The 62,806-nt window shown below is 40.0% G+C and overlaps 1 protein-coding gene across 4 annotated transcripts; it reads left to right on the plus strand.

Annotated features, from left to right (window-relative positions):
• Positions 1-35,970: 35,970 nt before the first annotated feature.
• On the plus strand, positions 35,971-59,960 carry API5 (apoptosis inhibitor 5; the record flags this gene model as incomplete). Of its 4 annotated transcripts, none has more annotated exons than XM_080718327.1 (14): positions 35,971-36,039; positions 41,362-41,523; positions 42,980-43,073; positions 43,624-43,689; positions 44,406-44,557; positions 46,138-46,344; positions 47,344-47,448; positions 48,355-48,444; positions 50,168-50,349; positions 51,262-51,355; positions 52,805-52,861; positions 54,496-54,572; positions 54,904-55,040; positions 59,878-59,960. In XM_080718327.1, 14 exons carry the CDS (start codon positions 35,971-35,973, stop codon positions 59,958-59,960), a joined length of 1,575 nt encoding a protein of 524 aa, XP_080574453.1. The 4 variants fall into 4 exon arrangements, with proteins under 4 accessions (XP_080574453.1, XP_080574454.1, XP_080574455.1 ...); XM_080718328.1 differs by having other exon boundaries at positions 59,883-59,905; XM_080718329.1 differs by lacking the exon at positions 41,362-41,523 and having other exon boundaries at positions 59,883-59,905.
• Between the last annotated feature and the right edge of the window lie 2,846 nt (positions 59,961-62,806).

A 62,806-nucleotide genomic window follows, 5' to 3' on the forward strand; every position in this document is an offset into this window, starting at 1 on the left:
GAGGCTGTCCACGAACCTGTGATCCTCCTGTCTCAGCCTCCCAAATCCTGGGATTACAAGCGTGCACCACCACACCCTGCTCTGATTTGGTTTATTTCTAAAAATCCTTCTTTCCTTCCTTTAAGACAATCTGAGTCCCATTCCCAGTGCTCCATACTCCCAGAGGTGGCCTGGACTAGCAAAGGGATGGCTTTCTCTCAATGCACTGAACCACATCAGCCTAGGACCAGTCAATGTATATGGGGAAAACTTTGACATTATAAGAAAAATGGCAGGAAAAGTAAAACAGAACTGCAGTTCCAAATCATGGGGAAATGGGAGGTAAACCCCTGGTACCCTAAAAAATGTTAATAATAATAATCTGATGCTTTCACCCTGGGGACCTTCCTTGGGTTGGGTCCCCTGGAAGCAGTGCCTTAGGCTGAATGCAGATGTACTTGACTTAGGGAGGCTGCCCTCTTGGGAGATACCTGTAAGGGAGGGAGGCCAAGGGAAAGCAATGAGAGAGGATGTGGTCCCAGGTCAATGCTGCTATTGGCCAGTCCACCAGGGAGGAGAGCTCAGCCTCAGGAGCATCTCCATAAAGATGCCTCCCTCCAAGAATAGCTCTGTACAAGTCACTGGTATGCACTGTCACCACAGGAAGGAATGGGTGTGCCCAATGGGGAAGGGCTCCAAAAGTGGCACCAATAATTTCTACTATAACACTCCCTTGGGTACTTTTTGTGTGTTAAAATACAGCAATCCTGTAAGGTTCTTCCTTGGTTAACAGAGGAGGAAGTGAAGCTCAGAGGCCACTTGCCTAGGTCACTGTATAACCAAACCAGAATCTGAACCACGCATGCTGGTCCTGGAACTCATACTCACCGCCACATCAGACCGCCTTTTGGAGATACTGTTATAGATTGAATTGTGTACACCCCCCAAAAAATGTTAAAATCTTAATTAGCAGTCCCTCAAATGTGACTTTATTTGGAAATAGATCATAATTAGCTAAGTTAAGATGATATACTAAAGTGAGGTGGGCCCTTCATCAACATGACTGATGTCCTTTTCTAGCATTCAACCTTCATGAAACATGGACACACGAGAGAAAATCCCAGGTGAAGGCAGAGGTAGAAGCTGGAGTTCTGCAGCTGCAAGCCAAGGAACGACAAGAAGATCAGAAGCCAGGAAGAAGCCAGGTAGGGCTCAGCCCCCAGGCTGCAGAGAAAGGACTGCTCTGCTGAAACCTTGATGTGACACTTCTGGGCTCCAGACCTGTTGTTGTTTTAAGCCACCTTGTTTGTGGTACTTGGTTATGCCTACCCTAGGGGAAAATACAGGTACTCAGCAAAGGTACACAGAGAGGAGGAATTCATACAATTCTCAGGGAGAACTTAAGCAGCATTAAACTCTTGGACTTGAGTTCATGTTGACTTAGGTGATCACTTAGGTCATGTTGACTTAGTGATCACTTAGGTCATGTTGGCTTAGTGATCACTTAGGGGATCACTCTAGATCAGTCATTCATTTAGCAGAGGTGTGACTGACTTCCCTGTCCTTCAGTCTCCTCATTTGTGAAGTGGAAGCAAAAATATCTGCTCCTTAGAAGAAAATTACATGAACTAACACATTTAATATTTACCATGCAACCTGGTACATAGCAAGTACTGAATATATGGCAGCTATTACTTCTATGTCGACTTTGAAATACAATGGTGACGACTCAGAAAACCTGAGCTCCCTTCTCAGATCTATTCTTGCAGATTTGTGCGCATCTGAGTCTAGTTTCCTAGCTATATTTGAGATGGAACTAAGGGGTTTTTGGAAAGGTGAACCATCAAATAGGATGTAGATAGATGATAGATAGATAGATAGATATCCTTTAGCAGTGTTGATACTGACAGCACATGCTGGCAATTCGAGCTTTTTCTCCACTGATTTAGAGAATCAGTCACAGGTTAGCAAAAGGAAACATGTCCCTCTGAGATTCAACAGGCCAGAACATCTCAGCTCTAATGAGTATACTAATCCCTTAGGGGATTGTTAACCTGCAGCAGCAGCCTTAGCAGATCTGGGATGGGGCCTGACACTCCGCATTTCTAAGAAGCGCACAAGTGATGCCCACATGGTGGGCTCAAAATTTAGACTGGCATATAGACATCTCAGAAAACACCATGAAATTTACCATTGGGATGAGGTTCATTTCTTAGCTACTAGGGCTGTGTCCCCTCTGGGATTTAGTGTGAGGATGTGTCCTTTTTCAGGGAACAAAACAGAAAGTGTTTTATTATAAATATAAATTTTTCATCCGAGCTTGCTGCATCGGGATAAGAATCATCAGAAATGCTCTGAGGGCTTCCCTCTAGGGTTGGGGGATAAAAAGCCTATTTGTGCCCTGGAGGGTGCTTACAGCTTCCCAGGAGAGCTCCCTTCCCCCTTCATCTGGATTGTTTCAACCACTCCCAAAGGCGGGGTCCCACAACACAGCACCAGGGCTGAAGAGTCAATGTGGGATAAAGAAAAAAGATGGAGACTTATCGCCACCTACTGGATTAAGAAAGAAAAATATTGGTACATTTATAGTAAAATAGCACATTGATTCTAGCTAAATCTGAGAAGGGCCAAAGAAAGTGAGGGAGTGAATTATAGAACTGCACAGGACCTTGGGGATGCTACATTCAGCTCTGACCACAGAGTTCAACCCTGGATCATAAACCATCTCTTCCCTCGGTCTCTTTTCAAGGAGGAGAAAGTGGAGGAGGGGGAGGGGGAGTTGTTTTAATTCAGTGAGGGCTGAATGTATGTTAGGTACATTTTCCACATTACATTATTTAATTTTGACAGAAACCCTTGAGCTAAAGACTATTATTATCACTACTTTTTCAGAGAGAGAAACAAGCTTTCAGAATTTAAGGTCACCTAGTTAATAGGTCAAAGTTTGGATGTAAACTTCTATATTTTGGCTTCTGGAGCCTAAATTTAACCAGTATCCTAAAGGCAGGTATAAGTCTGATGAATTCCCCCACCATTCTGGTTGTGTAGGAAAGGCAGAGTCACTAGAGTGGGGAGTCAGACTTCCCTTCTGTTCTTGTGCCTGTTCCCCTGAAATCACTGAAGCATAACTTCAACCCTGGGTTTTGGAGAGACTACAAATTGAGTCTCCTTTGTGCTAGACAACAAGCTAAAGAATCATTTGTTCTTCCTCCAACCTAGAATACAGATTCCACTGCCCAGGCTTCCTAGGGCTGCTGAAACAAAGTACTACAAACTAGGCGGCTTAAAACAGCACACTCAAAATATATTTATCCAGCACTTTTAAGGCAAATGCTAGGCCTAGTCTAAAGGAAAGGATTTGAGAATTAAACAAATTTAAATGCAACTTCTCAGTTTCACTGGTCACATTTCAAGTACTCAAGCACTATGCGTGACTCTTGGCCACCAGATAGACAATGCCGATGACGTAGAACATTTCTATCCTTGCAGAATGTTCTATTGGAGGCCACAGGTCTAGAGGGGGAGAGGGGAACTGAGGGAATCCATGCATAAAATGAATTCTCAGTGTCTTCACAAAGGGGGCCATCAATTATAAAGGGTCCCTGACCTACTTTGAAAGTCATATCCAGCTGCCTTATACCCATGAAGCTCAGAGAGGGGAAGGGGAAATATTATTTCTCAAATGCCCCTTCTCTGCCTGGACTTTGGACTCATAACAACACTCTAGGAGTGAGACTGTGACTGTATTTTACAGCCAAGGAAGCAGAAGCTTAGAAAAGTTACACTGAAGAGAGGTTTTCTGAAGGCAAAATGAGCTAGTAAGTGGCAGAGCCAAGACTGGAGCCTGCATTTGGCCAAAGCCTGGGCTCCCTCCAACAGGCTAAGCTTAATGAGAACTTTCTTCTGTGAAGTATTAGGTGCTTACCAAGAGAAACTTAAGGTGTTTATCAAGAGAAACCTAGGGTGATTCCAGAATCTAAGGGCAACTCAAATCCAAGTGGGCCAATGTCCTCACTCTGTCACACCTCAGAGGAGTGTGTGTGTGTACATGTGTGTACAAAAGAGAGAGAAGTAAATGTAGTTGGAGATTCATAGCCCAGCTTCCAGTTTGGGTCTTACTACCTGCTAGCTGTAACTTCATGATTATTTGAAGTTACATCTCTTACTCTTTCCGTCTCTTACTCTCACTTAGAATGAGGAAGAACAGTAGTACATAGCTTACAGGATCTTACAAGTTTTAAATGAAGCAGCTCTTATAAGCCCCTTAGCACAACATCTGGCACAAAACAAGTATTCAATTATCCAAGTCCATTTTTCTGTTGCTGTACCAGAATACCCCCAGTGTATCCTTCAGCATTCTTGCAGATATAATCTTAAAAGACTGACCACATAACTTAGAAGAAAAAAGATTTATTGGTTTACAGTTTTGGGGTTAGTCTATGTGAGGCCAGGGACCATGGATCTCAGGGCATGGCAGCAGGAAGCTGAGAAAGAGAGAGCGAGCAGGGGGGAGGAGGAACCATCTGTATAATCTCCAAGGCCACTCCCCAGGGACCGCCCCCTCCAGCCACACCCTGCAGGCCTGCCAGATACCACCCAGGTACATCTATTACAATGGATTTATCCTCTGCTGGGATTACAACCCTCAAGATTCAATTATATCAACCTTGAGTATTAATAAATAAGCTCTTTAGAGGACATTTTATATCTAACTATAAGACCTAGACTAGATAATTTGTAAAGAACAGAGTTTATTCAGCTCACAGCTCTGAAATCTGGGAAACCCAGGAGCATGGTGCTAGTATCTGCTCAGCAGCTGGTGAGAGCCTTCTTGCTGGTTCAAAGCAAGGAAAAGGGCATCACGTGGCAAGACAGAGAGCAAGAAAGCCAGAGAGAGCTTGCTTTTGTAGCACCATGAATCCATGAACGGAATACTTCATTCTTGAAATCAGCCCTCACAACCTGATCACCTTCCCAAGGTCCTACCTCCCCAATACTTCTAGCATCTGACTTTGGGGCTTAAGTTTCCAGCACATGAAATTCCAGAGACAAATTCAAATCATATCAATAATGATTAGGGGAGACAGGAAAAGGCAGAGGTCAGACCTCTAAAGCCAGATGACCAAGTGGAAATATTGACTCAACTTAGCTACTTCTAGCTTTGCTACTATAGACACATTACTTACCCTCATTTGTAAATTGAGGATAACAATACCCATTGTAAAAGGCCTTGGTAAGGATTAAACGTATAAGGATTTATGTAAAGTGCTTAGGGTAGTAATTTACTAGCCACACAGCAACTTCTAAATAACTACCATATTAGCTTTTAATACTGTTATTAGAGCACACAGGAGAGAAAGAGATAATTCTGAAAAAGAGCCTAAGGAATAGAAGGTGAGTGCCATCTGGTGGCCACCAAGTACAGCCAAAGGAAACAGACTTGTTTCTAAATTTAATATTTCCAAGTAAGATTTCCTAGCTCTCACCCAAAAGATGTGTCCAGCCTCTAAAGTTTGATATAGGAGTAAAAGAAGGAGAAAATCAAAACAAAGAAGTAGCTTTCTGAAGACTTCTCTGACATCCCTAGTGAAATGCACAAGGCTTTGGTGTGGAGATTCCTCAGAAAATTGAGAGTGGATCCACCATATGATCCAGCTATTCCACTCTTGGGTATCTTCCCAAAGGGACTGAAATCAGAGAATAACAATACTACATGCATATCCATGTTGATAGCAACACAATTTACAACAGCTAAGTTATGGAAGCAACCTACGGTGTCCATCAACAGATGAATGGATTACAAAATTATTGGATATTTTTATTGCTGAGTAAAAATGAATTTTTTACTCAGCAATAAAGAACAACAAAATAATGTCATTTCCAGGAGGACCCAGAGAACATCATGTTAACTGAGATTAGCCAGTCATAGAAAATGAAGGTTCATATGTTTTAGAGAGTAATCAGGATGCCAGAGGGACGTCAGATAATGGAGGAGAAGCCCCAGTGGAGCCAGGGAGGTGTTCTAAGGGAAGGCAGGGGAAGGGAGGGAGGATCAAATGAAGAAATTACTTCCACCGACATTATGTACATATGTGTGAATGTCATTGTCAATCTCAATACCAGGGAAAGCCCACCGAGTGCTGTGTGCATGTATATCACGCTCACTATGATTTACATTATAATGTGGGATTAAAATGCCTCAATAAAGTATATATCTTATTTATATATGTATATATATGAAATTCTCAAAGCTGATAAACTGCGGTGTCAGGAAATGTCTCGGAGCCCTTGAAGTGCTGGAGACAAAGTTAGCAGAATTCCAGGAAGGGCAGTTTCATCTTAGCTGCCTTTTCTTGGGCTCACACATTACGATCTTTCTCATCTGTCCCATTGTATAACTTAATTTCTCATTTCTGGAAAGTGGTATGGTGCCTGGGAAAGAAATCTCCACGACAGACCTGAGTTTGATCCTCAACTCTGCCCTCTACTAAACCTCACTAAACCTTAAGTTCCTCACCTATAAATCAGTCCCAACTTCCCAGCAGGAGGGGCACCAGCTCCGATGTCAGCCAGAGCTGGGTTTAAGGTCCTAAGTACCAACATTGCTTTTCTGAACTTTCGATTTCTCTTCTAAAGTATCCCAATTAATTAGGAGCTCAGAAGACTGAGGCAGCTCTAGCAGCCTGAAATCATATGTAAGCAAACTGAAATCCAATCCAACATGAATGGACAATTAGGATTGTAGGAACTAAACACTTAATCTGTGCCAGTCAGAAACCACCAGCTAACCTCAGACTGGGGGCTTTACCAATCAGAAATCAACAACAATCCAGGCATGATGGCACATGCTTGTAATCCCCGCACTTGGGAGGCTGAGACAGGAAGATCGCACAGGTTCGAAGCCAGCCTCATCTACTTAGTGAGGATCTCAGCAACTTAGTGAAACCCTGTTCCCAAATAAAGTATTAAAAAATAGGTCTGGGAGTGTAGCCCGGAGGTAGAAAAGCCCCTCGGTTCCACCCCCAATACCACCAAAAAAAAAAAAAAAATCAACAACAAGCAGGGCATGACAGCACACACCTTTAATCCCAGTACTTAGGAAGCTGTGGCAGGAGGATCACAGGTTTGAGGACAGCCTCTGCAACTTAGTGAGATCCTGTTTTAAAGAAAAAAATAAAATAGAGCTGGAAACAGCTGGGAGGTAATGCCACTGAATTCAATCCCTAGTACAGGAAAAGAAAAAAAAAAAGTCAATGACTACCTTCTAACTGGAAACTTTAAGGCCACTGCCACCATTTAATCAGATACTGTCTTTGCTCGCCTCCACATGCTCCTTATAAAATTACCCTTTGTGACCCTTAGGTAGAGACCTAAACTACTTGCTATTTGGTGCTGACTGATTCATGAATCGCTGCTCAGATAAACTCTTCTGAATTTTTATATGCAAATGGTTACCTTTAACATATCACAAACATATGAAAGGCAACAAATAATTTAACCTTGATGAGTTAAGAAAATTATATGAACCAAATTTTGTAAACCACCAAACATACAGAAAGCACTAAAAATAGTATAGGTCTCTGCATTACCTATGCCACAGGTTGTGAGATCTAGATGAAGCGATTATGCAAAAACTCTCAATAGCTCTACCTCACTTTCCTCCCCTTCACATTGAGATTAATTACTACCATGCTTCTTACCCCAATGTTTTGCTGCAAATAAATGATATATGAAAGTGAGAACCCTTCCAGACCTGATATAAATACTCCACCAAAATCTAAGGAATTAGGAGATTCTATTGAATTGACTGATGGTAAATTAATGATTATGACAGTTATCATTTATGGAATACTTATTATGCATCAGGCACTGTGATGAATACATGAATTATACCATCCAGTTGTTACCAAAAATGTCAAGGTAAATATCGCTATTATCACAATTTTATTTTTTTTTTTTTGGTGGTACTGGGGTTCCTGGAAGCCCTTCTACCTCTGGGCTACACTCCCAGACATATATATATATATATATATATATATAATTTTTTTTTTGAAACAGGGTCTCTTAAGCCAGCGAGGCTGGCTCCAAACCAGCGCAATCCTCCTGTCTCCGCCTCCCATGTGTGGGGATTACAAGCGTGCGCCACCACGCCCGGCCTATTATCACAATTTTATAAATAAAGAAACTTGGGTTTAGAGTCTTAAATAATTTGCCCAGGGTCTCATAGTCAGTGGATGGGTGGGAAGCATGATTTGCTTCTAGACAGGTTGACTTAGGACCAGGCTTCCTTATCAAGCTGGTATGTTGCCAACTAGAGATGATAAGGAGGCGGGGCTCTCTATCTTCTTTTTTTTTTTTTTTTAACGGGTCTGGGGATGGAACCCAGGGGCATTCTACCTCTGAGCTACACCACCACCCCTATTTTTTATTCTTTTTTTGAAAACAGGGTCTCATTAAGTTGCAGAGGGCCTCACTAAGTAGTTGAAGCTGGCTATGAACCTGTGATCCTCCTGTCTCAGCCTCCCAAGTACTGGGATTACAGCCACGCACCACTATGTCCAGCTCTCTTTATCTTCTTGATGATAAACTCATTGCACAATAGTTGTGTGTTTTTCTTTAATCTTTACTTAGAATTCTAGGATGTCCTAGTAGAAGTTTCAGGAAATCTGAGGCTACTGAGCAACATGTGAATTGATGTGAGTGGCTATCATTTTATGAGGTTGGTTAACCCTATGTTTTCTTGGTTTGTTTGTCTTCTTTATTTTCTTCTTGTTTTAGGCGGTCTTATTTGTTTTTGGTACTAGGAATTGAACCCAGGGTCATTCTACCTCTGAGCTACATCCCCAGCCCTTTATATATTTTATTTTGAAACAGGGTCTCACCAAGTTGCTCAGGCTGTTCTTGAACCTGTGATCCTCCTGATTCAGCCACCAATGTACCGGGATTGCAAGTTGTATGCCACAACACCTGGACAAGTTAACTCTAACGATATAACAAGATCATCAGGCTAGGAGACCTCCATTGCCCTCTTACACACCTTTAAGTCATCCTCATCAGATTTCATGGCCCCTCATGGCTCCAGTGGAGTAGGAGAGAATGTCCACCACTATTTGGGATTTAGGGACTGGCGCCTTCCACTCCCAATCAAAGGAGCACATTACCAGTATTTCTTTTTGGCCCTTCTAGAACCTTCCGATAGGCAGGCTAAAAACACGCTGCTGACTTTCCAAATTTCCTAGGCCTGGGCCTGAGAAATTAGGGCATTCCCCACCAGGGAGTCATCAGGAGCGAAGTCATAGAGTTGGAATGTTCTCGGGAATGAGGACGGACACCTTGAGTCATGAGAAGAGTGTGTCAGATTATTTCGGTTATCTATCACAGGAAAGCCAACTTTCCCAAAACTTAGTGCAGGGATCATGAAACCACAGCCCACAAATTCAGCTCGCCATCTGCTTTTGAAAATCCGTGTTATTGAAAGGCAGCCACGCCCATTGCTTACCTAACATCTATAGCTACTTTAATGGTTTAGTAATCACAACAGAAACTATAAAATCTAAAATATTTATGATCAGCCAGACATAGTGGCACACACCTGTATTCCCAGTATTTGGGAGGCTGAGAAAAGATGGCCAGCTTAAGACCAGCCTCAGCGATTCGGCAAGATTCTCAGCAGCCTAGCAAGACCCTGTTTCAAATTAGAAAATATAAAGGGCTGGGGGTGTAGCTCAGAGGTAGAACACCCCTGGGTTCAACCCATATTACCACAAATATGTGTATTTATGGTGGATGTGGTGGTGCCCACTTGGAATCCCAGTATTTGGAAGGCTGAGACAGAAGGAGTATAGGTTGGAAGCCTCAGCAACTTAGTGAGATCCTGTTTACAAATAAAAATATAAAATAGAGCTGGGGATTTAGCTCAGAGGTATAATTCCTTTGGGTTCAATCTCCAACACACACACACACACACACACACACACACACACACACACACGCCCTTCCCAGAAAATGTTGCCAACCTCTAGTCTACAAGGATTTGTTACAGCTCACAGTTCTATGGTTTAGCTAAGTCATTCAGCTGGCTATTACATTTGACTAGAAGGTGAGTGAGGGTCTCAGCTGAGACACCTGGGACATAAAAGCCTCTGGCTCTCCCTGGTCTTTCTTTCTCCCTTAAGGAGACTGACCTGGATTTTCCCATAGTATTGGCAGCTCTGTAAGAGGACCAGCTCTAGCACACAAGTGCTTGTCCAGCTACTGATTGCTTTATGTCCATTGCTGTACCTGAGCAAGGCCAGGAGGAACCCTGGCTGGGAGGTCATTACCCAAGGTACAAATACCAAGTGTGACTCACTGAGAGCCACAGGGGTAACCACGTACCACACCCGCGTTCAAGATGTTTCTGTTGGATAAATAAGTGAAATAGGTCTGACTACAGAATAGAGTCTGTTGACTCATGTTCGATAGTCTTCCCTTGTTGTGACAGACAAACTACCTGAAAGAAATCAGCTTAAAAAAGGAAAGGTTTATTTTGACTCATAATTGCAGAGGCTTTAGGCCATGGTTGGCTGCTTCCATTGTTTCTGGCCTAGGAAGACAGAACATCATGGCAGAGAGCACAGGAGGGGACAAAGCTACTCACCACAGGCAGCCCTGCAGCAGAGGGAGAGAGAGAGAGAAAGAGAGAGAGAGAGAGAGAGAGAGAGAGAGAGAGAGAGAGAGAGAGGAAGAAGAAGAAGGAGGAGGAGGAGGAGGAGGAGAGAGGAGAGAGAGAGGAGAGAGAGAGGGAGAGAGAGGGAGAGAGAGAGGGAGAGAGAGGGAGAGAGAGAGAAAGAGAGGAAGGGGGAGAGAGACAGAGAAAGAGAGAGAAAAGAGAAAGATAGAAAAAGAGAGATTGTGCTTGCTTTTACAACCAGCCTCTTCTCTCAAACCCCATTAGGCTACAAATTCATAAATGGATTACTCCACTGATGAGATCAGAGCCCTTAGGATCTACTACTACACACACACACACACACACACACACACACACACACACACACACACACCAGATCTGCCACTGCCTTGAGGACCCAACCTTCAACACATGAGCTCTTGGGTGACATTTAGAACCCAAACTATAGCATTCATTCAATGCATATTTAACAAGCCTCTACCAGTCCAGTTTATGAAACAAAACCACATTGGTGTGGATGAAGTACCATTTTCTCCACTTGCTACCTTGAAGTGTACTCTGGGCAGTGTTGATTTAAGCCTTGCTTCAGACCTCAAGTTCCTGATAGACCTCTAGTTTCCCTGTGGTAGTACCACCTTCTGCAGGAAGAGTTCCTAGATTGATGGGCCAGAGTCTACTTCCTGGCTACACCCTCAGCCCTGTTTTATTTTTTATTTTGAAAAAGGGTCTCGCCAAGTTGCTGAAGCTGGCTTCGAACCTGTGATCCTCCTATCTTAGCCTCCCAAATGCTGAGATTACAAGCAAGCATAACCACGCCCAGCTCACAATTGCCTTTTCATCAGACATTAGCACTGCTTGCCAATATCCTGTTTCCCTTAATTTGGGGGCAGAAGGAAGCTATGCAACTCCATGTCTTTGAAATTAAGTATAGCCACATGTAGCTAGTCAGATTTCCATTACTCTAACAAATACCTGGGATAATCAACTTATAAAGATGAAAAGTTTATTTTGGCTCACGGTCTTACAGGTTTCAGTCCATGATTGACTGGTCCCACATGGAGAACAAAGCTACTCTCCTCCAAGCTGGGAAATGAAAAAGAGGAATGGGGCTAGATAGAGTTCAGCAATTCACTTCAAGAGCATGACCCTCAACTTTTTAAAGGTCCCACAGCCTCTCCATAGTTCTACAGGATCAGGACTAAGCCTTTAGCATGTGGGACTTTATGGGATATTCAAGATCCAAACATACTATGTAACTCCCTCTGGCCAATGAAATATGAAAGGAAGCTGTAGATGGTGGTGCACACCTGTAATTCCAGTGCCTGGGAGACTGAGACAGGAGGATCGCTTGTTCTAAGCCAGCCTCAACAACTTAGCAAGGCCCTCAACAATCTAGAGAGATTGTTTTTCAATAAAAAACACCAGAGGTGTAGCCTGGAGGTAGAATTCCTCTGGGTTCAATCTCCAGCATGACAAAAGAGAGAAGAAAGTAAAAGATAGCTGGAGTGGTGTCTCACGCTTGTAATACCAGCATTCAGGAGGCTGAGACAGGAGGATCGTGGTTCCTGGACAGCCTCAGCTACTTAATGAGGCCCTTTGCAACTCAGTGAGATCGTTTTTCAAAATAAAGAATAAAAATAGGGCTAGGTATGTCTCTCAGAGGTAGAATGCTCCTGGGCTCCATCCCTAGTACCTAAAAAAAAAAAAAAAGAAAGAAAGAAAAGTAAGAAAGAAAGAAAGAAAGAAAGAAAGAAAGAAAGAAAGAAAGAAAGAAAGAAAGAAAGAAAGAAAAAGAGATAAGGTGGCCTGTCACTTTCAGGTGGAGGCACAAGTGGCCCAGGCTCAACTCTCCCCTTACTCTTCTCACCTGCCAGGCGATTTTGAAAGCACACATAGATAAAGGAGTAAAACACTGAGCCATCCATCATATGAGGAATGACTGCGCTCAAAAATCAATCAAACCCACAAGAGATTTTGTACATACAGCCACCAAGATTTAGGCGATGTTACTCTAAGATGTTATGTTACTGTAATATAACAAAGCCCAGTCTAACCAAACCAAATTTCTTAGAATCAGCACAGCATTTCTGATATTCACTTGCTACAAAGAACAGGACTTTATGACATTCTCAAACAAAGAAAAAACAAGCTATACATCTATGTGCAAGATCAGAAAAGAAAGTATTCTGCAGGAGATAAAAGAAAGGAAAAGAAAAATCAAAATTATGTCGGGTGTCTGCATGCTGATATATATGACCCTTCTGTGATCTCTTCAGGTCTCCAGTAAAGTGGTCTTTAAACATTTATGAATGCTTAGTAAGAAGGGAATTGATTTTATTATTTATTAATATGCTTTTGTTTATTGTTCATTTGTTTGTTTGCTTGTGGGTTTTATTTCCTTTTTCTTTTCTTCATTTGTTTGGATGGAAGCCAATCAAAAGTCTAAGTTTCAAGACACAGGTTGACACAGGGAGAAATGGAGACAGCCCATGCCACCACTCACAGGTGTCTTCCTTATTAAATAAAAAGAAAATGCAACCCCTTGGAAATTCATAGAACACACCACCACTACCACCCCCATCCAACCACAGTAACTGACATTTATGAAGTGTTTACCAGTGGCAGGCAATGATCTTAGATAAGTACCCTCCATTAGTAATCCACTTGATGCTCATAATACCATCCTGAAATCAAGTACAATTGTTATCTTAATTTTATAGACAAGGAAACTGAGGCATGGGGAAGTTAAATGACTTGGATCCACAGACAGCTCCTCTTTCTGGAACGCTATCCAGATGACTGACTCATGTTTGTCATGTAGGTCTTACTTATTTTCAAATGTTTTATGTTCAGAAAGGCCTTCTATGGGCTCTATATCCACCTTCCTCGTTCTCTTTTATGGCTCCTTTTGCTGTCTGTGGCAATTCCTCTTTAATTTGGGCCCTGTTTTCTCCCCAATCTCCATGACCACAGTAACGCTGGCCTCCTTTACTGCTTTATCCCTTCCCCACTCACTTCCAACTGTAAAGTCATGAATGAGTGAGCATGTCGTGGAGAACCAGCCAGAGGCAACAGTGATCACCCCAGTTAGGAGGGAAATCAGAATGCTTCTTACTGCCAAGTACAAACTCTCTGATTGTGTTAGTCAGCTTTTCATTGCTGAGACCAAAATAGCTGACATAAAAAAAAAACAAAGGAGAAAAGATGTACTTTGGCTCATGATTTCAGAGCCTCAGAACATGCTGGGCTGGCTCATTGCTTTGGTCTGAGGTGAGGCAGAACATCATGGCAGAAGGGTGTGGTGGAGGAGAGATGTTCAGCTCATGGCAACTGGAAGCAGACAGCAAGTGGAAAGGGTATGAACAAAATATATCCCATCAGGGCACGCCCCCAGTGACCTACTCTCTCCAGCTAGACCCCACCTCCTATGGTTTCTACCATCTCCCAATAACCCACTCAGATTATTAACTCATCAAGTGGATTCATGGGAGTCCACTGATGAGGCAGAGACTTCATGATCCACTGATTTCCTAAAAGGCCACCTCTGGACATTGCTACATCAGGGACCAAGGCTTTACGTATATGAATCTTTGAGAAATAGTCCAGATCTAAACCAAAACACTGGTTAAAGTAATATTTAATAATAGGGTAATTTGTCTCTCCTTTCCCTATGACAAAAGATCCAGCGTGGGAAGTTCTAGGACTTGTTTGCCAAAGTCAGTCAGCTTTTTGGTGATGCTCTTGGCCTTCCCTTCACAGTCATAATTTGGTTTCCACAGCACACATTGTATCCCTACCTGACCACATTCAAAGGATGGGAAAAATAGGACATTGCCCTTTTGGAAGGATTGAAAATCCCAGAAAACTCCTCCTTGAATTCCCTTCTGGTCCCACTGGCTGGGATGGATCATATGCCCTTGCCTTTCAAGAGAGACAAGGAGAATGCAGAACTCCTCTGTGCAGTAGGAGATGAGCTCTGTCATGTAGGAACATAAGAACGTGGCCATGGCACACAGCCAACAGCACTGGCCACAGGAGGTAACTTGAAGAGACCACAATACTCGGGCTACCATCTTTGTGTCTTTGTCCAGAAATAGTAAAAAGACATGCTTAGAGTAGATGCTCAAAAATGTTGACTGTATGTAAATCAAAACTCAGGGGAGAGAGGAATCCTTTACTTTGAATGAAAAAGTCCTTCTTAGCCGGGCGTGGTGGCGCACGCTTGTAATCCCCACGCTTGGGAGGCGGAGACAGGAGGATCGCGCTGGTTCGGAGCCAGCCTCGCTGGCTTAAGAGACTCTGTTTCCACATAAAAATGTTAAAAAATAGGTCTGGGAGTGTAGCCCGTGGGAGTGTATACCGGAGGTAGAAGGGCTTCCAGGAACCCCAGTACCACCAAAAAATAAATTAATTAATTAAAAAAATAAAAAATAAAAAATAAAAAGTCCTTCTTAGAATATGTCTTTGACGGGATTCAAAATGGCGACTGAGGGACACAGCACTTCTCAGTAGCTAAAACAAATAAAGTTCAACTACTTAGAAAGCAGTGTCTTAATCAACAAAATAAATACATCCCAAGAACCAAAACAGATCTAGGTACCTTGGCAGGAACCCTGAACTCGGAGAAGAAGAAGAAGAAGAAGAAGAAGAAGAAGAAGAAGAAGGAGGAGGAGGAGGAGGAGGAGGAGGAGGAGGAGGAGGAGGAGGAGGAGGAGGAGGAGGAGGAGGAAGATCAGGCACCAGACCTGCTGCAGATACAATCGGGACACCCGCCAGCAGGCTGCCTGCGCGGGCTGCCTGCCGGCCCAATCTGCACTCCCGAGCCCTGACGGAAATCATCGTGGCAAGATAATCCGAGACTGAAAACGGACATAGAGCCTCATCTTAAGCAGCGAGCAGCACCCACGTCAGAATTCTGTGTGCTCACCAGCGACTGGATCACAACAGCACAGGGACTCCCACGGACACCTGGACCAAGGAAGCCAGGTACCTGAGTGCGTCCAGGGAAAGTGCAGGTCCTAGCATGCGCCCCAGGCCCAGCACTGGCCTGGGGCATCTGTCCCACGCCTCAGAACCCAGCACTGTCCTCGCACACCCTGTCTGCGCCCCGGACCCCCGCTAGTAGTCAGTGCCTGCGCCACCCCCCACCCCTAAAATTGGAGTTTACCTTGTGTGCCTAGTCCCCGCCCCCCACTGGAGCCCAGACATCCACCTTGCCGGAGGCCTGCTTTCCAGGCGGTGAAAGCTCTGTGCACCCGTGAGATCTCCTCGGGCCCCCAGCTTCTACGCCACGTGGGAGGCAGAGATCATTGCTGGACACTGTGCAGCGCCTGTGCCCCCGGACCCTTGTGTACCTATCCCGCACCCCTGGCTCACCGCTAGGAGTTCCCGCCCATCCGGCAGCCTGATACTCAGTTCTAGTCTAGAGCACAGCCCCAGTGCACCGCAGAGGAGCATAGCAGCAGGCACTAGGCATCTGCACCCACTCACACCTGGGTCCAGTAACAGCAGTGCACCCAGCCTGCACTCTCAGAACTGGCAGAGCTCTGGCAGTAAGTGTGGGCATCAAGGAACCAGCAACCCTGTGCCCAGAGTACATCTTGGGACCACACCGGCTAGCCCAGTTAGAATTTCCAGAGACACAGGAAAATCCATCGAGACACAATATTTGCACAGGACCGCAGGGGGAGGTTCCAAATCTACTTTGGACATCCTCCACTCCTGCTGTAGGGAAGTCTAGGGCAGTGAGTGCAGAGGTGCTGACTACAGGTTGGAATTACGCAGAACCTGGGAATTGTATAGAATCTAATAACAATAATACCAGACATCCTGACACATAAACTCAAAGCAGTTAAAGGAAAGAAAGGTGTCCAAACACAAAGAGTGACCTAAGAAGATAAAAATAGAGTACAAAGAAAACTAAGAGACATTGGATTATATTCTGAAAGCTACCAAAGCAATCAGATATGCAAATATTATATGGACCTGACCCCATATTCGTAAATAAGTAGGACTGTTTTTTTTTTAACTTTTATTGTGGATGTTTTGTTTTGCTTTGCTTTTACAGTGCTTTTGTTTTGTTATGGTTATTGCTGTTTTATTTTTTCCCCATCCTTCTTTTACTTTAACTTGTTGGGGTTTTTTTATATATATTTGATAGTTTGCCTTGTTTTCTGATTTCACACAGCTGCTAGTTCCTTTTATTTTATTCTTGTCCTTTTTTCCTCTTTCTTCCTCTTTCCTTCCTTTTTCCATTCTCCTCTTTTGATTGGTTTTTGCTTTATTTTTCTTGGATTACATAATAGTCTTGTATCTTGTGTGGATTTTTTTTATGTTTGTCTGCTCCTTCCATCACCCCTCTTACAAACTTCCCCACACCAACCTATATACTCTTTTCCCCCAAAACTTTTCCCCATAATATACCTCCTTGTTTAATACTCAAAGTATTTCATATCTCCATGCTTACTCTACTAACTACAAGAGTCCTACTAGTTAACTCTCTCTCATTCTCAGAAAGATATTACCTTATCATACTTAAAGTCTTTCTCAACCTAAACATATCCTCTACCTCATCCAACTCCTTTACCCATAACCCCAGCTCCTCCTACATCACCCACCCTCAACATTGGAAAAGCTCTGCTGACTTGCCAATACCTCTAAACTCCTAATATTAAGATTGGACTAAGTGTAATACTCACAAACGATGGGTAGAAATCAGAAAAACAGGACAGAGAATGCTATAAATATGAGAACCAGAAATAATGAAGAGACAGCAGAAATCACGAATACTGACCTACTAGAAATGCAAGAAAATTCTTAAAGAAATAAACCATAAGGAAGAAAAAAGAAGTAGACTTCAGAACCAGAGAAGAGAGGAAGTTAATAAGTGGGCCATTTAAGTAAAGAAGATCAAACCACCCAAGAATAGACAGAACACAAAATGGCAGAAAACAAAAATCATATTTCAATAATATCTCTTAATGTCAAACTACTTAACTCACCAATTAAAAGACATAGACTGGCAATGTGGATTAGGAAGCATTATTCAAATATATGCTGTCTGCAAGAAACTCACCTTACAGCCAAAGACATTCAAAGACTGAAAGTGAAATGATGGAAAAAGATATACCATGCCAGTGGTGACCAAAAAAGAGTGGAGGTAGCAACCCTGATATCCAACAAAACAGACTTTAAACTAAAACACATCAAAAGAGACAAATCAGGGCACTTCCTTTTACTAAAAGGAACAATACAACAAGAAGATATAATGATACAAAACCACATTTGTAAAACAAACCCTTCTGGACATAAGATCCCAAATAGACCCAAATACAATAATTCTGGGAGACTTTAATACACCTCTCACACCACTGGATCGATCTTCAAGGCAAAAGATGAGTAAAGACGCTTTAGAACTAAAGGAAACCATAAACCAAATGGACCTAATAGACATTTTCATATTATTTCAACCAGGAACTACAGAATACACATTCTTCTCAGCAGTGCATGGAACCTTCTCCAAAATAGACCACATCCTGGGACACAAAGAAAATACCAGAAAATTCAAAAGATGTGATATAATTCCTTGCATCTTTTCAGACCACAACGGAATAAAAGTAGAAATCAACAACAGGAAACTCGAAAGAAAGTATTCAAATTCATGGAGAATGAATGATACACTATTGAATGACGAATGGGTAAGAGCAGAAATTAGGGAAGAAATAAAGAAATTTATGGAAACAAATGAAAACAGAGACACAACCTACCAAAATCTATGGGACACCATGAAGGCAGTATTAAGAGGAAAGTTTATTGCATTGAGTGCCCACATAAGAAGGACAGAGAACCACCAAGTAAAGAACCAAATGACACAACTCAAGGACCTAGAAATTCTACAACAGTCTATTCCCAAAGCCAGCAGAAGACAAGAAATCATTAAAATTAGAGCAGAAATAAATGAAATAGAGAACAAAAAACAATTCAAAGAATCAATAAAACAAAAAGTTGGTTCTTTGAAAAGATTAATAGAATTGATAAACCCCTGACCAACCTAACCAAAAAAAAAGAGAATCAACTCAAATTATCAAAATTAGAAATGAAAAAGGAGATATCACCACAGATAGTGAAGAAATTCAAAAGATTATCAGAAACTACTTTAAAAATTTATACTCCAATAGATTTGAAAACCTGGTAGAAATTGATAGATTTCTAAGCACAGTTAACTTTCCTACACTCAGCCAAGAGGACATAGCAAGCCTAAACCAACCAATAACAACCAAAGAAATAGAAACGGCAATAAAAATTTTTCCACCAAAGAAAAGCCCAGGCCAAGATGGGTTTCCAGCTGAATTCTACAAAACCATCAGTGAATAACTAATACCAATACTTCATAACTTGTTCCAGGAAATTGAAAGAGATGGAACTCTCCCAAATTCCTTCTATGAGGCCAGTATCACATTAATCCCCATACCAAGTAAAGATACCTCAAGAAAGAAAAACTACAGACCAATATCCTTAATGAACATAGATGCAAAAATTCTAAACAAAATACTAGCTATACGCATTCAAAACTATATCAAGAGAATAATACATCATGATCAAGTCGGTTTCATCAAAAAAAACAAGCCTGGTTCAACATACATAAATCAATACATGTTATTCACCACATAAATAGAACCAAGAACAAAAACCACATCATCATAGCAATAGATGCTGAAAAAGCATTCGACAAAATCCAACACCCATTTATGTTAAAAACACTGCAAAAAATTGGGATAGAAGGAAAGTACTTCAACATCATCAAGGCAATATACTGCAAGCCCAAAGCCAACATTCTATTGAATGGGGAAAAACTGCAAGAATTTCCGCTACAGTCAGGAACAAGACAAGGATGCATAGTATCACCACTCCTTTTCAATATAGTCCTTGAGACTCTTGCTGCAGCAATCAGACAAGAGAAGGAAATCAAAGGAATTCACATAGGAAGAGAGGAATTAAAATTATCCTTATTTGCAGATGACATGATCCTTTATTTGGAAGACCCAAAGAACTCAACCAAAAGACTTCTGGAGCTGATTGACAAATTCAGCAAAGTCGCAGGTTACAAAATCAACCTAAAGAAATCAGTGGCCTTTCTTTATGCCAACAACAAATCCACAATGAAAGAAACAAAAACAACAATTCCATTCACTATAACCTCAAAACCAATAAAATACCTAGGAATAAACCTAACCCAAGATGTAAAAGACCTCTACAACAAAAACTATAAAACATTAAAGAAAGAAATTGAAGAAGACCTTGGAAGATGGAAAGATCTCCCGTGCTCATGGATAGGCAGAATAAATATCATCAAAATGGCCATTCTGCCAAAACTGATCTATAGATTCAATGCAATTCCCATTAAAATACCAGTGACATTCTTCAGAGACCTAGAAAAATCAATCATGAACTTTATATGAAGAAAGAAAAACCCAAAATAGCCAAAGCAATTCTCAACAATAAGAAACATGCAGGAGGCATTCCAATCCCAGACTTCAAACTATACTATAGAGCAATAGTAGTAAAAACAGCATGGTACTGGCACAATAACAGATATACTGACCAGTGGATTAGAATAGAAGATACAGAAACAAACCCACACATCTTCAGTCAATTAATCTTTGACAAAGGGGCCAAACACATATGCTGGAGAAAAGACAGCCTTTTCAACAAGTGGTGCTGGGCGAACTGGCTAACCATTTGTAAAAAGATGGATCTAAACCCCTCTATCTCACCAAACACAGGAATCAACTCAAGATGGATCAAAGACTTAGAAATTAGACCTGAGACTGTGAAGTTAGTAGAGGAGAGCATAGGTTCAACACTACAACATATTGGCACAGGCAATACCTTTCTCAACAAAACCTCCAAAGCTCAGGAAATTTAAAGCAAGAATAAACAAGTGGGATAGCATCAAACTAAAAAGTTTCTTCTCATCAAAGGAAACGATCAATAATCTAAAGAGGAAGCCTACAGAATGGGAAAAGATCTTTACCAGCCACCATTCTGATAGGGGGCTAATATCCAGAATATACAAAGAGCTCAAAAGACTCTACACTAGCAAAACAAACAACCCAATTAAGAAATGGGCAAATGAACTAAATAGACACTTCACAAAAGAAGAGATACAAAGGGCCAATAGATACATGAAAAGATGTTCTACATCACTGGCCATCAGGGAGATGCAAATCAAAACTACACTGAGATTCCATCTAACCCCAGTCAGAGTGGCAAGCATAAGAAATCAAATAACAACAAATGCTGGCGAGGATGTGGGGAAAGAGGAACTCTTTTACACTGTTGGTGGGAATGCAAACTAGTTCAGCCACTATGGAGATCTGTGTGGAGATTCCTAAGAAAGGTGGACATAGATCCACCATATGATCCAGCTATACCACTCCTGGGTATCTTTCCAAAGGGGTTGAATTCAGAGAAATACAGCACCATATGCATACCTATGTTCATAGCAGCACAATTTGTAATAGCCAAAATATGGAACCAACCCAGATCTCCATCAACAGATGAATGGATAGCAAAACTTTGGGAAATGCACACAATGGAATTCTATTCAGTCATAAAGAAGAACAAAATTATATCATTTGCAAGAAGATGGAAAGCCCTGGAGAACATTATGTTAAGTGAGATCAGCCAAGCACAGAAGGAGAAGGTACATATGTTTCCTCTAATATGCCCAAACTAGGAAACACAGAGGATACCAGTGGGACTCCAGATAATGTAGTGGAAATATCAGCAAAGTTTGAATGGAAAGATAGGAGAGGAGGAAGGCTGATCTTGATTAATGAGGGTCTACAACTGAATATGTGTAAAATTATGAATATGACATGGTTAACCTGGACAACCATTGGTGGGAGGGGGGAAGGGAAAATGGGGGCGGGGGGGAGAGGGGGGCAGGGGGGAGAGGGCACCAAATATAGTTTAAATGTATACTATTTATGTTCAATAAAAAAATTGTTAAAAGGAAAAAAAAGAATATGTCTTTGACAGGAAGAATGGTGCTCAGCTCATGGCAGCTGAGAAGCAAAGATAGTGGGAAGGGACCAGAGATAAAATATACACACTAAGGCACATCTCAGTGACCTACTTTCTCTAACAAGGCCCTATCTCCTACAGTTTCTAATGGGTCTAATTAATCAATAGAAATTATTAATTATTATTTTGAATGAAAAATAACAAACCTTTTTTTGGTGGTACTAGGGTTAGGGTTAGGTTTAGGTTGTTGAGAGTCTGGCTAAGTTGTTGAGGCTGGTATCAAACTTAAAATTCTCTTGCTCAGTGATTACAGGGTTGTACCTTGATGCCCAGCTGTGTGGCAAAACCTTTCTACAGAACAGTTTGGCAGCATGATTCAAAAGCTTTGAAAAATGTGGCTGGTCCTCTTCACTTAAGTAATTCCACATGTTTAATGTATCATAAAAAAAATCACACATAATACAAGATGTCCATCAAGGACTGCTGCTCATAATAGTGAAATATAAGAACAGCCTAAATGCCTGAAAATAGTCGAATGATCAAATAAGACATAATGTAATAAAACACAATGCAACTTTTTAAAAATAATATTCAAAGCTGAGCATGGTGGCACACATGCCTCTAATCCCTGTACTTGGGAAGCTGAGACAGAGGGATCACAAGTTCAAGGCCAACCTCAGCAATTTCACAAGACCCTGTCTCAAAATTTTAAAAATAATAATAAAATAGAGCAGAGGTATAGCTTTGATGTAGAATACTCCTGAGTTCAATCCTCAGCACCAAATTTGTTTTTAAAATTAAAATTAAAAATGTATTAAAAAATACCTAATAATACAAGAAAATGTTCCTAGCTTAAGCAAAGAACAAGTCACAACATGATACGATCATGATGTAAGAAAATGTTCCTGATTTAAATGAAAAACATGGGCCGGGCATGGTGATGCACGCTTGTAATCCCCGCACTTGGGAGGCAGAGACAGGAGGATCGTGCAGGTTCGAAGCCAGCCACGTGTGCTGGTTTAGGAGACCCTGTTTCCAAATTTAAAAAAATATAAAAATAGGTCTGGGAGTGTAACCCGGAGGTAGAAGGGCTTCCAGGAACCCCAGTACCACCAAAAAAAAGAAAGAAAGAAAGAAAGAAAGAAAGAAAGAAAGAAAGATCATAATAACCATAATATGAATTAAAATATTGTTTTCTGAAAAACTAAACCCTTTTTTGGTGGTACTGGGTATTTGTGTTTTTATGAATAAATAGAAAAAAAATCCCAAAGTGATAAAATCTCAGATAAGGTCAAATAGAATGAGAGTATGAGTTTAGTAAGGTAGTATATACTAGAGATTAGAGATAGTAAAAATGTAATAGTATTCTAGTAACCAATGTAGAGTTTCTGGTATAGTGATATGAAGTGGATTCAATACAAGATAAGGGAGCTATGAAAAGAAGAAAAATGATAGAAAAGAGATAGAAGCGAGTAAGTATGTTCAAGGGAAGAAGCTTGGGAGAAGGTTTGGGAAGAGGGTTAAAAACAAAAGAACAACAACAAAAAGTAACCAGGCATACACACTCACACACCAAAACAACCCCAACAACGAATTAATACAACTCTGCAAATAGATGACTATTCAGCAGATAGATCCTCTGCAGTCTCTCTCTGTGCAGATACCAAGTGCCACCAGCTCCTTTCCTGCTGTGAGTCTGGTTCTCTGAGTCTTTCTCAGTCTATGCAGATGGTCGGTATCAATAGGGCTGGATTTAGTACTAAGAGCAGGTCACCCTCCATGCTTCCCACAGATTTGGAGTCTCAGGCTCTCCCTGCCCCCATTGGTGGCGTATGCCTCTGAGGCCAAACTCAATGTAGGAGTCTCTGTTCTCCACAGCTAGGGCTGGGCTATTCATCTTCTCTTCTCTCCGCTCACCATGATTGGGAGGTCTGAGGTGATCCCAGAGATCCTATTAGTTGGGTCTAGTGTTAAGCGTAGGTCTCCCCCCATATTTTCCACTAATCAGAGCCTGAGTCTGTCTGAGCCTCTGCTATGTCCAACAGCAGACCCTACTCCCACCTTCTCTGGGTTATGTCACAAAATCTCAAACCCAGGGAGTTTGTTGAGGCTCCGCAAGTCCCTGGAGGCACCTGGCTGGGTGTTTTCCCATAAGAACCACGGCTTCACTAAAGGTGTTATTGAGTGCCGCTCTGCATCTATGGAGGGTGTAGTAATCTCTGCTGCCACTACCCCTTCACTGGGTTGAACCACAAGATCTCAGACCCAGGGAGTTTATCAAAGCTGTGCAAGTCCCTGGGGGTGCAGCACTGGGCATTCTCCTGCGGGGATGCATAAGTTTCACTTACGATTTTGTTGTGCACTGGTCTGGATCTCTGGTGGGTGTGGTGAGCTCAGCTGCCACTTGCAAGGTGGCGCTGCCATGGCACCCTCAGCCATGAGGCTGGTGGGTTTCTTTTTTCTTTTCGTTCTTTTTTTTTTTTGTGTGTGTGTGTGTGTGTGGTACTGGGGTTTCTGGAAACCCATCTACCTCCGGGCTACACTCCCAGACCTATTTTTATATTTTTATTTGGAAACAGGGTCTCTTAAGCCAGTGTGGCTGGCTTCAAACCTGTGCAATCCTCCTGTCTCCACCTCCCAAGCATAGGGATTACAAGCGTGCACCACCACGTCCTGTGTGGTGGGTTTCTTTTCTGGTGATAAGCTCTGTTCTGGATCCCTGGAGGGCGTGGTGAGCTCGGCTTGCTGGAAGTTGTAGCTGGTTTTTGCGCAGGAAGAACTGATAATTATAACCAACTGATCTGAAGCTGTTCACTTCAGGTCCTTGTTTTCCTTTTCATCTCTGGAGTCTGGTGCTGTGAGGCAAGAGGGTGCAGGTGCTGCACCCACCGCCGCAAGCAGGAGGGTTTATTTTCTGCTCTCTGACTGGTTTTCTAGTCTTCTTTTTCTTTGTCCCTTGTATTTATCATTTTTATTACTCTACTGATAGTATTTTCTGGCTTTGTAGAGTGCTGTTTTTGAGGCAATGGAGATCAATTGTCGGCAAGACTCATAAGCGCTGCTTCTCTCGGTTGCCGTCTTTCCAGATTATTTGTTTGTTGTTGTTTTTATGTATGTGTGTGTTGTTCCATCTCTGAGCTACAGCTTCAGCCTTATTTCATTCATTTATTTGTTTTTATTTTTGAAACAGGATCTCTCTAAATTGTCATGTGTGCTGTCATGTGTTCAAACCTGCGCTCTTCCTGTCTCAGCCTCCCAAGTACCAGGATGACAGACATGTGTCACCACACCCAGCTATCACTGTTAATCTGAAATCTATTAGAGTCCTGATGATCTAGACTGGATCATATTTATGAAACATTTTGTACTGTATAAAAGCAAGTTTAATGTCTTTTTCAGGAGGCGCAGGTAAAATGGACTTTAGTTCCCAAATGAATTCTCAATTATTTCCTGAGTCTTATTACAAATGCTCTAATTAGTTAAAAAAAAAATCTAGACTCCTTAAGTGACGCCAGCTGTCGATTATTTAAGCATGGGCCAAGATTCCTTAAAATAAAACAGGTTGATCATCCTCAAAGTACTTCTCATTTATGCCCCTTAAAGCTCCACAATACTTTAATGTAGGGATTACTCTTACCTGCAGACAGAAAAGAATGAGAGTAAAATTAAGTGGTTGCAAAAAAATCATGTTAATAAAAACTATTTTATCTAGTATTATAGCCATTTATCCAAAATTAACAATGATAATCTCACAGAACAGTTTCATTTGTCTGATACGAAGCTTTGGCTGACTTAAAGATAACATTTCAATATTTCTTTTTGCTTTATTTCTTACCAGAGAATATTTTTTTCTTTTTTTTTTTAGGTGAAACTATCATACATTTATTTATTTATTTTTCAGAAAAAAACCTATCCTAATGTGGTATATGGACTCTAGATACCCAAAACGATAAGGAGGGATGGGGAGGGAATGGGGTGGGGATCAGGTAGGGGCTAATTGGGCGATGTGTGCATGTATGTCTACAAAAGTTCTTTTTTATCCCATTATGATGTATGAATACAGTGCACCAATAAAAAAATAAATTAAAAAAACATTTCATTTATTAATCTCTCTGGATCTTAATGTGAGTCTTGGTTTTTTATCCGTAAAGTGGGGATACAAGGGGCACATCACAAAAAGTATTTACAACAAAATATTTTACTATTATTATCACTATTATTATTGGGCAGTCACTATATGACAGTAATCTACAATAAGCTATCATTTTAACCTCAAAAGAGCCCTAGGATATGGCAATATTCTATATACAATAATAAATGTGTGTGTGTGTCTGTGTGTGTGTGTGTGTGTGTGTGTGTGTGTGTGTGTAACTCGTTAAATTACCATGTTTTGGCCTCAAACCTGCAATTCTCCTATTTTGGCCTCCCTAGCACTGGGATTACAGGAATGTATCATTGCAACTGGATTGTTATTCCCATATTAAGATGGGGATACTGAAGCAGCTTAGTTTAACTTAAAGTTACAGAGGTAATTTTGGTCTTCTCATCCAATGCTAGTAATCGTGTGTGTGTGTGTGTGTGTGTGTGTGTGTGTGTGTGTGTGTTACTAGGGACTGAATCCAGAGACATTGTACTTTTGAGCTACACTCCCAGATGTGTGTGTGTGTGTGTGTGTGTGTGTGTGTGTGTTGCTGGGGATTAAACCCAGAGGCATTCTACCTCTGAGCTATACCTCTAGCCCTATTTTATTCTTTTACTTGGAAACAGGATCTTGCTAAAGTTTTGAGGATTAGAGGAAACACCAACATGCCCAGTATATAATCCCAGTCCTTGGGAGGTTGAAATAGGAAGATCATAGGTTCAAGAATAGTTTCAGCATGGTAGCAAGACTTGGCAACCTAGTAGACCCTATATCAGAACAAAAAATAAAAGGGCTGTGGGTCTAGTTCAGAGGTAGAATGCCCCTGGATTCAATTTAAAATACCAAATACTGTATTTGAAAGGAAAAGGAGATAGATGATATTGAACACACACTTGGTTGGTGTGGGCCATGCACTCTTCTAGGCACTTAGGCTATAATTTTGCTTAAACCTTTTAACTGTGTGTGTGTGTGTGTGTGTGTGTGTGTGTGTGTGTGTGTATGGGTAGGTACTGGGAGTTGTACCCAGGGGGCATTCTACTCCCAAGCTGCACCCCCAGCTGTATTTTATTTTTATTTGTTTGAAACAGGGTCACACTAGGTTGCTGAGAGTCTCACTGTTTGCTGAGGCTATCCGCAAATCTCTAATGTTCCTGTCTCAGTCTCCCAGGTACTGGGATTACAGATGTAGGACACCCCACCAAGCCTCCCAACAACATTACAAAGTAGGACCACTGATAGGTATGTGAAAAGGCCCAGACTAAACTTAAACTGGATTAGAAGGTTGGAATCACAATGATAAGGAATCAGAACATTCTAAACCTGACTTAACAGAAATAAACACATTAAACCAAGAGGCAGTTTGATGCTGTAGGTAAGTCTGCAGCCACCAGAGCCCAACTGCCTGGACGTGAACCCGAGAAACGAACCCTAGAACTTCTACTCACCCACTCTGTGACTCTAGGTAGGCACTTACCACTTCTCTGCCTTGATTTTTTTCATCTATAGAACAGGGATAATGCTGGTAACTACTTACACAAGGCTATTGTGAATGCCCTGAATTAAAACATCTAAAGCACTATGACAAAGCCTGGCAGAAAGCCATCACTCCATAAGGTTTGGCTAATACACTAGCACATGTGATACTAAGCACACAGCCAACACCCAGTGAATAATTTTCGCTATTATCATCTCTAGTTCAATTAAGACTCAAGCTAGGTCTTAATTTGGAAATCTCTCTGTTTTTTTTTCCCTAGAGCATCATAATCTTTTTCTATTAGAATCAAAAAGCTCTCCTTGGAAGGTAGGAAATGAATTAAAATAAAATCTCTTAGAATATAGGCCAAAAGTTGATCCAAAGCATAGACAGTAATGGCAGTGGAAGGGGGCAGTTCTTTACACCTCTCAACATATACTTAATTTAATTGAATCCAACTTCAAAATTACAAAATAAATACACCCAAAGATAGTCAATGCACTTGAAGTGTCACAATTTACTAGAGCAAAAGCCACCGACCATTAGGTAATGAGGAAGCAGGAGATAAGAAAGGAGAAAATGGTTTTCCTAAAAGTAAAAGAAAATAATTTTTTTTTAAAGTAGATAACTCCCATTGCCAAGAACTCAGTAGGAGCTTTTGTCACACCATAATGAACTGGGTCAGAAAAGTCCAAATGAGTTTCTTATCTCTCAGTTCATTCTCTCACGTATTCAGCATTTATTGGGTTTCTAATTAGTAGCTCCGGGTCATATTTTGCTATCCAGCAGAGGTGCATTCACACAGCTGCAATATATACAGGGAAAAAGTGAGTGTCAAAGGGAGCAAAGATTCACCTCTGATTTCCAAAGAAAGTGTTAAACCCACTGAGAGCCCAGATGCATTCTAGGTGATATAAGATGACAAGATGACAGAAGGCAGCTCCAGACTGTCATGGGTCACGCACCTCAGTGCTGGTCTAAGAAGCCTTCCCAGGGGCTGGTTTCACTACATACTGATATTACTGCTCTGCTTTTGTAAACTAAATGCATTCTGCTCATATATATCGCTTGCAATTTCTCTCCCTCTACCAGGATATAAGCACCGTGCCTTGCTTATCTTGGTTGAATTCTAAACCGTTGCCTGGCTTATAGCAAGTGTTCAGTAAATACTTGTTGACTAATAGTGAATCAAAACACAGTCTCTACTAAATGGAATCCATAGGGTCTTCAAATATATCCAGTGACTGCCAGGGTCCAGCCCTAGCAGAGTCGGGGTTCGTGTGTTGATGAGGGGGAAACCGAGGCTGATGAGAGAAGAAGCCACACGAGATCAGTCTTTCTTCATCTTTCTCCATTTTATTCAGGATCTGTTATAGTTTTTATACTTTCTTTGTTGGCAGAAAAGCAAGAGCATAGTCATGCAAGCAGGATCTCCAAGGACAGGAAAAAGTTATTATTTTCTATAAAGTTTAGGGCAAGGGTGCTAGACAGTGAAACAATCATAGTATATTTTGTCTCACTTCACAAGGCTGACTCAAACTCAGTCTTATACAGTGGCTCTAACTAAGGTCAGTTTGAACTTATTATTTGGCCCAATATCTTTATCCTTGGGAAAAAAATCTTTGCTGCCTGAGTCTCTCACAAGCCGCTGCCCATCAGTTTTAGTTATAATGTTTGTACATAAAATTTCAATTATACATATTAATCCAACTAATCCTAAAATAATTTTTTCAAGAAAGGAATGCCAGACATTCTTCGTGGGGGATCTACGCCATTGCGGATCCCCTGATTGAGCTTCCTCAAGATCTGCAAGAGACGCCGTAGCAAATGACAGAGGACACTATCCTAGCTCGTTTGGGTTCCTGGAACAAAATACCTGAGAATTGGTAGTTGATAAATAATATATGCATGTATTTCTTAGAATTCTGGAGTCTGAGAAGTTCAAGATCCAGGTCAGGCTCAGTGCCTGGTCAAAGTTCCTCTGTGTTTGTTTGTTGGTTGGTTGGTTGGTTTTGGTGGTACTGGGGTTCCTGGAAGTCCTTCTACTTCCGGGCTACACTCCCAGACCTATTTTATGCTTTTTTATTTTTGGAAACAGGGTCTCTTAAGCCAGCGCGGCTGGCTTCGAACCTGCGCGATTCTCCTGTCTCTGCCTCCCAAACGGCGGATTATAAGCCTGCGCCACCACGCCCGGCAAAGTTCCTCTATTTTAAGATGGTGCCTTATTGCTCTGTCCGCTGGAGAGGACAAGCGCTGTGCTCCAAACTGGCAAAAGGGCAGAAGGGAACTGGGTAAAACTTCTCTTAATTCTGTTCTGTTCAAAAGGGAAAACTCCTCATGGACTAATCACCTCCCAAAGACCCTACCTCTTTTTTTTTTTTTTTGTGGTACTGGGGGTGGAACCCAGGGGCATTCTAACCTCCGGGCTACACCCCTGGTCCTTATTTTTTTATTCTTTTATTTTTTGAAACAGGGTCTCACTGAGTTGCGAAGGGCCTCCCTAAGTAGCTGTGGCTGCCCGCAAACCGCGATCCTGCAGTCTCCACTCCCAAATGCAGGGATTACAAGCCTGCACCACCACACCCGGCTAAGACCCCCACCTCTTAATACTCTTCCACTGGAGATTAAGTTTCAACATAAATTTGGGAGAGGACACAAATATTCAAACATAGCACACGTGATAGCAACTTCCCCACAGAGGATCACTACCCACCTCACCGGCCCATTCTCCAACAACAACCCCTCTCTCTTCCATCTGTGAACATGGGCTCCTAGCAACTATGATTGCTTTGTACAACCTTGCTTTCCTGGTCTTGACTTATTGGATCATAACAGACATGTTATCTAAGCTCAGCCAAACCAATTCTCTTTTCTGACACTTGATTTTTCCTTTTAAGAATAGAAGCGATTTGACAAAATGACCTCTGTCTTAGTCTGTTTTATTACTACATCAAAATACCTGAGGCTGAGTAACTTTGTAAAGAAAAGAGGTTTGTTTATTGTGGCTCAAAGTTCTGAGAATCCAAGGCCAAGGGGCTCTGCCTGGTGCTTTTCCTTGCTGACAGTTCTTGAGGAAATGTAGTGCATTGTATAGCCAGAAGTAGGAAGTGTACAGATGGTGTATAGATTTTATGATTCTCTTCTTTCTTCTTCTTCTTTTTCAAGATGGGGCCTTTTAAACATTGCCCTGGCTGGCCTCCCAGCTGAGATAGCTGGAACTACAGGCATGTGCCACTGCTTCTCTCCTTATGACCAATAGCTCGATGCTGTGGAGGCTGAGAAAGGAGGATCCCAGGCTGGACGCCAACTTCAGCAATTTAGCAAGATCCTGGGGGGGGGGGGGGTTGTGCGTGCTACTTGGGATTGAACTACGAGGCATTCTGCCTCCAAGCTACGCTCCCAGCCCTATTTTATTTTTTTAATTTGAAACAGTGTCTCCCTAGGTTGATGAGTTTATTTGCTGAGGTTGCCCTTGATCCTACAATCCTCCTGTCTCAGCCTGCCAACTGGGATTACAAGCATGAGCCACCACGCCTGGCTCAGATTTTTAAAAAGGGGGCTCAGCAGATAGGTCAGAGGTAGACTGTCACTGGGCTCAATCTTCAGTATCAAAGATACAAAAAATCGCCCTGATGACACTATCTAATCTTAATTAACTCCCAAAGGTCTCGCCTCTAAACACCATAGTTAGAGTAAGTTTTCATCCTTTTAGTATCTTACCACTGAGATTAAATTTCAATACATGGTGGGGACAGTCAAACTATACCCAAACCGTAGCAACTTTTGCATTCATTCACAGATATAATGGCAAGGAGAGAGAGATTCACTATAAAATTATAAAAGTCATTGTAGAAAGTTGGACAACTCATAAAACTCAAGCAAGGAAAAAAATACCCATTTATCAGAGTTTGTAATAATGGAAAATAAGAAGCAAACTACAAGTCCAAAAACAAAGAAATAAATAAGTACAAAGCAGCGTTGTCACAGAAAAATCTACACAACTTACAGAGCATCCAGGAGTGGTGGCACACACCTGTAATCCCAGTACTTGGAAGGCTGAGACAGGAGATTCGCAGGTTCAAGGACAGCCTCCGCAATTTAGTTAAATCCCGTTTCAAAATAAAAAATAAAATAGCACTGAGGGTGTAGCTCAAAAATAAAATGTTCCTAAGTTCTCTCCCTATCACCACAAAGGAAGAAAAGATGCAAGACATATTAAGCAACAAAAACAAGACACAAAGGGAAATGTGCAATGTGCTGCTATTTATATAGCTTTAAACTATATTTTCATGTAAAGGTCTCTCTCTATTGGTACCTACAGTTATCCCTGAAGAAGAGAGATAATGAAGAGAAATTCTGCTTTATGTTTTGTTTTTGTGTTTTGCAGTATTGGGGATTGAACCCAGAGGCAGTCTACCTCCGAGCTACACCTCCAGCCCTATTATTTATTTTTTATTTTAAAACAGGGTCTCACTAAGTCGCAGAGGGCCTCACTAAGTAGCTGAGGCTGGCTGAGAACCTGCGATCCTCCTGTCTCAGCCTCCCAAGTGCTGGGATTACAAGCGTGAGCCAGCATGCCCTGCTAAACTTTTGCTTTTTCCGTGAAATATTTTATAGTATTTGAAGGTGTGATATTTTGATGATATTGTATTCTTACATCAACTTATTTAATTAATGAAACCACCTAAAAGTTATGAAAAGATGCTTAATAAGAAGTAGAACTGACTGAGGCTAAGATACAGAAACCATTTAGGAGGATGTGGACGTTGTTAGCGCAGAGGTAGAATGCCCCTGGGTTCCATCACCCATATCCCAAGAAAGAAAGAAAGAAAGAAAGAAAGAAAGAAAGAAAGAAAGAAAGAAAGAAAGAAAGAAAGAGAAAGAAAGAGAGAGGAGGAAGGGAGGAGGGAAGGAAGGGAGGGAGGGAAAGAGAGGGAGGGAGAGAGGGAGGGAAGGGAAGGGAAGAAAGAAAGAAAGAAAGAAAGAAAGAGAAAGAGAAGGAAAGAAAAGAGACAGAGAGGCTTGAGGGAGCATGTTTGCCTCTCACCCTGCACGGACACATAGGAGATGCCCTTTGTGGACAGTCAGACGTCCTCTCCAGACACCAGACCTTCTATCATTCAGACTTGGACTTCCCAGCTTCCATGACTGCGAACCATAAACCTGTGTTGTTTATAATTACTCAGTTTAAGGTATTTTGTTGTAGAATCTTGAGTGGACTAAGGCATTTTCTGAATAAAACTGAAAGCAGAAGACAATAATAATGGTTTATTTGGATCACATCACCCAATTAGTGCCGTGACGCACACAAATATATGCATAGAAGCAGAGAAAGGGATACAGGCAGGAGCTGAAGCTGTGTTTGCTTGAGTGGATGTTGTTTAGGCCCAGTGTTTTAATCCATTACAATGATTATAATGATATGTAAATGAGACATAATTTTACATATCTATCTTTTTATTTTATTTTGGTGGTACTGGGAATTGAACCCAGGGGCGGTCTACCTCTGAGCTATCTCTCCAGCCTTTTTAATTTATTTACTTTTGTTTGCTTTTGAAACAGGGTCTAAGGTGGTGAGGCTGGCCTTAAATCTGTGATCCTCCTGTCTCAGCCTCTCAAGTACAAGAGTGCACCACCATACCCAGCTTATATATCTATTTTATTTATTTATTTATTTATTTTGTGGTACTGGGGGTGGAACCCAGTCTTTCTACCTCCGGGCTATACCCCCAGACCTTTTTTTAATGTATATTTTATTTGGAAACAGGGTCTCACTAAGTTGCTGGAAGCCTCACTGAGTAGCTGAGACTGGCTTCGAACCCGTGTGATCCTCCTGTCTCAGCCTCCCAAGCCCGGGAATTACAAGCGTGCACCACCACGCCCGGCACATATCTATTTTAATTTTTAAATTATTTTTTTTTTGCAGTACTGCGGATAGAACCCAGGAGCATTCTACCTCTGAGCTACACCCCCAGCCCTATTTTTATTCCTTATTTTGAAACAGGGTCTCAATGAGTTGCAAAGAGCCTCACTAAGCTGCTGAAGCTGTCCGCGAACCCAGATCCTCCGTCTCAGCCTCCCAAATTCTGGGATTACAAGTTTGCGCCACCACGCCCGGCTCTATTTTTAAAGCAATTTTAAAAAGAGAAAAGACTCAACCAATGCTTCTCTGTTTTTAGATACAGCTCTTCATAAGAGTTCCTTCAACTCTCACCTCCCCTTCCAGATAGTTAGCATGACAGTCAAGTTTGCGAACTACTCTTCTTGGTTTTCTCTGTCTTCTCTTTTAGACTTGAAGAATACTTGAAATCATTTTCATCTTTCTCTATTTCTGGCTGGTCACCTCGGCTAAGGGCTTAGGATTGATCTTCATGATGATAATGCTGAGAAGAACAACAGGAATCACTTCAGTAACAACCAACATATATAGGACAAGTATATTTTCATATATAAGAAAGTCCCATAACACATGGTGAGATAGTCTTATTCCAGGTGAGATAGTCTCATTCCAGCCCTAGAGGGGAATTCTAACAGACTCAAGACTTTTCTGCTTCGGAAATTAAAATGTCCTCTTTTTTTTTTTTTTTTTGGTGGTACTGGGGTTCCTGGAAGCCCTTCTACCTCCGGGCCACACTCCCAAGACCTATTTTATATTTTTTAAACAGGGTCTCTTAAACCAGCGTGGCTGGCTACGAACCTGCGCGATCCTCCTGTCTCCGTCTCCCAAGCGCGGGGATTACAAGCGTGCACCACCACGCTCGGCTTAAAATGTCCTTTCTAACATGTGGGGCTAACTTCGATTCGCAGTCAGACCCTCTTCTCTTGTCCAGCTGAGGCTTCCTTCCCATCTCGCGCTTCTTCTCCTTGTCCTCCATTCGGGGCTGAGGGCAGTTTTTTGGCCTCTCCAGGGCCATATGCTTTGAGAAGGCAATGGGGGGGAGAGAGGACACAGCAAAACAAGGGAAGGTGTTGAACAGCACCCGACTGCACCATTCGCTGGTCTGGGACTGTCAACTCTCAGTGGGCCACTCTGCGAGGCCTTCAGCGGCCACCCCCAACAGAGACTCCCAGCTTTCTGTTAACATAACACATATCAGAGAAAATCATATTATGAAAGAAAAGGTTTATTTCAGCTCAGTCCATGACGGTTGCTTTGGGTGGAGCAGTACATCATGGCAGGAGAGAGTGATGGGGCACCGCTTCTCATTTCATAACTAGCAAGCAAAAGAGAGAGGGGAAGGGGCTGGGCCCACTCTCCCCTCAGTGGGCTGCCCTCAGAGACCTGGAGTCCTCCCTGAGGCCTCACCTCCTAAAGGGCTACACCATCTGCCAACAGTGTCTCCTGGGGACCAGGCCTCTGCCACTTGGGTCCTTGAATCATAAGATAATGAAGTGTGTGACTCCTCATACATCTTACCCTCTAACTTCTCATTCTATTTTTCTTTATAACTTTCCTTGCAAGTTTAAGGTTTTTTGGTGTGTGTGTGTGTGTGTGTGTGTGTGTGTGTGTGTGTGTGTGTGTGTTACTGGGGATTGAACCCAGGGACATTCTACTTCTGAGCTACACCTCCAGCCCTTTTCATTTCTTTTTGTGTGTGTGTGGTACTGGGGGTGGAACCCAGGGGGGTTTTCTACCTCCGGGCTATACTCCCAGACCTATTTTATACTTTATTTGGAAACAGCGTCTCACTAAGTTGCTGAGAGCCTCACTAAATAGCTGAGGCTGGCTTCAAAACTGTGCGATGCTCTTGTCTCCGCCTCACAAGCGCTGGGATTACAAGCCTGTGCCACCATGCCCGGCTTTCCCCTTTTATTTTGAAGCAGGATCTCACTAAATTGCTGAGGACCTCACCAAATTACTAAAGCTGGTCTTCAACTTGCCTCCTCCCAGCTCAGCCTCTCATGTCCTGGGATTACAGGAGTGCACCACCGGACCTGGCCAAATTTAAATTTTATATTAAAGGTGGAAAAAGAAATTATTTTTGCATTCTCCCCACCCTAATCAAGAGCTCCAAGCCTGAGTCAATCTTTCCAATCGAGAGGAAGCTGGAGGGCGTGATGACACACTACTAAAATCTTATTATTTAGGAAGCTGCGACAGAAGGATGGTCAAGCCCAGCCTCAGAAATTTAGCGAGAATAAATTTCTAGTAAGACCCTGTTTCAAAACAAGCGCTTGGGAGGCTGAGACAGGAGGAGAGCACAGGTTCGAAGCCAGCCTCAGCTACTTAGTGAGGCTCTCAGCAACTTAGTGAAACCCTGTTTTCAAATAAAGTATAAAATAGATCTGGGAATATTGTTTGGATGTAGAAAAGCCCCTGGGTTCCACCTGCAGTACAACAAAACAAAACAAAACAAAACAAAACACAACAAGGGTGGGGCGGGAGTTCAATTCCAAAGCCCTAAATTGTTCTCGCTGCACTTTGCTCCTCCCAGCGTTAGGGGGCGACAAAGCCCGCAGCTGCGGCGGCTTCCGCCGGGGCCGCTCCCGACGCGCACGTCCTCACGTAGACGTTGGGGGCGGGACCGGCCTGTGCGCGGTGACTGGCGGCAGCCCTGGCGGCAGCTGGAGGCTTCACAGTGCGGAGCTTGAGCTTGGAGCGGTTCCGAGGCGGCGGCGGCGGCGGCGGCCGCGGCGACTTGGGCAGCAGGAGCGGCCTCGCGCTCGGCGCTCACCATGCCGTCGGTGGAGGAGCTTTACCGCAACTACGGCATCCTCGCCGATGCCACGGAGCAAGTGGGCCAGGTGAGCCCCGGAGCGGCCTGCAGGGCCCGCGGCCTCGGGAACGCCGCCGCCGCCGCCGGGCGCCCCTGTGTGGAGGGCGGACTGGCTGCCCCCGCCGCCTCGCGGTCGTTTTCTTTGCGCTATTCCAGGTCCTTAGGAAATTAGATCGAAAGTTTTCAAGGGGTCGAGAAAAATACCTTTCTGAAGACAAAAGTTGGAACCGATTTGGGAAAGAGTATTTTAAGAGAGCAAAGCTTACGAAAAGCCGAAGGGCTTTCTCGCCCAGACATTCCTTCCTGGGGACCGGGGATTTTCATTTATTCTGTTTTGAGCGCCGGGTGCTGGAGGCGCAGATGGAAATCGTGGGGGGAGACTGCGGACGTGCGAATAAGGAGGATCGGCTCGGTTCGGTTCGGTTTGGTTTCAATGAAAAGTTGTGAGAAAAAGTAGCATAGGGCTGCCCGACGCCCATGTCTCGAGAGCGGGGAGGGCGCAGCTCTAAATAGAGGCGTCTGGAAAGGTTTTTCTTCAGTGTTTGCCCCAGATACAGTGTCTCAGCACCGTTGGGTTGTTCATACAAGCCAGGATTCCTTGAGTTTTCAAATACTGTAGTACATTGAACTTGACTGCGGGTCTGGGGCTTGGAGTGGCGGAGTATGTGAGGTCCTTGGGAGGAAAAAAAAAAAAAACATCCTGGAGTGATCTCATTGTTTTAGAAATCTCGTGCCATATCTTTTCAGTGCCTAGAACCATTTGTGGTTTTTCTGCGTTCACATCTCATAGAGTAGAAAGTGGAAGGTCCTAGAAATTCTAATTAGCAAAGTAGTGACAGTATCTTTTCTGTCCCCTTTTCTTGGATGTGTGTAGTTCAAGTAGAATCTTCCTGAGCTACGCAAAAATCTTAGGACACTTATTGTAGCTCACACCAGAATTGTGAATATACCAGGTCCAAGTAGCAAATGATTTTCCTTCTCTAGTCCCATTTTGGTAAAGAATTCCACTATGTTCTGTAAGAGATGTGTACTGACATTGTTATGTATGGAGTGTATTAGGTTAGTGGTGAAGGAGGAATTTTCTCTCCATTAAGATAAGAGAAAAACTGTAGTCATAGTTTGAGTTTTTTGTTGATATTAGAAAAAAGTAGTAATGAAGATATTCTCAGTCATTATATAATTTATGATTGAATTGGGGAAAATGGTAGCAGATTGCATTACCTAAATTTGACTTTGTTTCACATTAACTAGAGGTAATTGTATTATCACTTTGTAGATGAAGCTTTCCCAAAGAAGAGATACTCAGGAATCCCCTAGGGAAAACTTTGAATTATACATGGTCCTGGTTCATCCCCCCACCCACATTCCCTACCACCCCCCAGTCGGAAAATAAAGTGCTTAACAAGCTCCTACTTAGAGTATATTATAGGACAAATGGAAGCCCAAATGGAATTTATATGTACTGGTTGAGTAGCCATTTATCACAAATTCTGGTACCAGAGCTGCTTCATGTTTAAATTTTTTGTTTCAGATTTTGGAATACTTTCATACACTGTGCAGGTATAGCCTCATCTCTGAAACTTTCCAGTCACTATTATCTTTCCTCTTGGCATTCCTAGTTTCCACTTCTTCGGCCTGTCTTTCTCCCACTCTGCTTGCGCTGCTTCTTTAGGTATCCTTCCTCTGCTGTGTATTTCCTTACCTTTCTCACCTTTGTATTGTACTGTGCCCAAGGCAAGGTGTGGTACACGTCTGTTTTAAATTTTTCTGAATTTGCTTAATTTTAAGATGTAGATACTTAAGATACAAATATCTTAAAAGTTAAAGAAAATGTACTAGACACCAGTTAAAGGGCTGGCAGTGATGCTGATCTGAAATTGGATCTGTGAAATGCCTGACCTCTGATTTCTTCTCTTAGGCTTCTAACCACTGAGTACACTGGCTATTCAGAGTGGAAGACTGTGAGCTTTACTGATGTGTATTTCATAAAATACCACTCTCTTAGCTTGATGACTATAGACCAAATTTGTAATTCCTATAAAATATGTAGAATTATTAACAACCTGCATTAGTATCATATGTGCACTAGATTTACTAATTGAGTATATGGGAAAGTAAATAGCTTAAACTATTTTCTTTTTATGTCATACTTGAGAAATATGTTTGTTGAAACTATATCTTTCTTTTAAATAATGTTTTGTTTCAAACATGGCTTTACCTGGCACATCAAACCTGGCCAAACATGGCTTTACCTGGCACAACACTGGACACAAACAAGGCTTTACTTGGCATATTACTGACCACTTAGGCATAGTTGTATTTTAACAATCACTGCCATGAACTTTTTCATATACTATATCTGATGAATGTGGATTAAATTGTATCTTACATTTCTTTCTTTCTTTGGTACCTGTGCACTATACCTCCAGCCCTATTCTTTATTTTGAATCAGTATTTCACTAAGTTGTGGAGGCTCTCATTAAGTAGCTGAAGCTAGCCATGAAGCTGTGATCTTCCTGTTTCAGCCTCCCAAGTACTGAGATTTTATTTTTATTTTGGAAGAGTCTTGCTAGGTTGATGAGTCTCAATATTTATTGAGGCTGCTCTCAAACCTGTGATCCTTCTGTCTCAGCCTCTGAAGTATTGGGATTACAATCATGTGTCACTATACCCAACTTATATCTTACTTTTTACTTAAAAATATTTAGGGATTTCTTTATGTAGAGTTCTGCTTTATTTTATTTTATTTTATTTTATTTTATTTTTTGGTGGTACTGGGGTTCCTGGAAGCCCTTCTTCCTCCGGGCTACACTCCCAGACCTATTTTATATTTTTGAAACAGGGTCTCTTACACCAGCACCGCTGGCTTCGAACCTGCGCCATCCTCCTGTCTCCGCCTCCCAAGCGCGAGGATTACAAGCGTGCGCCACCACGCCCGGCTAGAGTTCTGCTTTTTAAATAAGATATTAATAACACGGAAACATACAGTTTTAGAACTGCATTAAAAGTATTTACAATTAAAGCTTCTTGATAGGATCACAACTTTTATATCTAACTGAAGTATACTAATGTGTTGGAAAAGAAAAAATAATCAGTGTGTACTATTTGGAATATCTTATTATGGTAACATCCTGGCTATCACTAAATCACTATGATCACTGAGAATATCACTGATATTTTGTTTCCAATTTTGAGAACCACAGGTAATAACTACTATACCTTAGGGAGATTCTGGGTTAGGGCAGGGAGTCTTTTTCCCATATGACAGTAAAAACCATTTTAAGAACTGATAAGAAAGAATAACTTTATTTTGTATTATATAAAGTGTGATTGGTTGAAGTCTTAGTGATATTTGCTAAAATATTAGGTGAAACTGATTCAGTATTAGAAACTTTTACTTTGACTGGAATATATTGAGATATATTACTAAATTTCTAGGCATGGTGGTGCACTCCTGCAGTTCCAGTATTTGGGAAGCTGAGACAGGAGAATCACAGGTTTGAAGCCAGCATGAACAACTTAGTGAGACCCTGTTTCAAAATAAAAAGGTTTGGGAGTGTAACTCAGAGGTAGAAAGCACTGGGCTCGGTGTCCAGAACCAAAAAATAAAAAATAAATGTCTTAACTTTTCAAGGGTCTTACTACATTTGCCATGCTATATCCCAGTTTAGATGTCTGCATGGAAGTTATATTTAGGACTTAAATTTTATCTTTGAAGTCCTATATCTCATAAGCCCCCCCCCCTTTTTTTGTTAAATAAGCTCTCAGAACATAAATTTAAAAGAGTCTAATTAAAGAAGCTTGGCAAATATCTTGACTGAAGAACCCCACAGAACTGTTTGGGTCCTTGATCTGCTATTTAACTTGCTGCATGGCCCTGGTCAAATTATTTCACTTCTGTGAGTCTTGATTTTCTCATCAGAACATTAAATATAGTAGTAACATTTGGTGAGACATGTCAACAGGCATCACTCTGTCCCTGGTGGACTTTCAATAAATGCTTCTATTGATTCCTTTTTTAAAATTTGTTTCCACATTTTTCCCAGGGCGTGGAGGTTTGTTACAAGCAGGTATTTTTCATTTAATTTTAGACAATGTAAAATGCTTCTTTGAGCGATTTTAAAAATAAAGCTTTAAGTTTGAGTTAAAGGTAATAAAGAGTTGTGATTTGCCAAAAGTAAGGATGTCAGAACCGTTCAAGACTGATTTTATGAAGTCTTTATAGAAGCTATGAGACAAACCACAGGAATGTAAAGTGGTAGGAAAAATCAGCCATGATATTTTGAACCTTTGCACTGAGAACTATGTAATTCCCATTTACGTAGTGACTCCTAAAGACTAGTGTTACGACTACATTTCATGAGGAAGGTAACCTTTTCCGCAGAAATTTCTTATTGAGGAATTGGTGTCCTGTTTAATATATCAATAACTTAACATTCTACTTTATATTTTCACTCAACATAGCGTTGTGAATGAAAAGAATTTTTATAAAATAAACTTTGGTGCTCATCGTTTACTGGATGATTATTAGTCATTCTCTTAATGGCAGGAAGCAAACTTGCTCACATATCTGAAGCACTCAGAGCATTCCTTATACAGAGTGGACACTGTGCTGTTTGTATATTTATCAAGATTTTAATTTTTAAGAATTGTTTTCATTTATTAAAGCTTTTATTCATATGTTATTATTGCTGTTTGCCAGCTTAAGGAGTGCCAGTTAATAAAAGGGGCTGGTTTGGAGGCAGCTATGAGGAAAGATTGGAAACTGTTGAATCTTCCCTCCATGAGTTCCTGAGAGAACACACCTAAGAACTTTTTTTTTTTTTAAGGAAACAAATGACCTTTGAATGTTTTATTCTAAAATGTGATGTTAGATTCTGTCTTAATCCAATATTGACTGGCTATATAGAATAAATCATTACCACCTTCATATCTTAAAATATGAGACGTTTCTCCCCTACCTTTTTCAAGGTATTGATTAGAAAGAGAAGCATTATGATTAAATGAAACAATTCTTTGAGAATTATTACCATTTTTAAAGCAGGATGGAGTCACAAGGCTAGAATTAGTGATCTCTAAAATAAAGTAGTATTAGATTTACAAACTTAACACTTTTCCCACTTAAAATTAGGCTCATCTTTCTTCCCCAGTTGACAAATAAAACGGGGTTGAAAGTGAAGAGGAAATAGGGTAGAAAGATAGGTGTTCAACGTAAGCAGTAAAACTCTAAAAAAAATGAGTCTTAATTCTTAACCTCTAAAATTTTAAAGCAAACTTGAACGTGTTTAAGTCTTTTACATATTTTCCTGTCCTTCACTATTGTTTCTTTTTTGCTTCTTTCTCTTTTTAGCATAAAGATGCCTATCAAGTGATATTGGATGGTGTGAAAGGTGGTACCAAGGAAAAACGGTTAGCAGCTCAGTTTATTCCGAAATTTTTTAAGCATTTTCCTGAATTGGCTGATTCTGCTATCAATGCACAGTTAGATCTCTGTGAGGATGAAGATGTATCGGTAAGTTTATGATTGATGCTTTTCAGTGAGCTTTTGAAGTATTTCAGTTTGGGGATAATAAAATGAAAGTAGTAATCTTATCAGTGCACATTAAAATACTGTACTATTGTCTGGCATTACACCATACCCAGTCTTTAATCTGCTTTTTTTTTTTTTTTTTTTTTTTCTTTTTTGTGGGTCTGGGGATAGAACTCAGGGGCATTCTACCTCCGAGCTACACCCTCTGCCCTATTTTTTATTCTTTATTTTTGAAACAGGGTCTCACTAAGTTGCAGAGAGCCTCACTAAGTAGCCGAGGCTGTCCGCAAACTGTGATCCTCAGGTCTCAGCCTCCCGAATGCTGGGATTACAAACATGTGCCACCACGCCTGGCTTCAGTCTGTTTTCGGGAAAATGTATTAGCTCTTTTGCTAGGTTTTGTCAGAAATTTATGGAGATACACATTGCTTTGTTTTGCTTATCCATTATCCACTGTTAAAAATGGGTTGTGGCTCGCATCATTCTTAAAGATTGTAATTTATTATGCATATGAAATTAGATTGTTAGTTAATGCAGTTTAACACCTTTATATTTTTCTCATAGCAGAAAAATAATTGGTCACTGTAATAATCATACAATTACAAGATTACTAGGTTAAGAACACTTTTCTCTCTGGAGTAATTAACTGTTAGTGTTTCTGACTATTGATGCAGGTTTCTAAGAATTTTCAACTGTTCATGGCTTTTTAAATAAACTTCATGAATCATTAACATTCCATATAGAATTTGCTGCATAAAAAACCTGTACAGCTTTGTAATATAGAACCTAGTAAGTTAAGATCTGCATTTGGAATTAATCAAAACCACAAGTACTGTACTAAGTAGTAAATACTGAAAAGCCTAAAGTAAATGAGTTCCTGTGTGTGGCACTGCCACGGAAGCCATTCTAAAGGAATACTGTATTGTGTGTCCAAAGGGAGTAGGAACCCAACCTTTGTGTATTGTTAGTATATAAACATCTCTTTGTAATCTCAAATCTGTCTATTCCAGTAAGGTATTGTGATTATACACACACACACACACACACACACACACACACACACACACACACTACATTTTGTTTTACTTATTCTGTGAAACTTAAATATTAATTTGAAGCAAATTGGGCCAGGTTTGGTAGTATACCTTGGTGCTAGGTTTTGGTAGGCAGAGGCAGGAGGATTGTTAAGCATAGAAGTTTGTGGCTAGCCTGGGTAGCATAATGAGACGCCTTGTCTCAAAAAAAAAAAAAAAGGAGAAAGAAAAAATTTAAAATTATTTTTAAACTACTAAAAACCTCATCTTTTATGTTTTTGCAACTCATATGCTTCTAACTTTGGTTTGTCCGTGGTTTTAGGTGTTTTTTTTTTTTTTTAAGCTGAGTTTGTTGTTGCTGTATGATAGCATTTGGTTAATTTTTTGTTTGACATCATACGTAGATTCGACGCCAAGCAATTAAAGAGCTGCCTCAGTTTGCCACTGGAGAAAATCTTCCCCGAGTTGCAGATATACTAACTCAACTTTTGCAGACAGGTAAGGCATTATTTTATAACCTTTCTATTTAAATATAGTTTCTTTCTGAAAGTGATTTTGTTTTGAACTGTTTTGCATGGTGGAGGGAGTGCTGAATATCCTACCTCTGTTCAGTAATTTGAAGTCTAATCACTTGATTATGGTCATCCCCCTTCCCTCCTCCTCACTCTGGGGATGGAACCCAGGACCTCATGCATGCTCTGCCACTGAACGATATCCCCAACTTCTGATTGTGTGATTCTTAGTGGTGGTTAGTTTTATTTCTGTTTATAAAAGCATATAGACTGGATTCTCTTAGGAATTTTGATGCATCATAATTTTCCTCCAATTTCCTCTTGTTGGTAATTGTACCATCTTAAAATACAAGTTTTCAGATATGCCCAATCAGATCCTCTACCCTTATAAGGAAGATGTGTCATTTGGTACTTGAGAGAATTGCTTAGATAAGAGTTACCTGTTAATCTGGGAAAAACTGTGGTGTGTTAAGTTTCAAAATGGAATAGATGATGCTTAAAAATTATGTTAATTGTGCTATTTTTTCTCTATCCAGATGACTCGGCAGAATTCAACTTAGTGAACAATGCCCTGTTAAGTATATTTAAGATGGATGCAAAAGGTAAGGCCAGTTCTTATTTTCAATTGTGCTTACTGTCTTAAAAAATTAGAGAGCTTGGCATTGCTCATTAAGTTTGGGGTTCACCCAGAGATCTGTTTATAAAAATTGTAGTATTCTGAAAAAGTCTCCTTAAATCAGGATGTTTGTGACTAGAAAAATCCAATATAAATAGTTGGAGAGAGAGAGAGATCAAACTTTCTGTGTGTGTGTGTGGGGGGGGGGTTACTGGGGCTTTAACCCAGGGAAATTCTACCTCCAGGCTACACCCCCAGGCCAATTTTTTATTCTTCATTTTAAAACAGGGTCTCACTAAGTTGTGGAGGGCCTCACTAAGTAGCTGAGGCTGGCTGCCAGGATCCTCCTGTCTAAGCTTCCCAAGTACTGGGATTACTAGTGTGTCGCCACACAAATTTACTTTAGAAATTTTTCTTTTACACTTTAAAAACAATTCTTTCAAAAATACCTGCATGTTATTATTAATGATTTTTTTAAGAGTCATGTTCAAGCTGACTCTATTCAGGAACAAAGCATGTAATCACTCTGACAGTTGGGGCTATATAAATCTTAAACCAAGTTTTACTGCTATTGATGGTATTAAAAGGTTAATGAACTTGTTAGAAAAATGCCTTGTTTTTTTGTTTAAAAGAAATTTAGTTAAAATTGAAAACTTTGCAGTATACATAGACTTAACAGCAGGCAACTGTTTTCTTTTTTAGGAACTTTAGGAGGCTTGTTTAGTCAAATACTTCAAGGAGAGGACATTGTTAGAGAACGAGCGATTAAGTTCCTTTCCACAAAACTTAAGACTTTACCAGATGAAGTCTTAACAAAGGAAGTCGAGGAACTTATCCTAACCGAATCCAAAAAGGTAAGCTCTGGTCCGTTGAACAGAGATTCTCCAAAGGAGTAGGACATTTTTTTTTTTTTTTTTTTTGGTGGTACTGGAACCCAGAGGCTTTCTACCTCTGGGCTATGCCCCCAGACCTATTTTATATTTTATTTGGAAACAGGGTCTCACTAAGCTGCTGAGGCTGGCTTCAAAACTGTGCAATCCTCCTGTCTCAGCCTCCCAAGCGCGGGGATTACAAGCGTGCGCCACCACGCCTGGCAATAGTAATATTCAAGGTTGAGTGAGTCTTAGGTAAATAATACATTTCATGGGAAGTATCATTGAACTTCAAGTTTTTCTTATGTTGTATTTAGCACATGTTTTCTCATAATGATGAATCAGTATAGTAACTTAAAGGGATCTGGTCACATTTAAACTTTTTCTGGTATAGATACAATATTTATATATCCTTAGGACGCTATACAAATGACCTCCTTCTGGAACCCTTTCCTCCTATAAGGATGTTCTCTCATAGTATTCTAGATCATTTCAAAATAAAATCATGTTATCACATTGAAAGGATTTTTTCTTTTCACCCTACCTCATGACACTATAACTCCTAAAGAATGTGAAACAATGCTTATGTGTTTGTGCTCCCAACATGTAGCATCATTACAGATGCTAAAATTGGCAGGCATGGCACAATTAACATTTCACTAATTTTAAAGTGTTAAGTTTGAGAATAATTTACATTTCCTAAATGTTTGAGAAGATTTAACATTTTTTATATAGTAGTACCACTCACTTACTGATGAGATGTCTTCACTGAGAAAGGAGTAGCTCCCCTGCTTTGAATATCAGAATATTTTACATATGCCCAGCTAGTAATAGTATGTCATGATTCCATGCTTCTTTGGTCAGTGACACATGGATTTAGACCCACTACTATGAAAGACTTAAAGTTTGCATGGCCTTCTATTTTATGTATAATTTTATATTATTGTAAATGAGGCTGCTTAATTATAGGAAGCTGAGTCTAACAATTTGCTACAGAATTTCTCTGCCTTTTTAAGTTTTTTTTTTTTTTTAACAGTACTGAGGATTGAACCCAGGGGCATATTACCTCTGAGCTACATCCCCAGCCCAGCCCAATTTTATTCTTTATTTTGAAACAGGGTCTCACTAAGCTGCAGAGGGCCTTACTAAGTAGCTGAGGCTGGCCATGAATTTGGATCCTCCTGTCTCAGCCTTCCAAGTACTGGAATTACGAGCATGCATCACCACACCTGGCTTTATCATTCTTTCGAGAGCATTTTCATTTGTTTCTTTCTTAATCATACCCTTGTGAAATTTTAATGCTCCAGATGTATTAATTGTATATCTGTTTATGTTCTGTGTATGTATCTGTGCTTTGTACATAAATTTTCTAAGAACCAGTTTTTGCTCCCTTGGAGAATAGTTGGTTTACTCTGAAGCTAGAAGTCATCTTTATCCATATCTCAGAAGTATTGCTATCAGACTGACTATATGAATGAAATAAATTTGCCATTCTTTCAATATTGACCTTCTTTCCCATTCAGGTGATAAAGATATTATCATTCTGAATTGTCTCTTTCCAGGTCCTAGAAGATGTGACTGGTGAAGAATTTGTTCTGTTCATGAAGATACTATCTGGGTTAAAAAGCTTACAGACAGTGAGCGGAAGGCAGCAACTGGTAGAGCTGGTGGCTGAACAGGCTGATCTAGAACAGACCTTCAACCCATCAGACCCCGACTGCGTGGACAGGCTCCTACAGTGCACTCGGCAGGCAGTGCCCCTCTTCTCTGTAAGCTTTGTTTATCATAGCTGCTATTTTGATTTTTAACTATGTGTATTTCACTTTTGAATGTTCTCTTCAACCCTTTCCATAAAAGTATCGTGTGTGTGTGTGTGTGTGTGTGTGTGTGTGTGTGTGTGTGTGTGTGTGTTAGGGATTGAACCCAGAGGCATTCGACCTCTGAACTACACCCCCAGCCCTATTTTATTTTTTTTTATTTTGAAACGAGGTCTTGCTAAGTTGCTGAAGGCCTCACTAAGTTGCAGAGGTGGGCTGGAATCTGAGATCCTCCTATCTCGGCCTCCCAAGTACCGGGATTACCGGTGTGCACTGCCACACCCAGCTTCATAAAATTATTCTTAGCACAGTGGGGTGGGTATTTACTTTATGGAGGCCAGGGTGGGTTTTGTAAGAATGAAAATCAGGAAAAAAAGATTGATTAGTCTTGTGTTGTAAATGCTTTTTTTTGCTAGAGACTTTTTTTTAAGTCATTAGAATTTTGCATTCTGTCTCTAGTTATGTTTCCCTCGGCCATGAATATTCTAGAATGTGAATACCTTAGTTTAAAGTATAGTTTAAAGGGTCTCTGCTTTTTGAGAAATGTATAGTCAGAGAATCAGTGAAGAGTTCGGTGAGCTGGAGCTGTCCCAGTGCTCCCGCTGGCTTTGCAGCAGTGTATTCATTGTTGGTATGATTTCTGGGGTAGTATTTGTAGTTGTAGTACTTGCTGCTGTGGTGCTTAACAGTTTCATACTAGAGATTGGATTCAGGGACATTCTACCTTCAAGCTATACCCCCAGCACTTTTTATTTTTTGAAACAGAGTCTCACTAAGGTATTGAGGCTGGCCTCGAACCTGTGATCTTCCTGTCTCAGCCCCCAAGAACAGGGATTACAGGCATGCCCCACTACATAAAGCTTAATTTATACTTTTGATTGATACCTATTAATATTGAGAAATATATTTTTTCCCTTGACAGCTCAGTATTCTTTTAATTTCTTTCTACAGAAAAATGTTCATTCCACAAGGTTTGTCACTTATTTCTGTGAGCATGTTCTCCCTAACCTCAGTACCTTGACTACTCCAGTAGAGGGGCTTGATATACAGTTGGAGGTAAGTAAAAATTCCTTTTTCAGCACTGAAAACACATTCTTATATTTTAAAAAGTGTAAACCACTAACTTAGATCTGAGTTTTAAGGGGCTAATTTAAGTGGATCTAGTTAGTTTGTTGCAGTGGGAAAACGCTGCCTATAGATTTCATTATAGTCAGTCTTTACCATTGAATCCTTAATATTTTTAAACAATATTATAATCTTCATCCACAAAACCATATTTGAGCTAGAATAACACAAAATATCCTTAATTCCTGATCTTCCAGTGGAATTGACTATTCTTCTGTATTCTATCTTAACTATAACGTCCAGACTTATTTTCTTTGTGGCATCTCTGGTACTTTATATTAGTTTTTTATTACTTTTCCCCATACATTTGATCTGATTCATCTCTGTATCCTCAGAATCTAATTCAGAGATTGATTCTGAAGAGCACTTAATGATTATTAAATAGTCAGAAATATGGAAATGCAAGTGCCATTTCCTTCATAGGCCTCTGATGTAGAGAAGAGCCTCTCTCTACACTGATACCATAGTTTGCTTCAATGTCCTGGACTAGACTCATCAGACAGGGATTGGGTAAAACAAGAATATTCAGAATTTGACAGTTAGTGATATTTTGACTTAGTTTCTCAAAACTAAGCTTAATAGCCAATGAAGCTCTTCTTAAATGTTAGTAAATAATTCTTTGCTATTAAGGGTTCTCAGTAACTCTTTATAGTATAAGCTGAATTGGCTAACATTTATTTTTGCATTGTAATTAACACTGCCATTATTAACCTGTTGCGGAAAGTGTCATATGTGTTCTTTTCCTTACTTTCTACAGATGTACTACAAATTATGAGATCTAGGGTTTACAGTCCTTGCTCGTTCAAGTTAGTATTAATGGTAAATTGTGTGTTTTAGGTATTAAAATTGTTGGCGGAGATGAGTTCATTTTGTGGTGACATGGAGAAGCTAGAAACAAACTTAAGAAAACTATTTGATAAGTTATTGGTAAGAACTTTTTTCTTTCCTGATGGTAGAGTCATTATATAGCCCTAAGGATTTGTTCAATATTGATTTATAGCTACAGAGAACCATCTTTTGACATTTAAATTCAAAAGTGTAGCCAGTATTATCTGGTCAGATCCCATGTATATATTTTTTAAAATAGCTGTTTAAGCCAAGTGTGGTGGTGCATGCACACTTGTAATCCCAGTACTTGGAAGGCTGAGACCTGAGGATCACAGGCTTGAGGCCAGCCTCAGCTACTTAATGAGGCCTGTGCAGCTTAGTGAGACCATGTTTCAAAATAAAGAATAAAAAATAGGGCTGATGGTATAGCTTGGAGTTAGAATGCCCTTGAGTTCAATCCCAGTACTGCAAAATAAATACTTATATTTATACATATATGTTTAATCTTGGCATTTCTTCTGTTGATGTTTTGTGTAAACATACAGGATTTAGATAGTAGATCTTTTGTTCCCATATCAAAATAACTTTGTGTAAAAGAAATTAACGTTTTTGATTGTACCAGTAGTCTTAAAACTAAAGTTAGCATTGTAAAAGGTCATTTGTTCCAGTTCACCAACTAGGTAGCTGCCTAAGGCCAAATAGCTTTAGCAAAGAGGAAATAAAGTCTGTCATTAAGTTGTAATTGTAGAGAAAATAGGTCACCAGATAAAATCATCATGAACATCACTGAATGATTTTCTTGTTTTATGTAAGCCCAGTGATAAACTGCAGGCCTTTGGCATGATTTGATTCATCCAACATCTGCTATTTGTCCAGACTTGCAGTACTTTTTAGTGTGTAATAACACTGGTTTGGTTTTTTGGATTTGTTTTGTTTTGTTTTGTTTTGGGTTTGTGTGTGTGTGTGTGTGCGTGTGTGTGTGTGTGTGTGTGTGTGTGTGTGTGTGTGTGTGTGTGTGTGTTACTGGGGGTGGAAACCAGGGGCTTTTCTACCTCCAGGCTATACTCCCAGACCTTTTTTATACTTCATTTGGAAATAGGGTCTCACTAAGTTGCTGAGAGCCTTACTTAGTAGCTGAGGCTGGCTTCGAACCTGTGCATTCCTTCTTTCTCAGCCTCTCAAGCACTGGGATTACAAGTGTGCGCCACCACACCCGGCTCTAATAAGAGTGATATTGAATAACTGGTCGCATGTTCAATGTAAAGAGAGTCAGTGCTTAAAAAATTACGGACCCATGTTCAGAAAAGATTTTTGGAGTCATTAAGAGCCTCAAGTTGCCAGGCGTGGTGGCGCACGCTTGTAATCCCCACGCTTGGGAGGCGGAGACAGGAGGATCACGCAGGCTCGAAGCCAACTGCACTGGCTTAAGAGAACCTGTTTCCAAATTAAAAAGTATAAAAATAGGTCTGGGAGTGTAGCCCAGAAGTAGGATTTCCAGGAACCCCAGTACCACCAAAAAACAAAAGGAGCCTCAACTTTTGACATCAAACTTGGGTTGAATCCTGACTCTGAACTTTGTTTCATCTGTTTAAATGCCCAATGTTAGGTACTTTCATTTTCATTGTTAGTAGTAGCTGCTTAACAATAGTTAATAAGGAGAACTAACATTCTAAAGTCTTGATCCAATAGGTAAAAGAGCACACCTAAGTTTCTGTTTTGGGTAGTTTGTATGCTCCATGTCTTAAAAATGTGCTTTATTAATTCTTTGAGTATCTGTCTATATTTATTAGCGTGCAAACACTTCTATACTTCTGTTCTTTAGGAGTACATGCCTCTTCCTCCAGAAGAAGCAGAAAATGGGGAGAATGCTGGTAATGAGGAACCCAAGCTGCAGTTCAGTTATGTGGAATGTTTGTTGTACAGTTTTCACCAGTTGGGCCGAAAACTTCCGGATTTCTTAACAGCCAAACTGAACGCAGAAAAGCTCAAAGACTTCAAAATAAGGTGATACATGATTGAAGTGTTTCAGTCCTTGACAAAGATGATGGCTGTCCTAAAGTTCCCTAGGTTTTGTTTTGTTTTATAAGAATATTCTCCTTACTCTGCCTTATGCAGTGGGACCAAACAGATGGACCAGAAAACAGGCATGCATGTGAACATACAACAGATGTGGCAAAACAAAACCACGGAGGGAAGGCACTGGGAAAAAACAGACTTTAGCTCTTCTCACTTGCTTTGTAATTTTGGGCAGGTTCCCTAACCTCTTCAAATCCCCTCCCCATTTCCTCATCTGTTGAATTTGAATGATAAAGTACATACCTCAAAAAGATGTGGAAATTAAGTGAGACAGGTGAGTGTAAAGGTTTTACACAATGCCTGGCACACATAGTGGATACTCAGTAACCTATCGCCACTATTGTAATAATCTAGTGTTACTGGAGGAGCAGGGCTAGAGTAATCAGTATATGTAGGTTTCATAAAGATGGTTTGTATTTAATCATTCTTTTAACAAATTCACATCTCTAATTTTTACTTATGTATTTCTTTTATTTGGAAACAGGGTCTCACTATGTTGCTGAGAGCCTCACTAATAGCTGAGGGTGGCTTTGAACCTGTACAATCCTCCTGTCTCAGCCTCCCAAGTGCTGGGATTACAAGCGTGTGTCACCACGCCCGGCTCACATCTCTAATTTTTAAATGCCTGAGGTAGTGTCACCTTTTATTGCCCCCCTGCTGCCTAAGAAATTGATTTAATACTTAAATGTTTGATCAGAAACAGGCAACTTAAGAAATTACTCTTAATTGATCATATAGGCATTTTCTACACTTAGAATCATTTTACTACAGTTGGAGATTGTTGAAATTTAAGAACAAAATTGAAGTGATGAATTGCTAATTAAATGCTTTTTCATTTAGGCTGCAGTACTTTGCACGGGGCCTGCAGGTTTATATCAGACAACTTCGCCTGGCTCTCCAGGGTAAAACAGGCGAGGCCTTAAAGACAGAAGAGGTAAGAACACTGGTTCTCATCTCAAGCTGCTCATTACATATCAGATTATATAGGATTGCATTGAGATGTTTGATTTTCCCTAATCAAACCTAATTTAATCAGTCTTCATCCCAGTTCTCATGAGATAATTTGACTTTTCATTGTTTCTTCCTATAACTTAAACTGATTTCATTTAAAACAACTCTTGAATGCATTTGTCCTTTATACAGTTTTTAGATAAATTGTGGATGACATTTTAATTTTCTAACCTGTCAAAGGAACATAGATGATTTGCTTTCTTCACTATCTCTAGACTTGTAGAGCCAAGAAATATGGTAGTTTTCTGGTTTTACTTTTTTTTTTTTTTTTTTTTTTTTTGGCAGCAGTACTGGGGATGGAACCCAGGGGCATTTCACCTCTAAGCTATACCTCCAGCCCTATATTTTATTCTTTATTTTGAAACAGGCTCTCACTGAGTTGCAAAGGTTCTCACTGAGTAGCTGAGGCTGTCCGTAAACCCGGATCTTCCTGTCTCAGCCTCCCAAATGCTGGGATTACAAGTGTGCTCTGCCACGCCCAGCTTAGTTTTACTTTTTAAAAATACTTTTATTGGTGCCTTACAGTCTCATATCATAATGTAGTTCATAGTAATGGTGACATACGTGCACAAAGCATTTGGTGAGCTCCCTCCCAAGTTCCCTCCCCACTCCATGATAGTGAGATTGTTACGGGTATTCTCGCATATGTAAATAACATCAGTGGGAGTGTTTCCTTCATTAATTCTCCCCTGCCCTCCCCTAAACAACATTCTTAGCTCCACTGGGGTTTCTCCTCCATTATCTGAAGTCTCTCTTGTATTTTTCCTGTATTTTTTTCTATGTATGAAAGAAAATATATCACTTTTCCCTTTCTGTGGCTAGCTAATCTCACCGTAATATTTTCCAGGTTCATTCATTTTTCTACAAATGACATAATTTTGTTCTTTATTGCTGATAATTTCATTGCCTGCACATCCCATAATTTTGTGATCCATTCATCTGTCAGTGGATATGTAGGTTGGTTTCATAATTTGGCTATTGTGAATTGTGCTTCTATAAACATGTCCCTTTGGAAAAGATGCCCAGGAGTGGTATAGCTGGATCATATGGTGGATCTACCTAGAATTAATTCTGAAAGAGAAATACAGTTACTCTAGTTCTGTGTCAGAATGGAACATGCACGTAAGAGTAGGGAGGGGAATTCCCTAATGTACATGGTGTACATTAACAAGCTATCGAAGTTCATCACTAAGCCAAACATGGGAAGGAAGGCAGAGGGAGGGAGTGGGGTGGCAGCTGGGTAAGGGCTGAATGGGTAATGTGTGCATGTGGCCTCTACCATCTTTTGTACTGCATCAAGATGTATGACTCCAATAAAAATTTTAAAAAGAAGCTATTGGCATTTTAATTTAATTTTGTTTTTCCTTTGCAGAATAAGATTAAAGTCGTTGCATTGAAAATAACAAACAATATTAATGTACTAATCAAGGTAAGTCTATCTTGTCAGTGTAAGAAGTTTTCTATATATTGAGGACTGTATTAATAATGGATAAGGGGAGATGGCATTTGATTTTTTAGCCTTTTGAATATCTCATAAAACTCAGCATTGCTTACTGTAAGAATAGATGTGTACACATGAAATATCTTCTTGTGAGCCAGATGCAGTGGTAAACGCCTGTAATCCCATTACTTGGGAGGCTGAGACAGGAAGGTCATTGGTTCGAGGCCAGCCTTAGCAAATTAGATGCAAGACTTTTTCAAAAGCTCAGAGGTAGAATGCCCCTGGGTTCAATTTTCAGTAACAACAACAACAAAAAAAGAAGTCTTCCTGTGGTATTTTTTCGGAGGGGAGGGGGGTGTTTTTTTTATTTTGTTTCAGTGTGTGTTTTGGGGGGGTACTGGGAATTGAAGCCAGGTGCATTCTACCTCTGAGCTACACCCAGAGCCCTATTTTTATTTTGAACCAATCTTGCTAAGTTTCTCAGGTTGGCCATAAACCTGGGATACTCCTGTCTCAGCCTCCCAAGTGCTAGGATGATAAGCATGTGCCATCATGCCCAGCTTCTGTGGTCTTTTCTACAAAAATGTCTATGTAATAAATTCATAGCTTTTTTATATTTTATTTGGAAACAGGATCTCAATAAGTTGCTGAGAGCCTCACTAAGAAGCTGAAGCTGGCTTCAAACCTGCATAATTCTCCTGTCTCAGCCTCCCCAAGTACTGGGATTATAAGTGTGTGCCACTGTGCCTGGAAATTCATAGCTTTTGGTAATGTAAACTACGGTATACCTTAATTATAAGCCATAATTTGATAATACTGTTTTTACCATTCTTAATTCTGTGGAATTACTTTTTCTCAACAGAGAGGGAATGGGCATGGTGGCACATGCCTGTAATCCTCGTACTTAGGAGGCTGAGACAAGAGGATTGCAGGTTTGAGAATAGTCTCAGCAACTTAATGAAGCCCTCAGTAAATAAATGAGATCATGATTCAAAATAAAATGTAAAAATGAATTAGGGATATAACTCAGAGATAGAATGCCCCTGGGTTCACTCTCCAGTACCATGTGAATAAAAAAGTTGGTAAATATTTATGTTTTACCCTGATACCAAAATAAAAAATAAGCTGCACTTTAAGTGATATACACATAATTGTGTAATTATATTAGAGGGTAATTGGTATCATTTGGAAACAAATTTGTCTGTTTACTTTTTTTTGCAGTTTTATGTGGGTCCCTAGTTCAATCACCAAAAAAGATAAATTAAAGCTTCTTTTTTTTGGGGGGGGTGGTAGTGGGGTACCTGGAAGCCCTTCTACCTCCGGGCTACACTCCCAGACCTATTTTTACATTTTTATATTTGTAAACAGGGTCTCCTAAGCCAACGCGCGCGGCTGGCTTCGAACCTGCGCGATCCTCCTGTCTCTGCCTCCCAAGCGCAGGGATTACAAGCGTGCGCCACCACGCCCGGCTAAAGCTTCTTTTTAAACATTTCTTTTCCCCTGTGTTGAGAACTGAACTTAGGACCTTGAGCCATCTTCAGTCTTATCTTCTTGTTTCCTATCCTCACCACCACTCCCTGCCACCAGTAAATACACTAGAAATTTTGTTTTTGTTTCTCCAGGATCTCTTCCACATTCCTCCTTCTTATAAGAGCACAGTAACATTATCCTGGAAACCTGTACAGAAGGTTGAGATTGGGTAAGAAATATATTTTAAAGGGACTCAAGGGTTATCAGAATGTTAATTCAGTTGTCATTTTATTGTGAAATAATATATTAAAACTGTAGTTTTATAAAATGAGTCACTTACATGTAAGTCTATAAAAGCAACACATTCCAGTTATTTTAAAGCCTTGTCTGACGATGTATAACCAAGCCACAGTTACTTGATGATATGGAACATTATTTCCTTTTTTCCCGATTAACTATCCTTTTTAGGATGTCTTACATCTGATTATATGTTATAAACATATTGATGGGTTCTGACATAATAAAATACATTTTAATTGTTGATCTTCCAATCATTATAGGCAAAAGAGAACCAATGAAGACACAACTTCAGGTTCACCACCCAAAAAATCTCCAGCAGGACCAAAACGGGATGCCAGGCAGATATATAACCCCCCCAGTGGGAAATATAGCAGCAATTTGAGCAACTTTAATTATGGTGAGCGTTTTCGTTTGTATACAAGCAGTATGAGAAATTAGAGAGCAATTGAATTGTACTTGGTTTTAATTATTGATTAGATATAGTATCAGCTCTGTCAGGTGACTTTTCTAAGCTAGTGTGGTAACTAAAGCTGTTGGGAAAAAAACAGTTTCTCCAGTTTTCTTACCTTTATAGACTTGAAATTGAGCATGTAACACTAAGCACTTGGAAAAGAAAAATATGCCTCTTATTCAGGGGAACAAACAGAAATGAAAGAAGGTGACATGACCTGTCCATTCCTTATTTTTCCAGTTCTAGCTTCAAGGCAGAACATTCTGGGACTATGGATGTAGTCAGTGGAAGAGTGCATGGCAAAGCAATGGGGTTTGATATCCAGCACCACTAAAAAGAAAAGGCATTTTGTGCATTCTCCCTCCGAGATGAGTATGGCTTCTGGCAGTTGTAGTGGTGGTGATCTTTCCTAGGTCTTACCCTCCTGTTGCTTGGCCTCCCATTTTCTGTAACTAAAGAGAGAAGTCACGGAAGTGGAGTCAGATATATAAGCATCATCTGGCAGGGAAGATTTGTTCACTGTAGTCTCTCTCATTGCCCAGAGCTCAGTCTTCCTATCAGTGCTTCTCACTCCCCCTTGGCTAGGAAAGCTTGCTGCCTGTCCATTATCTCCCAGAGCTGATGAGTCAGAAGTCAAGTCATCTCTCATTGGTTTTTTTCCTCATGGATCTTTGGGATTTTTGTATTATTTATTTAGTGGTGCTAGGGATTGAACCGAGGGGCATTCTTATACCCCCAGCCCAACTTTTTATTCTTTATTTTGAAATGGTCTCACTAATTTGCAGAAAGCATAATAAGTAGCTGAAGCTGGCCATGAACCCAGATCCTATTGTATCAGTCTCCCAAGTACTGGGATTACAAGCCTGCACCACCATGCCCAGCTCATTTTTTAATACTAGGGACTGAACCCAGGAACAGGCTACCTCTAAGCTACGCCACCAGCCCTTTATTGTTTTCTAACAGGGTTCCACTAGGTTGCCAAAGGTCTTGCTATTTTGTTCGAAGGCTGTCCTCAAACCAATGATCCTTGTGTCTCAGGCTCCCTAGTTACTGGTATTACAGGCATGCACTACTGTGCCTGGCTAGGGCCATTCTTAAAATTAATGATTATCTCGAATACTAAGAGAATGTGGCTTAAAGTAATCAAGAGCTTTAGCAATTAATAAGAGAGTTGTATTGCTTTTTACTTGGGAAAATCAGTTATTCTGAGTTTTCACAGGATTCTATCCTACAAAACTCACAACCTACCTGATAGAATGTGGAAAAGAGATGAAAACTTAACACCTTATATTTTATTTGATATAAAGAAATAATCACCTCCACCATCTTGTACTTCATTAAGATGTATGACTATAATGCACCAATAAAAAGTTTAAAAATTAAAAATTAAAAAGTGATCAGTGTTAAAAAATAGTAAGTATCATTTTACTTAGGACAAAAATCCAGGAAATACAACTTCAACTGTTTCAGTAGTGTTTATAGTAATAGGGGCAGTGACATGCAAAGCACTACCCTGTCTTCTTTTGCAAAGTAGTAACAAAATCTGTTAGTATTTTACATTTGGATATTTAACCAGATCAGATTATAAATATTCTCATAACAATTTGAAGAGTTTTCTTGACTTCATTTCCCCCAGTCAGTTGAAAACATAACTCCTCAAGGCATTCTACCTCGGAGCTACATTCCAAAACTTTTTTTTTTTTTTTTTTTTAAGGTACTGGGGATGGAACTCAGGAGCATTCTGCTGCCAAGCTACATCCCCCCAGCCCTCTTTTATTCTTTATTTTGAAACAGGGTCTCACTAAATTGCAAAGGGCCTCACTAAGTAGATGAGGTTGTCCTCAAACTGCGATCCTTCTGTCTCAGCCTCCTGAATGCTGGGGTTACAAGCATGTGCCACTCACTACACCCGGCTTCCCAAGCCTATTTTATTTTGAAGTAGAGTCTTGATAAGTTGCTGAGAGCCTGAATTGCTGAGGCTGGCCTTGAACCTGTAATCCTTAGGTTTCACCCTCCCAAGAACTGGAATTAAAGGCACACACTCAACCCCAGTAACCCAGAAACACTAAACATTCTACATTTTGTGACATACAGTCTTTACCTTTAGCCTTTTTAGAATATAAGAATGATTCTTAAAATACAGTTTTAAGCTGTGCATGCTGATGCATTCCTGTAATTCAGCTTCTGAGGAGACTGAGTATCCAAATTTAAGGCTAGCTTGGAAATCATAGCAAGACTGTCTCAAAATAAAATATAATAGGGCTAGGGCTACATCTCAGTAGCAGGGTACTTGTCTGGCATGCACAATGCTCTATATTCAATCTCTAGCATACAAAAAGAACAAAATATAATTTTAACTGGAAATAGTGTTTTTTCTTTTTTAAGTTAATAATATATGCTTAAAACCATTTAAAAGATTGTGAAAATGAAGAGTGGTGCTTTAGCATGAGACCTTTCAAAAATAAATTTGGTAAATCCCTATACTAGAGAAATGCCTGTATCAATTGGAATTTTTTTTTTAAATCCAGGATAAGTAGGTAGGTGGCATGCACCTGTAGTTCCAGCACTGAGGAAATTGAGGCAGGAGGATTACTAGAGTCCAGGAGCAACATAGCAATACCCTGTCTCAAGAAAGGAAGTGAGAAAGGGAGGAAGGGCCAATGTAGAAAACAGCTGCATCAAATACCACCTTCCTACAGTGTTTGATGTACTCATCAGATGTAGCTGAACAATTGAGGATAACTCTATATTTCACATTCAAATTGAAAAAGAAATGAAAGAGTGGATTTTAGTAGTCCTGTGAAAGTATTAGTTTGTTAGGTATGTTGGTATTAACGAAAATGTAGCCGAGTGGTAAAGCCTAGCAAGTGGTAATGCCTTAGGTTTAATCCCAAGCAACTGAGAAAAAAGAAAAAAGAAAATTATATATAGTATAGTATACCTTCAATAATACAATAAAAACAAAGATTTTTTTAAAATTTAATAGTGAGTATGGTAAGGGGACAATGTGCAGACATCTGCATTGATGGGTCCAAGTCTGAACATTTAAAAATACAGGAGTTAATCCCACTAAAGGTTACTATACTTCTTGAATGCACCCTCAGTCACCAAGAGCATCTTGCTGTTCAGACCACTTATTCTTTTTTCAAAACTGATCACTGATAAATTAAAATATTTTGCATATATGGTACTAATTTTTTAAGACTTTTTTTTTTTTTGGTACTGGGGATTGAACCCAGGGGCACTCTATATCCAAGTTATACACTGAACGCCTTTTTTTTTTTTTTAAACGGTCTCACTACTGAGGCTTTCCTTGAACCTTCAATCCTCCTGTCTCCCAAGTACTGGGATTACAGGCATTCGCCACCACACCCAGTTTCATTGGCTTTTTAAAGATAATTAAGTATTTAGAAATTTTTAGAGCTTAATTATCCTAACAGATATAGGAAAATAAACAGCTAAGAAATATAGTTTTTATAACATTGTCACCTTGAATGTGTTCACTAGAGTAGTAAACATGATGAGTTCATCATTAAATGGTTTGCATATCTATCCACTTATAAAAATGTGTCACGGCACAAGAGGTGTCATTGAGTCAGGTTCCAGTCTTAATGAAACATGTTGGCCAAACTAACTAAAAAAGGTTTAACTAGTTAGGTTCAATCTCAGAGCTGAATTACTTTCCTTTGGGGGGGGGGTAATAACAAAATATCACCTTAAAAGACAATAGTGGCAAAAAACAGATTGCAAAATTGACTATAAAGATTTTTTTTACATTACCAAGATTGAGAGTCAGAAAAAGACAAACCAGTTTCTTGTTTGAACTAATAAGATTGCAATGAAGATATTTCATCTCATTTACATGTGATGAAAAGGCCAGTCTTCTTGATAACTTCAATCATTTTTTCACTGGAAAGACTCAAGGAGTATTTTTCTGAAGCTATGAAAGTGACCGACCATTGATTGGGTCAAAGACTCTATTGTTACTGTGTGACGCAGTTAAATTAATTGTTCAGCAAAAGATATATATCACTTATACCAGTAACTCAAATACTATATATATGCATGTATGTATATGACATGCATGTATGACACATTTGTCATATGTATATACACACATGCACGTATACATAAGAGTTACTGGTGTAAATAATTTTATCTTTTGTTAAAAAAATGTGTACATTGTACATATTAAATATATAACACACACTTGACACCACTTGTGCAAGTTCATACTTATAATGAAAAAACAGCATTTATATCTATATTTGAGTACAAGTGCTTTAAGTATTATAATCAAAAGAACAAATTGCCTGTTTGTTGCATTTGGAAGGTACATTTTCCAATTTTCAGAATTGATCATTGATAATTTACACTATTTTGCACATATGGTGCTAACTTTTAAAGACTAATGGCCTTTTCTGTTAATTCCATATTAAGCATAGAAATTTTCGTACTTTCTTTATCTTTGGTAGTGATTAACACCAAAATAAAGAACTAAGAAGTATAGTTATAACATCACTATGAAACAACTTTAATGGAATACATTTAACTAAACATGTACTATGAATTTGGCACCTTGCCCATGTACACACCTTGCACATGTGCTTTAGAATAAATGTTGCCCTCATTTTAAGTACAAAATGAATTTGTAGCTTAACAGAATGCTAGTTTTGCTTTTATAGGGCCTACTGCTACTTTCAGAGCCACAAGCTATTTCTACTCTGTATGCTGTACTGTGAAGTCCTGAGCAACACCTAAACCCTTGTTCGCTTTTTCGTAGAGCAGAGAGGAGCCTTCAGGGGAAGTAGAGGTGGCCGAGGTTGGGGAACTCGAGGAAACCGTAGTCGAGGAAGACTCTACTGAGTAAGATAACAAATTCTTCAACATTGTCACAAGCTTAATATACTTAAATTCTACTACTCATTGTATTGCCGGGGATGTCCCTTTAAAAGGACTGCTGCCTTCAGCTAAAAACTTAATGTTCTTTATACCTTTGTATGTATGATCTACTTTTGTAACAGACCATGGTTGTGTCCAAGGTAAAACCTCAATAATATTTTTGGATGCTTTGTCTGCAACCTTGACTTGTTTTTCCACTATCATTATTCAGACTTCATATTGTGAATCTTTTACTTTTAAACATCTCGATGTTTAAAAGTAAACATCTTGATAATTTGTTATCGAGAGCTGTTTGAGTCTAAAATGTAATGAAATTTCAGTCTGGTGAAGATCATCAGTTTGAAAGGTTCCTGATTTTCCTTTCCCCTGTCTTGGTTTTCTGCCCAGTACATGGAGAAGAGTAACAGTCAATCTTAACATTTTCAGTTTTTTGATAAAGCTGCTAGGCAATGGTGCAGCATTCCCACCTAGTGTCATAATAATAAAATACCAGCTTTCTTATTGTAGAAATAATAAGACATCTTTAGGAGGAAGTAGGTTTCTTTGTACTGCTTACTATACTCTCCTCCATATATTGGGATACAACTCTGAATATGGGATCTATTTGAATAGAAATCTGTATGTATACTATACATGCATACATAAGCAGATGTATGTGTGTGTGTATATGTGCATGCTGTGAAACTTGAGTACACAACAAATCAATATTTTAAATTCCAGGAATGGGTAGTCTTTGACATGGTGATTGTCCTTTCAAGGCTGAATCCATTACTGACTTGTTATGTAGGTTTTTTTGTTTTTTTTTTTCCTTCAGGTAGAAAGGAATTCTGAGTCAGTTGCACTTACATGATTATTGTTATTTAAAACATAAAGGCTGTATATTCAAAGGTAAAATTTTGAGATCCCTGTTGGTGAAATACAGCCAAACATGATGTACATATAGGTTTCTATAGAATGAGATAGTATAATTTAGGATTTGGAGATTAATAACCAGGGCTACCCAGGAAAAATGACTTGATAACATTGTACCAATAAATAAGGGATGCTCTCTTGGTTTGCTTTGCCACTTTCAAGATTTTAACTTCTCAGGTTATTAACCAAATTATTGTATAAGTAGCTAATAGAATCTTTAGGTTGGAACAACAGACGGGAGGTTTGTGGAGTGTCTAATGTCATGGGCATTTTAGTAGCATAGACCCTTTGCTCTGCATTTGAATGTTTCATGTATTTTTGATCCACAGTTAATCTTCCCTCCCCAGGTTTGCTATTCAAGTCAAATACCAGAATGACATTTCCAGTAGTTTGATGTATTTTTTGAAGAATAGTTGTGATTTCAATGCAGGTGTCTTCATTATTCTACACTGAGGGGAAAAAAGCAAAACCCCTTCATTACTACGCATGTTTACGGGGAAAATACTTCTGAAAGGTTGTAAGGATACAAGTGAGCATAAAAAATTGGTCAGCTTCTATGGAGTGGTGGCAATAATCTCTAGACATTCCAAAAGACTGAGCTGAACCTAAGCTTCCTTGGAATCTGAACAGACATAGGAACTTGCAATTACCATTTGAATACAGTGATCAATCTGGACCTCAGATCAGCCAGTAGTGGCCTCAAAGCCATTTCAGGTACAAACTATATTGGAATTACAGCTATTTAAATTTGAACATTATGTGTAATTTTTTCTCTTTCTCTTTTTTAAGCATATTTGTAAACGCGAAGCTGAGCAGAAGTTACTTGACTTTCTCAAGTTTGATACTGAGTTGATTGTCTTCTTTCCCTTACCATTTCATTGTTCCCCTTCCCTTTCCTAAGGCAATAGATTACAATTTAGGTTGTTGGGTTTTTTTTTGTTTTTGTTTTTGCTTCGATAATTTGAATGAAAGACTTTCACAAGACACCTGTTTATCACCTTGTTTAAATGTAAATGTTCCCTTATGCTTTTGAAATAAATTTCCTTTTGTAATTTTGTTTTGTGTCTTAATGTGTTATAACTTCATTCTTATAGATATGTATTAACATTTATTGATTGCTTCTTAGGTATCAAGCAGTGTGTTAGACCATGTAAATATAAAGATGGACAAGACACTGCTCGGGCTTCAAGTTTAGTCTTAATACATTCCTGCAAATTAACTGATTTGCATTTATTCTTATGAGCTATGTATCTTCTGGGGGAAAAAAGCAGCAGTTTGTTCAAAACTTTAGATACTTAATAAATCATCATGAAAGTGATTTTCATCCTCAAGTAAGATGTGAAACAAGTTGGAACTTACAAACTTAACCATCAGCCTTTACTAAAAATTCTTTGTAGCCGGGTATGGTGGCGCATGCTTGTAATCCCCACGCTTAGGAGGCTAAGAGAGGCTAATACAGGAGGATCGTGCAGGTTCAAAGCCAGCCTCAGCTACTTAGTGAGGCTCTCAGCAGCTAAGTGAGACCCTGTTTCCAAATAAAATATAAAATAGGTCTGGGAGTGCAGCCTGGAGGTAGAAAGCCCCTGGGTGCCATCCCCAGTACCACACACAAAAAAAATTCTTTGTGAAGTAGGATCACAATTGGTTTAGGAATGTTTGGATGCCAAGGTTTAAGTGGATTGGGACAAAATAATTAAATTCCCAGTTTTGTGGTCTTAAATATCATCTATATGTTGAGAACTGCCAAATTTATATCGCCATTATTTTTTATAATTTAATCATCTCCTAATTGCTCTCCCAGCTATTTCACTTTAAACAGCCACTTCTAAACAGCAGCAAGGAGACATCCAGTCTTCTCCTGCTCCCTGCTTCTGACCTCAGCTGCCATTCTTTCCCTT

Source organism: Muscardinus avellanarius (assembly GCF_963383645.1).
Source record: "Muscardinus avellanarius genome assembly, chromosome: 1".
NCBI classification, from domain to species: Eukaryota; Metazoa; Chordata; class Mammalia; order Rodentia; family Gliridae; genus Muscardinus; species Muscardinus avellanarius.